Below are 70,114 nucleotides of genomic sequence, written 5' to 3' on the forward strand. Positions count from 1 at the left end.
ACGCGTCTGTTTGTGTTTCTTATGTGTTTAAGTCTTAGCATCACCAATCCTCTGCGGGTAATGACCCCTATTTGCCGTTTACTACATTGATATAATTGATTCGATAATAGGGTATCTTTGTAGGTGCTTTTGCGCCTATCAGTTGATTCCGCTACAAGAACTCCAGCTTGACCTATTTTCTTAGCAGCAGCCAAAATAGGATTACCATCAACATTTCTAATGCAAATACCAATTGAGCCATCAAAGTTCAGCTTAACTTTCTCAAAGTCTGGAGGCTTCCATTTAATATGCAAAGATTTAGAAACTCCCATTACCAAACAGAAAAAGGCTAAACTAGGTCGTAGCAGTAGGGGAATATGCCGAAGTATTAAGTTTCTTCTTTTTGAATCAATGGTAGAAATTTCATTAGGGAGGAACCTCAACTGAAGTGTGTGAGAGGGTTTTGTTTGTAGTCAAGTGCTTCTTCTGTATTCGAAAAAAAAAAAAAAAACTAGAAGTGTGTTCACTGATAAATTAGCACACCAGAAATCAAAACATACTGTTTGATCTATAGCCAGATGGTGCTAGTGTTTACTTCAAAACATATACAGCACAACCTTATTAAGGTATTTTTTTTTTTTTGGGAGAAATAAACCTTATTAAGTTACTGAAGTCAGTACATACAATTCGTAACAGTACAACTGCAATAAAAAAAAAAAATTACAGGCCAACGAGGCCATCCATATGTTCAACTAGGTTCAAAATGGCCACTTAATGGATCAACTTAGTTGCAGAAACTTGGCTGAATATCATTTTCCGAAGTAATGAACTGCTTCAGGGAGAATAAGGGCAGGAAAATACCAATACTGTGATCTTGGTGGCTCTAATAAATTACCTTTTCAAACTCCATACAGGTGCAATGACAATGAAAGTAGATGAAAAGTAAATTGCGAAGTGCTGTAAAATTACATGAGATAGCAAGAGTCTAGTCACAACTTCAATGCAGCCATATTTCATCAACATGAGATACTTTGAATTAAGTAAGCAACAATTTTTTCACATACGAATTTGAATACCCAGAACACAAACCATACAGAGATCTTGAAGTGATAGTATCTCATATGCTGATTTTGATACTAAAGTAAAATCCCAACAGCACAGTAATCAAATGGTCTAATCATGATCAGGGAACAGTAATCATGGTCCTAGAGGTTTTAAGTTGTGATTTCCTTTTGCTATATATTGCTCTTTTGTTTGCTTATGAACAAAAAAAATAAAAAGAATGGTTTAATGCTTGCCAACTTTAGCTGTTCTTTACACTTGACTAGTTGGTACTTCAGCTGCCACTTTAGACATGATCATTCCCGGCCGCTATACACCCGTTTCCTTCTTTAACTGAAAAGAGGTAAAAACAGTCATTTAAAAAAGGTAGAAGCATAGTAATTAGCTATATCTATGAAATTCTTGTACACCACCAAAATTTATTTTGCAGTTTCAATGTAGTTAACTCTAGGTTATGAGAAAACAAAAAACAAAAACAAAATTTTTTTAGCTCCCTTGTAATATATGCTAGGAGGCCTATCATGAAAGTATGATGACAGAGCTTCCTTATTTCCATAAATAGAAATCTGTTTGCAGGGGTTGTGTCATCTTGGTAGCTGCCACTAACACAACATCAACAGCTGAAAGAGCAGGTCAGAAATGAACAAGAAATCTGATAAAATGGTGCGGGAGTTGCGTTGTCAGCTGTGGTTTGACAGGTGTTTCTAGTTGTGCGATGCATATCCAGAATGGATTTTCTTTTAGTGTCACCATAAACTTTCCTCTCAGTATTTTTTCTCAGATAGTTCTGTCTAGCTATAGGATACCCTATGGATTTCTACATTGAGCTACCGACTTTGTTTACACATCTAGGACTCAGAAAGGACTAATACATCCTCCAATTTGTTGCTTCTCCAACTATGGCGTGAACGACGAGTGACATTCTCATCAAGGGATGCTGCATTTCTTCCCTAACTCGCCGCCAGTCCCTGCTCAAGCAAGCCTCTCATCTCGCTCTCGAGGATATCAAGAACAAGGTGATTGATTCCTCCTCAAAATTCAAGTCACTTCCAGACTAGTATAGACAAACTCAATGCATAAGAGGGTGGACAAAAGTTCTTAGCTACATGCAGCTTGACATTATTAACAGCGAAACATTGTAAATCTATGATGTACATAACTTCTTGGAGCAAATCTTGGTTTCAATTCCGTTTCGATTGTAATTAACAGTGTAATATTTACATGATCTAATTACATCATTGGCCAAATATCCATGTAATTATTGATCTTAAATCAAAGATTGAGAAAGAATAGTACCCTTGAGAGTTGAGACACCCGCTAGACTCGGCCGCCGAAAAGGTTACGGTGAAGGCTCAAGCCAAACTGAACTTGACCCAAACCGAGATGAAAATGAACCAATCCGAGTTGAAGTTGGGCCTGGGCTCCACCATGAAGTTGGGCCTTGACAAGAACCAGCACGAAGTTGTGAAGGGCCACAGCAGTGGCATTGATCAAGTCATGTGCTTCGGCGATTCTCAAGATCGGCAACCGAAGTCGCTGATCCAACGGTTGCGGCTGCGGCTGCGGCTGCTGCATCGTCCCCGCTATCTCCGCATTTGCGTTTTGGAGATCCCCCAGCGACGCTTGGATCGTAGCCTGACATTGCCGAATCGCATTCACCACGCGCGTGATCTCCACCGCCACAGCCGGTACAGTTCCGATCTGCCCCACGCCGTCGGTAGTGAGCGCCATCGCCTCCTCTACTTCTACGGCCGCTTCCTGTAGAATTCCGAGGATTCGAGTTACCACTTCCACCGTTTTAACGTCAACTTCTCCCTGAGCGACGCCGACATTTTCTTCCTCAATTTCTCCGGCATCCTCAGCCTGAGCGCCGCCGTCAATGTCCATTTGTGCAGCTTTTGGATTTTGTTTTCTTTCTTTTCTTTATTTAGCAACTGTTTGCTCTTTGGAAACACTAGGTCATAAATGCCTTTATAGTAACCCGGAGGGGTTTAGGGTTTTGGACCCGGATGGGTTGCTCTCTCTTTGGACCGCGTCACCAGGCCCAACAATTAAAGAAGGGTAGTTATTTTTTTTTTTTAGAAGAAGAGTCCAGAAACTTGTTAAACTAGCTTTTGGTTACCATTTCAGAAAAGATATTTATAACAAATGGTCACTGATTTTTAACTCATTAATCACTTTACTCACTCATATTTTAAAAATATCACTTAACTCACTCACTTTTGACTTTATCTCTCTAACTTAACTTACTGTCGTTAACTCGACCGTTAAGAGCCGTTAACATCGAGGGTATATATGTCTAAACACCAAATAAAAAATCCAATTAATTTATTTTTTTAAGGAAAGAATAAAAAATGTTGTTTCTTCATCAGATTTTAATTCTAAGACATTTGTTTTGTATTAGAAATTGCTAATTTTTTTTAAAAAAGTTGAAAATAATTTAATAACTTTTAAATAAGAGAAATAAGCATTTTAGTTTTTTTTTTTACTTACGAAGAAAATAACTACAAATAATATATATTTTTTTTCAAAATAATTTCAGATGTATTTAAGTTACTCTTTTTCATAGAAATTTCAAGAAAAAATAATTGGAAAATAATCTAATAACTTTAGAAATAATAAAAAAAAGTTAGAAATGCATATTTTAATTGATTAGACAATTATATCCTCAATTTTAATGGTTCTCAACGGTAGGTTTAATGACAGTAAGTTAAGTGAGAAACGGGATCAAAAGTGAGTGAGATAAGTGATATTTTTGAAATGTAAGTGAGTAAAGTGATTAATGGGTCAAAAGTCAGTGACTATTTGTGATTTTTTTACCTTTCATAAAACCTATAAAAAAAAAAAGCACCTATCAGAATTCTGGATGGATTAGAATCAGATCACGAACAACTCAAGGATTAAGATCCTAATTAACCGCTTCAACTGGAATATAATGGAGGAATCATGACCTAAGGTTAGAGTTGCGTGCTACTTGGAATAAGAAAAGAATGAACAATGATGGTGGCCAAGGGGCGGATCCAGCCCAGGCAAGCCTTGGGCTGGAGCCTAGGTTAGTTTCTAAAGCCCAAAAATCTACCATACCACATATAAAATAATAACAATAATAAGCCATAGACGACGTCGATCTCCTCAGTTCCTCTCTAGTCTGAAACACTCAAACCCAATCCCTAATTGTCGTCTGCTTGTCATTCGCCCATCGTCGTGGCCCATCACTGTCGCCTGCTTTGTCACGGCTGCCCGGTCATCGTCTCTCCGTTCACTTCCCTATACTAAGTCTGTATTCTTACCCAATTAACTTTGTGTAATTGTGTTCTGGGTAGTGGGTTATATCATATATGCACTAATATACAACTACATAAATCTGAAGGGGTCGTGCTCATTTGGTCCATATCAACTCCATCACTTTCTGTTTATGCTATGTTAGTATAGAATTTGAAGTATGAAATCGAAAAAAAATAGAATTTGAAGTCATCAAGTAAGAAAGAGCTATCAAACATAACTTGCTAGTATGCTACTAAAGTAACTAAACCATTGTATACTATTTGAATTGAATGTATTGAATCAATGATATGCATTGAATATTTCAATGCTTTGTAGCCTTTGTGTCATGGGTTATATGCATTATTCAATTGAATTGTTGTCTTATTAAGTAATGAATTACTAAATTGCTAAAGTAATAATTGAAATTACAGAATGTCAGATAAACAAATTAATCTTGTCAAAAGACCTAGATCAAAATATATCAGTACATTAGTAAAGTTCAATCATCATCATTGAAAAAGGAATTTGCTGAAGCGGTTGACAATAAGATGGTGATTAAAGATTTTGAAGCTTTGGGGCCTCGTAGATTATAGTTTAGTTAGTTTTTAATTGTGTTTCTTGTATTGTATTGTGTCTAATTTCTGTTCATGCAAATGCGTTTAAGGATAAGGTTTGCTACGTCCCCCTTATATATGTGTGTTCGTTTTTAATGACCTAAAATTTCTCGCACCATCAAGCAAAATTTTGTGTGTGTTGCATTTAGTCCAAGTGACATTTTCATCCTGAATCCGCCACTGATGGTGGCACAGTGGAAGAGAGTCTTGTTGGATTCACTTACGGCTTCCATCTCTTAAATCAGAGGTTGGACAAATTTGAGACGGCGTTGTGTGCACGATATAGATCATGAGAATTCAGGGTGGACATCAGAGAAGCCGTCTCGGCAATGCGGAGCCGTCTGGCTTGGATTTGGGATGAGTCGTTGGCCAAGATGGGAGCATCAGTGATGCAAATTAATGAAATCTTTGGGAAGGCGCCACAACAAATCACTAAAGAAGAAGGTGTTGAGCTTCAGATGTGAGCTATTATAGTCGCATCTAAGGCCATTCGAGATCTGCGACGCGGGCTCCAACGTAGTTATCATGTTACATATATGGGGCCACTCGATCAAGGACTAGCACCCATGGTTGTGCGCCACATTGCCGCCGTATCGCCTGATTTGAGCTTTGCATTGCATAGGTTACGATCCGCGAGGGCTAAACTTTGGGTTTCTTTCCGGCCAGCAATAGGATTGAGGTTGCGAGCACTTGATGATGACATGAATCATTAGGGTGTTATTCTTAGGTTAAATTTACCTTGTAGTTCAATTAACAACTTCCTAGGTTAAGATCAATTTGCTGTAAATGCTCAAGATGTCCCTATCTAAACAAATTGCATGTAATCATTTCTATGATTCAAATTGTAAGTTGTTTCTTTACTAAAAAAAAAGTCTAATTAATCAGAATAATTAACAATAACATTATGTCAAATACAAAAATCAGGAACACTCTTCCCACTTGTAAGTTGGTCCTCCATCACAAAAGGGAATATATCAAAGTTGGTCTAATAATTTAAAAGTTGTTCAAGATCGAAGATTCTTAGAGGATTTTAACCCTTTAATTAACCATCATGCAGAAGATGTAATCACCACTAGTGAGGAAGGACAAAGATTAAGAAGCGTTAATCCACTTGGTTAGTGGCAAACCCAATTCGTCCACCCTATATTACTTTTCAGAAATTGGTATTTAGCTAAAAAGTGAGAAAAAAGCAAGCATTTCTTTTGTCTACAGCTTCTTTACTTCGATCCTTTTGGCGGCTTGGCCCTAGTAACCGGAAACTGTTCTAAACCAGTGAAGTAAAGCTTTACATACCAAAACCTAAAAATTTTACTTTCATTCGATCTCATGAGTCACATTGCTACCTCTTCAGACTCATGTTTAGCTAGCTCCAAAATTAATCATGTAGCTATGAAGCTAGGGTTTTTATTTTATTTTTGTGGTGTGAATTTGTATGAAGGTGTTTCATAGGATTTAAAATTATCCACCACAGAGAGCTAGTGATTGAGGAGCACGAATCACGCTTCCATTATAATGGGATGATTAATCTCCCTCTTAATCAAGCCCTAGCCACCTCCTCTTCTCATATTATTGAAGATTAAAAGTTGTTATTAGGGCTTTGGATATTATATATATAAAGATGAATAAGTTTTACGTGTCCACTTGAGCCCACTGTGGAGAGCAAATGCAGTCTTTTGTAGAAAAAAGAAGAAGAAAAGCTAGCTCTCTGAAACGCAGGGCAATTCTTGCTTGCTAGGGTTTAAAAGAAAAGCTCAGAATGGGAAAAGCTTTGGCTTTCTGATGAAGTGGATTGCAAAATCTAACATGCACAAACACATAAAAGGAAAAAAAATCTCAGTCCACCTTTTGGATTCATGATTTCCACTTGGATGGTTGTGGGTGCGCCAGCAGGCACCATTCTGGTGATACATAATGGACACCACGCTGGGCACGTCACAACCCATAAACCCTAATGCATGAGGAGTCTGGTGGAGAGCTTTCCCGATTCAACATGAACAAGATTATTGTACTGTGAGAGCAAAGTGAGAACGTACTTAAAAGCTATTTTGTTCATCACTGAGCTATTATATGTAAGTGTTTCCAGCGACTACCTTTGTCGGGTCATTTGGCTTTTGCCTAAAGAGGTAGTGGTCCGCTATGTATATGCACGCTCTATGTTCAAACACCTTTAAGTGTGTTAAGCTATTACACTCGGCTAAGACTGAGAGTTCGTCTTGAATATATAATTGAGGAGAGAAGAGACTACGTACGATCATCTGAATTGTATAGCTACTTGGAGAAAGACTTACTATCGAAGCGACAATAATATTGTACTCCATACTTTGTATAAATGAATTCTAGATGAATAATATATGAATCTACGCATGCAGCTTTGAGTTAAAGCACAACGTTAATTAGCATCGATCAAAAGCCTCAGTAGCATGTTCGGACTTGATTCCGTTTTCTGTCAACTAAGAAAAGGTAGAAGCTCCATGCTTCCTTCAGCTATAGCTATTTAAGTAATGGAATAAGTTAATCAGGAACCCTGTGACTTGATCGGGATCGCCAACCGGACGTGCAATATCTACCTTAGCTGCCAATATTTAAGTAGATGTGCAGCCATAATGCCAAGGTAGTTGTTGCAATATCTACCTTAGCTAGCAACAATGATTGATAATCAAAGATTATACAGTTTCTATCCAGAACAAATCTCAAGTTTCTAATACAATTTGTCCTTATATATCACTGATATTAATATGATAAACTGAAATAACTATTTATTTATGGAGATTCTGTTATTTAGAGGGTACCCAATCAGCCCTGTCTCTTATACATGTTCATATCTCTTATCCAAAGACACAAACTAATTAAGTAGAGTAATTAACTGAAAACATAGTACGTACGTAGCTTACGAGCTTAACTAAACTGAACTCGATTGAACTAGGTAGTTATAGTGTCAATTGAGAAATACTATACAGACGGATCGATATTATTATTGGAGACCTTAAAAGCTTGAATTGATTGGTCTAATTTCTTATCTCCCTGTCTTACCAACCAGAGCATCTCAATTCCCAGCAAGACTTTGAAGCGCGCTGTTGCTCACTCATTGTCACCGTTGAACTCAAGTAGGGTGTCTTCCGGAACCAAACAAACAAAACCTTGGTGTCGAAGGCACGAAGCTTCTCGGGATTCCAGGTAGGGTTGCTGTGGCCAAAAGCAATGAGACAATGGACTTTGTCTCATCTTTCAAATCATGGGTTCAATCCAAACCATCACCTACCCGGCCACATGGTCCAAAGTTATAAAGTAAAGCAAAAGAACAAGCAAAGATGTGGATGAACTCAGGCAGGAGGAGTCAGAACATCCATAGCCAGGAGATGAAGACATGTAGAATTGAATCCCCTTCCCTACCTGCAGGAACGAATGGTGTCTATCTCTCGACTTGGGAAGGGTTTCTATTTTCTAATCATCTACTACAATAAAAAGAAAAAATGTCGGTAAGAGAAGGAATGCATAATCGACTGAAAAGTGCTCGAACTATTGCTCGTTCTAAACTTTTATATATATATCTCATTTATGAAAACTAACACATTGTACCACAGTTATTTATTGACGTCGACCCAATTTTCGTACACACCAAAACCGTTCATAACGATATGTTAAGTGACAAAACACATGCCATATTTCGATGGGTGGTTCCGTTATTTCCTACAAATCCCTTATTTATACAACTCTATTCCAATCTCGTCTTTACTCTCTCTACTGCTGTTTTTCCCTATTGGTGGCCAGCTCTATCTCATGGTAAAATATGAGAGAATCTCAATAAAAAGATAGACATGTAATGAGTCTGTATAAGCATTTTGTTGTAACAGTATGTTTGTTGGTCGTATTAAAAAAACAGTACTCTTGTTGGTTCTTGGACATTTACATTATGAAATATAGGTTTACTTTGTAAGATCTCCAAGTTGTTTTTATTTATTTATTTTTATTTTTTATAGTTGTGGTAACTTTTAGCAGTTTATAGTTTGTGTTTTTGCTATGGAATGAGTTGTGTTGTGGTACCTAAGTTTTCATATTTTTGGGTATGAAATGAGACAATGAGTTGTGGTAATTTAGCATGTTTTGAGAAAATTCTTATTTTGTATTAGATCAATTTTGCAGGTTTATGAATGAATTCTCTATGTTGTTTTGGCATGAAACGACTCACCAAACAATTTTAAATTTACATCGATGGTAAATAAAAAGGGATATGTGCATGTAATTTTCTATGGTACATACATGTTTGTGATACCTGCATTTACCGATATGACCACAAATTTGTTGTCGTTTTGATAAAAATAGTCATTACTTGGGTGATTTTTGTTTTATTAGAGGTAATTACTCAACTTAAGACAATTTACAAGTTTTTGAACAACTTGTTGTTATTATAGTAATTTGGTTCAACTATATATAAATGTGTAAAACAAATGTAGTAATTTTGTTGTCATTATTGTAAATTTTACTCATTTTACTTATCATTTTTGTTCAATTAATGATACAATGAGTATATGGTATACATCACAGTACCGTAGACAACTCCATATATACAAGTCACTTAACACCATTATAGACGCCAAAAAATTGGGATGGGGTCGCAACTTGGGGTACTAGTGTGTTACCAAATCTATAGAGGACTGCTACTGGAAGAGCCGTATATATACTTTTACATAAATTACATCCTATTCAATTTGCGGGTTTAAGATCACATTACTATATATGCATCTAATATATGCATCTCATAACTAAACAAGAATTTGAGTAGCAGTCTTTACTAATATACATATATACAAGAAAAAACAAATACGTAGCATGATATCATTGATATTCCTTGTACATTTGTGTCAATGTTCACAAGAACATTTCAAAAGCTACCAAGACAAGGACTACGTACGTGAAGATGATATCTTAGCAAAAACAGTATGTAATTGTAGACACAAATAATACAACATTTAGCCCTACCAACAATTTTTGGTCCTTTCTCTTGTTATTTTGAACTTCATTAATCATTTCGACCTTTTATTGCTTTGATTAGTAGAGTAAAAGGAGAGGTTCTAGGATCATCAATGTCATATATATGTAAGCGAGATCGATCAAGATACATCAACCTAACTGAAAGTTAGGGTTGGGCGACAAGCCTTAACATAATGCTAGGGTTAGTCACTTAGTCATCTGCATGCGTCCGTATGACTAAAAAAAGTGAGATTCAAATACATCCAGAGCTAAGAAAACCACTGGGCGCGCAGCTCCTAGTTGATCACCTAAACTTGTGTTGGCCGGAAATAGCTATAGCTGGCCAAGATTAAAGTACACAAGCTGGTCATTTTAGCTCACAAGCTGGTCAAATGAAGCAAACACATTTTCAATGGCCGGGTGAGAAGATCGATCATGTACCATTGTCTCTATATATATTGCGAAGTCCCTATCCACTTTATTCCAAACTCTTCTGGGACATGGCCGGCTTCCTATTGTTGCTCTATCTGACTCGAGGTTTGGAGGCATACATAATCCCCAAAAACTACTCAATGTTGTTAACTTCTGTAATTCATATGCTTGCCCGTTTGAAGGGAGCAAAGGGATTCTCTTCTGTCTAGTCAACCATCCCTTGTAAATTACTTCATTTGTATGTTTCCAAACCCCGATTTAGGGCTCAATGCAATAGAAAGAATCTCTCACTTGCATTTCCTACTAAACTAGCTAGCATTTTGAAGCAGTAGTTCTTTGTTTTTGTTTTGCTTTTGTAAGAAATTAAATTAGACTTTTAGCCAACCTATCATGCATATGTTCAAGACGTTAGAAATAAGCATGTGATCATCACTTCAAAATCCTTTGCGTAGCCTTTCTCGATATTCATTAAGCTACTAGAGCAACTTTAGCATACTCTCTATTTTAGTTTTTAGCTATTTTAGAGAGCGTGTTTTAGTTTTTTTTTTTTTTTTAATTATTTTCAGAGCTCCAACAGACTAATCAAATTTTAGCTATTATGACTTTTAGCTATCTCGCTATAATTTAATACATTCATTGTAAAATATAGAAAACGAGATGACTCAGATGAGACTAGCTATAATTTAATACATTCATTGTAAGATATTTTACGTGATATATAAATATATTTAAACTATTTAATTTGAAGAATAATGTTGATGTAATGCTAGCTAAAATAGAGAGCATTGATACAACCGCATTTCTAAAATGGCTAGCCAAAATGACATTAGCTAATTTGACTAAAATTTAACTAAAAAATGGTTAGAATTGCTAAAGATGCTATTACATAAATAAAATGTTAATAATGATATTACACTGTGCAAGAATTAGTTGAGATCTTAAACAAAAAAAATGAAGAAGATATAATTGAGAATATGATTTGGCACCCCCAAGAAAATCAAGGCTACAAAGTTCGAATTGTTCATGTAATCCCTCATCTAATATTGGACATTAAAAATATTCTTTTTGAAAGGACCAAAAAATAACAAAAACGATGATAGAAATTTTGAAGCACTTGACTAATTAAGCTTCAGCCTATAGCAATGTCTTATTACCGGAAGCAAATCTGCTGTGCCTAAAAACCCAATGCCAAATTTGTGCCACAAATCAAAATTTGACACATCATCACTCTTCCAACTCCCCTCTAACTCTGTCAATTCTGGCAAAAAAAAGGTAATAAAATTTAAGAAAAAAAAATTTCTTCTTGCTTCTCTTTGCAAAGTTTTAAACCCAGATTTGACAACAAACAGGGTTGTTTCTTCATCAATTCATCCACCTCAACCGCCGCCGTTTGATCTCTAGGCCCAATCCCACAGCCCTATCTCCTCCACCGGCCTCTTCTCCTACCCTCTCCGACCAACACCTTCGCGGCCACGATCAAAATCTCTTCTATCCCTTGTCTAAGATGGTTAATTACTAAGTCTAGGAGCAACAATCGCAGATTTCTGACGAATTAAAAAAGAAGCTGGGTTGGGTTTCTTCTTGTTTCTCTCTCAAAGGAACAAAGAGATCTGGGTTGGGGTTGTTGCAAAAGTGTAGAGAAAGATGGAGAGAAGAAGAATCGACAAAGGAAGAGGAAAGAGTTGGAGTGATATGCTTTATCTTTATCTTTTTTTTAATTAAAAAAAAGCTGAAAATAATTAAGTTAACAGTGTTAATCTCTATCAAGTTGGTGGACAGATGTGACGATATGAGGGGTAGGCACAAGTTTGACACATGATTTTTGGGCATAGGTGATTTACTTCCCTTATTACCTGCTTCTTGCTGCATGAGTTAAGGTCAAGATACAAATTTAAGACAAAACTAATAAGTAAAATCAACTGAAAGTTTGAAAAATAGAAGTTAACTTGTAAATAGAGTTAGATAGGGTTAATTAAGTACATATATAGGATGTACAAACGTTGTTTATGACAGTGACACTCACGACTAGCTTCTATCAACTGTGTCTTACTGTCAGTCCTATACAAATAGAAATGGACGGGTAATTACTAATTCCACTTACATTTCTCAATTAGGAAATTTTACCAATGATACCCCATATAACATCCATTCATCATTATGACATATGACATTTCAAAATTATAATATTGGTACCCTAACATGTAAAGCTGACATAAATTTGATACCTTCCATCTCCAACATGTCAAGTCAACTGCTACAAAAGTTGTTTTATGGACAATCATGTATTTTTATTTTTCTTGACATTTTCCCACTCTCCCTCTCCTTTCGCCGCACATAGCCAGCACATGTTCTCATCTACAAATCTCTTTAATCAGACACAAAATTGCTGCAAACTGAACCTTCCTCTTCTTGTTTTTCACTGTTTTCTTCTTTTATTTGCATCAGTTCTCCAATAATTAAAACTCCCCCAAAATTCAGAATCCAAATTCCAACTAACCACAAAACTTTGTTGTTTCTCTAGTAAACAATTCCCAATTTTTCGATCTCCATTCCAAGTTTCCAACCCAACCTGATGGAGAATTCGACCCAAGAATCCCCTATGCTATAACTCATTGGCTCTGTCAGAGATTGTTGTTTAGGTTGGTAATTAAGAAAAGTAGTTGCAGAAGAAGCACAAGTAGTAAAATCTGTGAATCCAAATATTGAAATAAGTTCATGCCACCCATTTTAATGGGGCATGGGGTTCACTAGGATACAAAAGAAAGGCATACTCTAAGTCTCTGATTGTCGAATCTCGTCAGACTGCCTCAAGATCTAGTACTCTTAGAAGAGAGTGGCAGTAAAACGGCCTCTGTTGTCAAAGAAAATTGTATCAACTAAGGAGACTTTATATCCCTTTAAAAGTATAGAGTTAACGCCGTCATTAACAGCAAATACTAAAAGTGATTTTTATTCCATTGTTTGAGTACCAATATAATAGTTTTTAAATATGGTGTATGGAACTGATGAATAACCTTTATTTGAGGTATGGTTTGTAAAATTTCCTCTTTCTCAATTGCATAATCTTTTTTTTCTTTTCAATGCAATATTATAGTCATATTTTTGGATACATATCCATTTAGCGGTTAGATATGCATCATTCATTTACGCATTATTTATTTTGTGTAATCTAATTATCAATCAAATTGAATAAATCTAATTATCTAAAACTATCAGACAACTTTATACGGTAATAATGTAATCCAGAGGTTCATTATAATGAAAATCATAAAAGAAGTGAACTGCCCCGGTCCCTATCATTAGAAGATATACGGAAATGAAAATGACATATACTGATATACACACAGTCACTATTTTTTATAGAAAGGTTACCAAGTCATGCTTATGGAGGAGAAAATTATCAAAAGGAAAAGGTTGATATAAAATGAAAGCAACAAAATAAAACTTATAAAGAATCTATCATCATTCATCCCAATCCATCCCTCACTAGCTTGATGGCCATGCCAAAACCTAGAAAAGTAAAATCAGTGAGTTAGCAAAATCTTAGGGACAAAAACCAGCCCTAAAGTCCTAGGGACATGTTTATATCTTAGTTTATCTCCAATCTCTATCTTGAACTTAGGTTACTTATGTGTAAAGCACTTGTTAATAACTATAAATAAACATCAACTGGTGAACAGTTTCACCACTTTCCCCTTATAGATGGCTCACATTAAACAAAAAAGAAAACAAAAGACTAATTTATTTTTTAAATATAAAAAGAAAAAAAAAAAACAATGTAGGTGAATTGGGGTACTGTTTACACCATCACAGCCCTTGTTGTCTTTCTGGGGTCATTAGCCAGTGTTGTTTTATGGCCACTACCCTCTCACTCACCAATACATCTCAGCACATCACCCTTGGTTTTGAAGTTGGCAACTATTAAGAAAACAATAGCCCCAGGCATATTTTAATTGCAAGTATAAATTGTATAATATTTAGAAAATATATATATATGAGAGAGAGAGAGGGAGAGAGAGGGTTTGTGTGTGGGAGTGTAAAGTTTGTATAGTATAAGTGGTAGTATTGGCACAATGGCACATAATACAAAAGGAGAGGGTTCTTCCATGAAAGCCAAAGCTCATTGGACACTGGCGTGTAGTTCCATTACACCTGTGCTGTGCGCATATATCATCGCTCTATGCCGGCTTTCTCTTTCTCTCTCTCTCTCTCCACTCCTTTTGCTCGTAATTGTACCGACATGGCTCCGAGCAAATGGGATTTCTCTGTTTCTGCTTAGAACTCACTAATTAAGCTCTGCTTCCACTTCTTCCACAAGTTACTGCTGTTGGATTCTTCTTCATCAAACTCTTTGTTGAAGGGTCAGTTCAGAATCTTTAGCTCATTGACTTGGAGTCATGCTTTCTTATTTTCGTTCTGTGGCTCTGATTTCTTCTTCTCTGTTGCAAGTTTCTGGGTTGCTGGTATCTCTTGCAATTCTCTTTGTTTTGTTGTATTCTGGTGCTTTTGAGCTCTGCTTGATGATTTTCCTGTTGTTGACAAATTACCAGCTTGGTCTTTTTTTCCCTTTTCATTTTACTCAGTTTTACTCCTTTTCTTTTCCACCTCAAATTCCTGTTGCTTTGAGCTTATGCTCCGTTCATATATATGGATAGTTGGACACTCCTTTCAAATGATGATCTTCATCTTCTTATAGACTTTCTGATTGCAAATTAATCTTAAGAGTTAATTTTTTCATTACCAATTAAGTCACTCTTCACTGATGCACTGTAAATTGACTAGAAGCTACATGAATTACATTTATATGAACCAAAGTTCTGATATGTTCTCTCCAAAACAAACACCATCTTCGGTGTGATGCCAACCGATTGATACGTACATTTCATTCTCTTTTACTACAGAGTAAAGATAGCTCAGTGCTGTAGTTGGTGTTCTAAAATATACCTATTGCTTTTGCAGGCATTGGATGAAATATACGAATTCGAACTAAGTAAGTGAAAGTACTTGTTTCTGATCCAGATCATTCTAATTAGAGGAAGAAAATGGCTATGCAAACTGTTCATTACAAAGAACATGAAGGACTTGGGCAGCTGTCATCAGTGTTACCTTGGTGGGGTACCGCCTTTGGATCTCAACAAGCTTATGGTGAATCCTGTGGCCACTCTAAACCTTTCACCATGGAGCTTCCAAATAGTGGAAACAAACTCACTGCCACTAAGCAACCAGGGCGGGGCACTGAGCAAGGACTGGATAAAGAGATCACAAATCAGTTTACCATGTTCCCTGGTAATCTCCTCCCTTTGGCTTTTAATTTAGCTATTTTTTCGAAAAGAAAAGGAAATACTTTCCTGGCTTCTTTATCATAGCTTCACTTTATATCTCTGGATACAAGGTTTGCATGCAGCACCATAATTTTCCTTTTTTCACAGTAGTGATTGAATCTTGGCTGCAATGTGGGGTTAGGAACTTGGGATAAGTTCTTTTTACCAAAGATAGCGCATTTTCCCAATAATTGAAGAAACTTAGCTATCAGTAGTTCAGTACCAAAATCACATGTGCTAAGTAAAGGTATAGTCATGTACGGTGACGAGAGTGATAACTACTAGATGGTTTTCGCTGCTATAAGAAACTTTCTATGCCTTCATCATGGTAAACTTTGCTTAATGTAAGCGCTAGTCAAGAAGTATGCTGAAACACCTTATTTTATAAGAGTGTTCATCAATATATAAAACTGAACAACTGAGAAACAAGTTCAAGTAGAGCTAGTTTTAAGACTTGCGGAAGATAACAACAGGGATAGTGGGAAAAATAACCTTATGATTCAATCAACTATGACATTTTATGTTCAAATGAACTCGTTTTGGGATCGTATTGAATTATATTCCTTCTGGGATGGCACTTCATCAGTAACTATGCTTTGATGATATGTGTATTAGCACCGAGGTGTTGTGCTTCCGGTGGAAACTGATTTTCTAATAGACTCTTTCTTTTCTAATTTTTTGTACTGAGATAAGGAAGAATCCTTATGAATCTTTATGTCGTTTAATAATATACAATTAACATGTCTCTTTTATTAAGTAGTGGACCTTGAGGTAGAAATAGGTCATCTTCAACTAAAAATACTGCCCTACATGCATAATTTCTTATGAGGTGCAGAACTCCCAGCATTACTTGGGATCAGTTAGTATATAGATTCTGGAAATCATTTCAATATTGTTGGCTTAATTTAGAATTTTTTTTTTGTAGAAGTGTCCAAACCAATCTGAATTACTGTTAGGAAGATATGCACAAGCTCTTAAAGATTTACATGATAAATAGTCATGTCAATATGTATAGACTCTGCAACAAAGAAACATAATTTTCCTTCACAACCAATTGGAATAAACCAGAATAAATGAAACTGGTTTTTCTTTCTAAGGTCATCAGGAAGTACCAGAGTTGAGCTAGTACATCAGTGATACTTTGAGCAATAGGTTTCATACTCAACAATGAATGTGGACATTAATTAGGTATACACTTGGTTTCTGATCTTCTGTGGCATTTTAAATGTAAAGGACTGGGTTGCCTTAACGGTAGGCAGGATAAAGATTACCAGAACTTCTGCCCCTACGAGCCCTTGTCGAGTAGATTATCATCTACCTCACATATCCTTATTTCCAAAATTTTACAAACTCACTTCCTTCTTTGATGGCACCCTCCTTTTTAAAAAATGAATTCTCAATTGCCAACATCATTTGATTATGGTATTGAGAAACCTGATTATGAACGTGCATATATGGTATTGAGAAACCAGATTATGAACGTGCATATAGAGAAGGCTTTAATTTATATCCCACTCATTATAACCTGGTGACTCTGTTTGATTATAGTTAACCAGACAAGTAGTTTCTCATTTAGGTGATTGTTAATTTGCAGGGGACGGGAAAAAATCTCAGCCAGATATCTCTCTGCAATCATCCCCACCAAAATATCGTGGTCATTTTGAGCTGGGGTTCAACCAGCCTGTGGTAAGCCATTGTTTCTAAGTTCTAACTATCTCAATTTTGTTTTTCAAATAACATTTTTAAAATAATATGGTACTTCTGTCTACTGCTTATATATTGTCCTTTGTTTCTGGACTTGAACTGTAGATTTGTGCAAAATATCCGTACATGGATCAATGTTATGGACTGTTCTCAACATATGGATCTCAAGTTTCGGTGAGTTTTCCTATCATACCTGGAACTACAATTGAACTTCTGTTTATCCTGCAAACCAACTTTCTTTTACCTTCTTACTTCATGCATGTTAGTGTGAGAACTTGTTTTAAGTGAACGTGTTATCCCATGAAGTTTTTGCTGATCTCTATTTTCTCACAAAACTTAAAAAAGTCTGGGACATGACATTGTTTAGAACTGAAAATGAAACTCCACCTAATGACTTCTATTTTATATTCTTGATTATGTTTTACTCTTAAGCATGTTACTTGGCTGTTACTCCAGTAAGTGCATGATATGCTCTCAACTCAAAAGCATAGCCAACTGAACTGATGCACATACTTGTCCAATTGCAATGAATCAGGGACGCGTGATGCTGCCGCTGAATTTGACTACAGATGAAGGACCAATCTATGTCAATGCTAAGCAATACCGCGGAATCATCCGGCGCAGACAATCCCGTGCAAAGGCAGTCATGGAAAACAGAGCAGCTAGACTCCGTAAGGTATGATATCAGAAACTTCATTATTGTACCAGTCAAAGAACTAAGAATTATTTCAAAAATTTATTTATTGATATGTTCTGGATGGAAAAGCTGAATTTTACATGAAATCTTGAGTTGTGTGACAATTATAGATGCCTATATATAATTCTTGACTTCTCAATAGGCGTTTAACACTATATATCAGCCAGTTGAGTGACCATTTAATTGGTTTCTTTGATTAAGGATTTCTTTGGCTTTCAAGCATGCATGTAAATTTGCCCGCTTCATTTCTTTTCCTGACAGAAACCTCACTTGAGTTTTTGATGTGATAGCTTTTAGTATATATATATACTATATAGTGAGATTTTGACCAATTTTCAGTACCATATATGATTTAAAACCAAAATGCACATGTGATGAACATATACTTCTGTTGTATGGAAGACATAGTTAATATGACCTATGATCTTTCTTGTTTATACAGCCATACATGCATGAATCACGCCATCTTCATGCCATGCGCCGACCAAGGGGGTGTGGTGGTCGTTTTCTGAACAGCAAGACTTCGAACAACGGGAAAGGTGGAAATGGAACTAAGCAAGTTGGCGATGTGCAGCTGTTCAGGCACTCCGGTTCTCAGAGCTCTGAAGTCCTGCACTCTGAAACTGGAACTTTGAACTCATCAAAGACAAATAGCAGCAGTTCCAACATATCAGGCTCAGAGGTGACCAGTACGTACTCTAGGGGAGATCTTGATCATTTTTCAATGAATCATCATCTCGGACACTCTGTGCATTCTCTGTCAAACATGATGGATGGTACGCGTGGCATGGTTATGCCCACGAAATGGATTGCAGCAGTTGATAACTGCTGCAACCTCAATGTCTGATAGCAAGCGAAAGATGGGGTTGGTGCTAACTTGTTACATTAACCCCATCTTTTCTGCGACCAAATGGAGAAGCTTAGTTGCAGTTACCGTATGGTTATTGCAACAGGTTCGGGTTCTAAGGATCGTCCTGCCACCATTTGGTTGCTATCAGAAGGCAACTCATTCTTGGCTCGTGTGCATACGGGGTGTTTACTTCCATTCCAAGCATTTCTGCTGTTCGGTTGGCTAGTGAAAACCCCCAATGCATCACAAATTACTTAAGTAGACTTCATCTATAGGGCTCTCTTCCCTTATATCAGAATAAGAACCAGAGTGTCTGGGATTGGTATGTGATTGTGACCTAAACATATCATAGATTGTTGTGTATTGCTAGGGTGTAATACTAGAGTATCTGGATTTTTGACCTCGTCAAGTGGTGTAATGTACTAATATATAACTGAATGTTTGTGTTGTCTTGTGAGAAAGTTTGGAAGAATAATGTAAGATAACTTGAGACTTATGGATGCTCTATTTAAATTTTATCAGCCATATCAGGAACACTGCTTTCAAAGGTGAAAATATGTACATTTTTCATAGATGACTGTGAAGTACCCTTACAAGGGCGAAGTCCAACTAAAAGAACTATCACAACTCAAGGTTTACTTTCAATACAACAAACAAAACATGAAAGCATAGATGAAACATCCTACGCTTCCTATCTGAGATGATATCTTATAATGATTTTATTTTATCCTTCAGAGTTTGACTCAAAATGTTGTATGCACCACAGCACCAGAGTTTTCTGATGACCATCTCCAGTTGCCTGTGCTGACGTTTCAAACACAGCTTTGCTCACCAGCACTGTTCTTAGCCTTGATCAACAACCTCTTCTCTACAATCCAGTTCTTGCAATCGTGCAAATAAATGTTGAAGACGACCCACTTAAGCACATTTCCAAAGCACAATAAGCTAATTTCTGCAACATAAATTGGATTCCATCTTTCTTTGCAGCCAAAATAGAGACATGGCAACCTTAAACTAACTTCCGAAGCAAAGAAAATCAGCATCAAAAGAAACCCTGCCCACTCGTTGCCAAAGCTTACATAAATCGCTAGACCAAACGCCTTGGTTCCATGTAACCCCTCCAATATCGAAATCAAAATAATCATATTCCATATAGCATTCCATGCCAAATATATTGTTAGGAGTGCTAGACATGCTACCAAACACCATAAAGATAAGAGTACATCATGCAGTAAGTACCTGAATACAAAATAGTAGCTTGCAGCTGACCATATGAATCCAAGTATAACACTACAGGTCGACAAGACGAGAACATAGACAGATGTGATGAGAGAAGCTATCAGTCTGTTTTTGTCGAAAGGTTGATTATGTACCATCTCCTTCAGAGTCATTTGCCTGTCTTCATTATACATCTTTGATGCCAAACTAGCAATTGCAAGAGCGGTGGTGAACTCTAGGAAATGGAGAGGTACCAGATAGAGAAGAGCTAGTTGAATCAACTCACCTGGAAATCCTTTGTTCCATCGTGGGGTTATGACAATGGGAAAAGGTAATGTCCATTCGAAGATAAAGTCGTCAAAGTAAGATACAGCGGCCGGTTCTTTAAGGATCACTGAGATTTCAAGCTGGAATTCTTGTTGAAAAGGTTAATAGTAAATTAAGAAACAGAAGAGAGGAAGGGAGGCGAGGGTAGTGAAAAGAAAGAAGTTAATGTCTGCAGAAACAGCAAGAGCTTTTCTGAGAATATCAAAGGCATCCAGCTTCTGATTCTTCAAAATTACGTTGCTCTCCATCTCCATGCTAATGCTATCACTTCCAACTAAGCTCAAAACCTCCATCTACATGAACTTCTCCAAAGTCTTCCTTGAAAGGGTGGACTTAAAATATAGGTATATCTGACCCACTGTAATTTTCCTAGAAAATATCAAGAAGGAGAACTTGACTTCTGTTAGTTGGCCTCCAACTCTCCAAGTCCCACATGACCCATCATGTAAGCTGTCTTTTTTTTATTGTCAGTTTAAAACTTAAAATATTTCACATTCTTCGCTTTCAAGGTGTGAAAATAATCATACATTATTTCATAAGTGAAGAAGTATAAAATGTAAAGACAAAGAGATAACAAGAGAATCATCATCTTATTTATTGATATGTGCCCTTTATATAGGGAATTACACAATACCAATATGGTAAGGATATGAATACATAGATCTAGTCTAACTACATATCCTATTGGCATAAGACCAAGGCACACATAAAGAATATATAGAAAGATATAGAATATCCTAGAACACTCCCCCTTGTGCCGCGCGCTGATATGCCGATGGTGCTGATCTGTTGCCTCGTCAAAAACCTCGTCAAGTCACAAAAACCCTGTGGGAGAAAAATTGAACCTTGATCGTAGGAGAAAAAGAGTACAACGCACCCTTCACATTTGATAGCGACATGTATGTATGTGCTAGACTCCCCCTGAAGTTCGCACCTCCCCCTGATCTTTTCATCAATCATAGGACTCTTCCTGATTTTTACTAATCACGGAAATTTCAACAACTTAGCATGTCAATACTCTTTAACATATCTTCAAATATGGCATTAGGTAATGATTAACTAAATCATGCCGTATTGTCCTCAAATGATCTTTTACACTTAGATCTTGAGGAGAAGACCGCTTGTGAACTCAAAACATAAGTTCGTGCAGGAAATTAGATTTCTGCGTAGCATGACCTTCAGTTACTAGAATAGCTGTAACTTCCTCAAGGAAATACATATGAACGAACCGTAAACGTTTTTGGAAACTAGACTCATATAGCTTTCCAGCCGTATATTACACACGTTCTGGTTCGTCAGGAGCTATTCACAAAGTCCGGTCGAAGTTAACTGTTTTGCCAAAATCAGATTCTCGGACAGATTCGTCCTACTTTATGAAAATGGCTATAACTCACTCAATATGATAGGTATGATCAAATGGTTAGTGTCCCTGGAAAGTAGACACATAGAACTTTCCAATGGTACCAATTTCACCATTTTCTAATGAGTGAGATTTCCTGTAGGTCCCGTGGAAGTTAACCTACACAACTTGGCAGATTCTGATTTCGCTTTTGATGTGTCTTTCTTATGTAGGGATAGAATAAGCCTCAACCTTTCATACCATTAAGTATTGAAAAAAGAGTTACTGCCATTACATTGGCATTGCGTAGGCGCATAGCTACACTTAGCTTTACAACTTTTCATAGCGAATGAGATGTCAAGTCTTTCGTATTGTGTTGAGTACATTGATGCGTCTTATTGTACTTAGATGGGAACTCCATCTCTTAACACATATTTGTCATCTTGCTTTAGACAAAACAATGGATCTCTCTTTAGAGCAAAGACCTTGACTAATCATAGGAGTATATGTAGGCCTCACTAGTTATAGAGCGCCTAAGCCGATTGATGGAAAATCATCATCAATACAGTCATCGAGTGCCTTATCGAGACCGTGTCTTTCCAAGATCTTTTTCTTCAGATGTTGATACATATTGGCATCTCTTGATCCATCAAGAATCCATGTAAATCCAGAATGAACACGCAAAGACATAATTCACCATATCCCTTCCAAATCAAGTAGAGTCCATGTGCGTTTCAATATATTTAGCAAACGCATGCTCCTGTGGTTTGGAGCCACTTGATTCGGATGAATGAAGTTTGTTTAAGAGCTTCATCTATATCTCTGATCCCATAGAGATGTTATTATGACCACATTCATAAGTTGCATGTTCAGTTATTCTGAAACTACCAAACTGACAAAGTAGTGGAGTTCAATGACATCCATTACGAGAGCATCTCATCGTAGTCGATCTCAGTGCGTGTTCGTGAGAGACCCGCGCCATAAGGTGAGTCGGAGCTCTTGTCTCACTACGCTATCTAACAAAGGTATAGTTAATAGGGTTTAGCTTGCGGTGTCGGCATCACCTGCCCAAGGACCTATCTCTTTGTTAATCCTAGATCGCATCTTTCCGTTAGGCCAATCAACTAAGTTGATATCCATCAACTAAAGGTGGTTCGATAGTAGACTCATTATCCCACGTCCTCATGTACACTAGTGTAATACTTGTAGAGATCTCTATATGGATTGGATTTGACATTGAGGCGTCCCCCAACGATAATCACAATTCAGACTTCATGAGACGGATTTGAGTATCACTGATCAATGGATCAGGTTGTGCCAAGCTCGCTTTCTTCCTAGTGCGAGAAAGTATCGAACCTAAGGGCCTCCCTCCTTTTAGGAAGCCACACGGCCTTGTGACACCAATTTTGCCACTATATGGCGTCACTATATCACCATCCATGGTGATGGCGTCAAGACCAACACCTTTTGGTCGCGCCATATCCTCTTGATGGGACATCAATCCTTGCAGACATATTTGCAGCATGTGATCTCGTCACTTTAACACTTTAAGCATTTGGGATCAAGATGAGACTTAGTGGGGACAAACCACGATGATTCACGTTGTTCCACTTATCTCCCCCTAACGGCGGGAATATTGTCTCATCAAAGTGACAATCCGCAATATAGCAGTGAAAGAGATCGCCTGACAAGGTTTCTACATATGCGGATTATAGGTGGAGGTTAACATCCAACCTAAATACTTATTCATCTCAAATGCCATCATTGTGCGCAGTGGCAGTGCGATTTGGCACCTAGAATAAACATCTAGCTGAGCTCAAAGATTGGAGATCCGTTTCAATCTTGTTTGAACTCAAGGATTGCAATCCTGGTACACAGTCATGAGCTGTAGTACAAAAATATTCAATGATGGTGGGTCGTAGATGAATAGTAAAGCTGCATGCAAATATTCCATAGCCTCAAGACGCAATAGAAAGATTGGTGCGCATTAATAATGTTCGAGTGACAAGCTAAAGTTGCTTGATCGTAGCCTCGGTGAGATCGTATTGCGTGTGAACATGGGGTACAGGACACTTCAACTTACATCCCGATAAACTTCTTTAAAGAATGAGTAGTGAGCCCGTAGAAGCATAAGCAGCATAAGCAGTAGATAATAGTGTAACACGTGACCAGTGTGTTAACACTTCAACCAACACCATAAAACATAAAAAGGTGTCCGCAAGTTGGTTGTATCTATCTACATAGTTTGATGTAAGAATGGAATGTTCACTTTTGTGTCATTTAGCGTAGGAGGGTCTCACTTCTAATAATTTAGCTAAAGAATAGGCTTTCAAAACGAGCAATGAGCATTGCAGGGGGTCAATGCGACATCGAGGGTCAATGCGACATCGAGGGGAGCAATGTCGCATTGCAGGGGGCCAATGCGACATCAAGGGTCAATGCGACATCGAGGGGAGCAATGTCGCATTGCAGGGGGCCAATGCGACATCAAGGGAAGGCCGGTGCACCTCAATTGCTTGAGGAATTGCCCGGACGACCTCCAGGTAGTTGGAGTCATGTTCGGGTGACGTCAATGTTCCCCGGGTCACCACCATGCTTCATGGTGATGCTAGATCTCGAATGTCTTCGTTTTGAGCAGAAGAATGGATGTCCATGAGAATTTCTCAAAATTTGGACCATTATATCTCTTCCAGGTTGACCAATTTGGTCAAACCAAAGCCTATATGAGTTGGTGTCCCAAATATCATGTTTGGCGACAACATGGGATTCGATATTCGAATCGTAGTGACATACAGTCCACTAGATTGACTCATAAATTTCTCCAAGATGCGCTTCAATCCGCATTCATGAGAAGGTATACACAAAAGAATTCTGATTCATTCTCACAATGTGTTTTCAAATGAAAACTATTAGCATGAATGTCTTTAAAGCTCAACATGGTTCGATTGCCTCTCAATGTATAGAGAGCATCTGTGACGTTTATCATGGTGCCATGAGACATCAAGATTCAAGCTAAACCGCATCCCTGAATGACTGGTATGATTCAATCATTGTAGTCACAGAAGATTTACAAATGCACAAAATCCAAAGATAGTTGCCGGTTCCTTAGAATGTTGTGGATAGTTCCACTATATGCGAAGCATTCAATGTCTTGATGAGACATATCTACAAGGAGTAGATAGGCGAGTTAATAGTTCCACTTGAACCATTTAGAAGGACTGAAAGAAGCTATGAAAAGCTGCAATGCCGATAATGCATAAAAATTTCCGCGCAGAATGACCTTTGTGCACTAAAACAGCTATAACTTCTTCGTTAAAATAGATATAGATGAACCACGAAAGGTTCTGAAAACTAGACTCGTAGAGCTTTCCAATGATATAAAGCTCACTGTCTGGTTCGTCCGGAGCTGTTCACAAAGATCAAACAAAGTTGACTGTTTAGAAGGGACAGATTGCTGTTTTTCACAGAATTGGCATGTGCAAAGCTGTGAAGCTTGCAGGTGACGTGTAGGCCTTTGCCTTAGCCAAAAGTGATGTGCGTATGATCAAAATGAAGTCCTTTAAGTCGTTCCAAGGTCGTAAACTCCATGACTAGTTAGCAAAAGCTCCTTGACATGGACATAAACTAACTCAGAGGACCTAGAGGATTCGATCATGATGATAATTTTCCGGTTTTGATAAGTCTTCAACGTCTTTTGCAAGACGGCAATTGGTTTAATAGCGTAGGGGGATCCAAAATCAAAAGCTTTCGGTAACTCCAAGTCAGCATGACCAGGCATGTCCGTGGAGGGTCGATAGTGCGAGGCACAATTGAAACCACTATCTCCTTAATTTCGGACAATTCTAAGATATCACATTGAGCTTGGATGAGCCTAGTTGAACAATTAATGATGGAAAATCCGCTAAAGGGTAGAAGACTTAACCGGAAACACGTTAGAGATCCTTCTTGAGGATGCAAGGCCGTGCATCATCTTCACTTGGAAGAGACCAAAACGGCACAATCTAACCATGTGGATTGTAAATATGCCATGCTTCTAAGGACGATGTAAAAATATACATCTTGTTTGTAAATCAATACGAACCATAAGAGGAGAATAGTTTCATAACTTCGAAAAAATTCTCAAGGCATTCATTATTGCTAATGTGAGTACATCGAGGTTTCAAATAGACGAAGGACGTCGATACAACGCCTTAGTACATATAGCTTGGAACGAAAATCAATGTCTAGTCGATGACGTCAAAGTCATGGGTAGCTAGAGCAGGATCCGAATCTTTGAAATTCGCGATCATGAGGATGACGTTCTTGTCCTCATATTTATTTTCTATACCTTTTTGTATGCATTCACAATTTGAAGGAGCTTGACAATCTTGAACCAGTGATTCGAAGATCCACAACGGTTGCATTGTCATAAGTTGACGTGGGTAGTTTTGACAAAATGGTGTCTAGACTGGGAGTGTCGCTATTAGAGCCGGCGACACCTCCCCCTCTTTTCTAGACATCGGCACGACATTTTCTGCCGTTGCCATGACCCATATTGTTGTCCCCACATTAGGGGATGATCCTAAATAAATTTATCACATTAGCGTATATATACAATTCCCGTTTGTATGATCAAAATCAAGTCTCGTTGGTAATTCCAAACCAACTTGGAGGACCTAGAGAACTTGATGATGATCGAATCCGCTAAAAGTTATGGATCATGATGCCACAAAAGATCATCGACAATATGTAGTCAATTAAAGTGGTAACTCAACAAGTAGAGTTATATGGACGTTTCAAGAAACGCTTCATGAGTGCATTCCACAGTACTTTGTGATCATTAATTTTTGCACAGATTGCCATTGAAGGTTTGTCGATGTGGCGCGTCAAAGACTTTGAGCGCAAGAGATGTGAAATCTCGGCATCTAGGCTTGTTAGCCTGGGGGTCAAAATATGTGGTTTAATCATTTCCAGTGAAAGGTTCCACAGATACCAAGCGAAGATTCGCCTTAGGTATCGAGTACGTCAAAACTCAATGAGCAAAATGTTACGTTGCTCTTGCATACAAAACCAAGCTGTTATGAGACTCGATAGAGGTCACAAACAATGCTTTTAATGGTTTGTCCTTCGGATTGATCATACACAATCCGGAAAAAGCCGCGAATTGATCAAACACAATTCGGAAAAGGCCTCGGATTGATCAAACACAATCCGGAGAAAGGTCGGGGTTGATCATACACAACCCGGACAAGGAAGCAAGAGTGATCAAACACACTCTTGACCCGCGAATAAAATTCCGGGATTTTTGGTACCTTTCTGGTTTCCTTGGAAGACGAGCAATCTTGAAATCTTTGGTTTCTAGAGGCTGCCGAGAGGAGAAACAACGTTTCGCCTACTTATACTTCGAATTTGGGGCTGAAAATTTTATAAGAGGAGCAGCTCTGGATGGGGAAGCTGTTGTCAAAATTTCAGGTTGATCGGAGCAAGGGAAGGTGGTGAACCGGTGGTCGGTAGCGGCGGCGGCGGTCTGGAATATTCCGGCGGCCGGTTCGGAAACTTTCCGGCCGGTTCTCAGGGTGAGGCCGGCGGCGTTGGATCCGGGACGGAGAGAGCTTTCTGGATATAAAATTCCGGCGGAGGGCAGTCGAAATTTTGGTCGGAAATCGGGAAAAACAAGGCTGCCTGATTTTAGGGTCTGGAAAAAAAAATGGTGGGTTATTGGCTCTAGGGTTAGCACAAAGTGCATGATAACGTGATGAAGTATAAAGTGTAGAGACAAAGAGATAGCAAGAGAATCATCATCTTATTCATTGATAGGTGGCCTTTATATAGGGAATTACACAATACCAATATGGTAAGGATATGAATACATAGATCTAGTCTAACTACATATCCTATTGGCATAAGGCCAAGGCACACATAAAGAATATATAGAAAGATACAGAATATCCTAGAACAATAAGTACTCTTATAAGGACTAGTCAATTCAAGGTTTTTTTTTTTTTTTGGGTAATAACTAATAAGTTCAAGGTTTATATCCCTTTCAATACAACAAACGAAACATGAACGCATAGATGAAACACATTGAAATTGTACATATGTAATGATAATCATTTATTGAAGAAGACCTTAAAATGTTGTGTGCCTGATGATGATCAAATCAGTGTACTTGCTTGTGGTTCCGATTCATACACAGCTCTGATCACCGGCTCTGTTAGCCTTGATCATCAACCTCTTCTCTATAACCCGGTTCTTGCAATCATGGAAATATATCACGAAGACAACTAACTTGAATGCATTCCCCAAGCACAACAAGCTACTCTGCGCAACGAGAATTCCACTCCCCCTTTCTTTGCAGCCGAAATAGAGACATGGCAGCCTGAATGTTACTTCCCCAGCAACGAAAATCAGCATCAAAAGAAAGCCTCGACACTCGTTGCCAGTGCTTAGATACGTTACTATACCGAATGCCTTGGTTCCATATATCCCCTCCAATATCGAGATCACAATACTCATATTCCATATCACATTCCATGCCAAATACATTGTTAGCAGTGCTGCACTTGCTATACAACACCATAAAGCTAAGAGTTTATCATGGTTAATGTACCTGAAAACAAAAGAGTAGCTTGTAGCTGACCATACAAATCCGAGTAGATCACTACAGGTCGACAAGATGAGAACATAGACAGATGTGATAAGAAAAGCTTTCAGTCTGGCTTTGTCGAAAGGTTGATTACATACCATTTCCTTCAGAGTCATTGGCGTCTCTTCTTTGTATATCTTCGAGGTCAAATTAGCAATTGCAAGCATGGTGATGAGCTCTAGGAGATGGAGAGACACCAGATAGAGAAGAGATTGTTGAATCAACTCACAAGGAAACTCTGTGTTCCATTCCCGGGTTACATCAAATGGTAATGACCAAGTAAAATTGGACCAATCAAACATGTAGTCCTCAAAATAATAAACAAAGGCCGGATGCTTTAGAATTTGTGATACTTGATCCTGGATTTTTTGCAGGAAAGGTTGATAGTAAACCAAGAAACAGAAGAGAGGAAGTGAAGCAAAGATAGTGAAGACAAAGAAGTTGATGTTTCTGGCAGAGATACCAAAAGCTTTTCTAAGAATATCAAAGCCACCCAGCTTCTGGTTCGTCAACATCAGGCTGCTCTTCATCTCCATTCTAGCTTACTCTCAATTCAGCTCAAGTCGAATACACATCTTAAGGAACTTCAAGTCTTCCTTGATGGGGTGGACTTGAGATAAGAAAAATCAACTTTAAGGTCTAGTGCCCCAAGAAAGTGTGGTCACAGAAGCATCCAAAACATGCGTTGATCTTGACTTGCTATATTTCAAGAAATAAGTTAACAAATTTTTTTAGGGGAATTTTGACAGGATCTCTATGGAATGAGTGACATAAGAACAAGAAATTAACAAGCAGACGTTAGATTAGGAATGACAGAATACAAACAATCAGTCTTTACAAAACTTGCAAAAATGAGATTGAGGAGAAACATATTTTCTAAGGAAATTGAAATTTGCACTCTGGTTTTACAATTCACACTCTTTTTATCTTTCAATAAGTTGTGTTTTGTCTTTAGTATTATGTGTTATATCTTTTTATAAAAATTTAACTAATCAATCCCTCTGAAATATCACTTAAATATAAGATATAAATAAGATATGAACATTTTATTGTGAACCATATGTTCAGTTAGAATATACTAAGCAGAAGGAGACCTTGACTTTGACTTTTGTTTCTTAGCTCCCAAGTCCCAACCAAACACACATATATAAGGTAAGTCTTAATATCCATTATTCTCCTCAGAAAAACATTGGATAAAAATTATTATAAGAAAATCCAAAAAGCAAACATTATCCATGGCCATGAGAGCCACCTCTTAATGTCGACCTTCTCCCTCAAAACATTTCTTACCAATTCTTCCATGGCTTCCACCAGTGCTACTTGCTCTTCTTCACTTTGCAACAAAATCTCCAACTTCTCAGTCGTTCGCTCACTCACCCATATTCCAGCTCACTTACAACCTCAGTTCAAACCCCCTAAACCCCTTAAACCCCTGAGGCTCAAAGCCCATTGCTCTCTCTTCTCTCGCCTCTCTTCTCTCCACCATTTCCGCCGCCCCTGTTCCGCCTTAGACGGCCTCGAAGTCGAAGAAGGCAATGAAAGCTCGGAGGAAGAAAAGGACCCACAAGCAGAATTGCTTGAAGAAGAAGAAGGAGGAGAGGAAGAGCCAAAGGGGGAAGCAGGGTCTGACGGAAGTGACGCTGGGAGGCTCTACGTGGGGAACTTGCCTTATTCTATGACTTCTACCCAGTTGTCTGAGATTTTCGGCGAGGCGGGTACTGTGACTTATTCTGAGGTTTGAGCTTTTCCTCTCTGGTGTTTCCATCGTTTTCCTTGATGTGGTTGTGGAATTGTTGGTGATTATTTTGTTCTTGGTTGAATTTTGGTGTAGATTATTTATGATAGAGTTACTGATAGGAGCAGGGGTTTTGGGTTTGTTACAATGGCGAATGTTGAGGAAGCTCAAGAGGCCATTCGGATGTTCGACGGCTCTGTAAGTGCTGCCATTGATGTGATTATTGTGGCTGCAGAAAACAAAGAATCTCGGGGCTGTTTGACAGTCGAGTCAATGATGGAAGCTTAAGAAGCAAGAAATCAATACCTGATTATCAACATTCTTGCTTCCTGAAGCATTGCTCCCTAATTGACTTGATCGTCAAATAGTTCCCTGGAAGGCACATCACTTCGGTTTTCCTATTCACTTCGAATGAGGGGCAATCCGAGGTTCTATGCTTGAGGGGTTTTCTGCTACCACTCAGGTGTTATTTGATTTTTGAATGCAGTGGTTAATTTTTCGTTTGGTGATGGTGGCAATGGTTGACAGCAAGTAGGCGGACGAACTGTGAGGGTAAACTTCCCGGAAGTGCCAAGAGGAGGTGAAAGGGAAATTTTGGGACCTAAGATGAGGAATACCGGCTACAAGGTGTACATAGATAGTCCTAATAAGATCTATGCAGGGAACCTTGGTTGGGGCCTGACATCCCAGGGTCTTAAGGATGCCTTTGAAGGACAGCCAGGATTATTGGGTGCCAAGGTCATTTATGAGAGGGGCTCTGGAAGATCCCGAGGTTTTGGATTCGTCACTTTTGACACTGCTGCCAATGCAGAAGCTGCTGTGACTGCTATGAACGGAGTGGTAAGTAGAGTCATGTTCCTTGTAGAGTGAATTATGCCAACTGATCACTGGTTCTAAAATAATCTGTGTGGTTGTCTGTGAAATTGCATTACAGGAGGTTGATGGGCGGGAATTGCGACTAAACATGGCTTCAGAAAGAGCTAGGACTGTAACTGTTACTCCACCTCCAGCAGCAGAAACTAGTACAGAAAACACAGAGGCCAGTGAACTGGTTTCTCCCTCAGCATCTGAAACTACTGCAGAAGACACTACAGACAGCGGTGAAGTGGTTTCTTCCCCAGGATCAGAATCAACTGCAGAAGATGCAGACAGCAGTGAATTGGTTTCCAGTGTTAGCATCTGAATGCGAGTATGAGGAGTGAGGAGTGGCTGCTTGAATGTGCTATTTGATGGAACCCCTATAGAGTTCTGAAAGTAAATAGCAAATTCTATGCTACCAGACTAGTGTATTCTTACTCCTACACCTTTAGTCTTTTCCATACAATGTTAGTCCGTTTTGAACGATGTATACGAATTGCCGAATTGGTATCGATCATAGCAAATGGTCATGATTGTAGGTTTGTAGCCATCAATGGTTCAATGCAATGAACTTGAGCATCAGCAAGGGAATGCTAATTGCTTCTTCCTCTTTTTTGGTCAGACTGCGAATGCTATTCGACCTATACAGGATGTCAAAAGGAGGTCTGGACCAGGCCTATCTTAATCAAGCTCGTTATTGTTTAATGATATCAACCCCTACTTGAAATCGACACTCTCCAAGAGCTAGGTCTCCTACCCTTCATTTATCCAAACCATAATGAGGAATTGATCATACATGCAGTTAATAATATTCGATTCCATCCCCATGGCCATGCCAGAAAACAAAAATGTATAAGAAAGAGATGATGAATAGTGAATAGCTACAACAACAACAACAAAGAACTAGAAGAAGAAATTAATTGGCAACTTACAGTAGCCAAGTACCATTTGTGTGGTAGCTAGTCTCCCCATTTAGTGAAAGTTGTGAGTTCAGCTCCCGAAACATTAGTTACTATAAAACTTTGTCTAAATAAGCAACTATGTTATCTTCTCATATCGAAATAGTCCGTAAAGTTTCAATCTTTTTCCGTTGAACATTGGACATGCATGCGCACTCATCCTATATTCCTAAATTTCTAGCGCCGGCGCCGGCCACGTTCAAAGCGTAGAGCTTATGATGTTGGATAAGAGTCATAAACAATGCCGTTTTTGGTAGTACCGTAGTAAAGACAAAGTATGGCTAGCTAGCTTCGTTTCCGGGTAAGGTTCATCAATATTTATGCTTTGGTAATTTCAGAGGAGGCCATTGCACGAACCTACCATCAAGACGGTGGAGCTAGGGTTTGCAAGCAAAAAGGCCTCGGTGCCTAGGTTGATCACCACCGATATTGTCCTCACCGTGGCACTTGATTGTTAATGAACACTCTTTGGGGTTTTGAAGTGTGAGGTTTTCTTTTTAGGCCTCAGCAAATATTACTGAGGATTTGTTACTTATAAACTGCATATTTCTCCACTCCTTCTCGATATGGGATTAGTTTCCACTACATATTTTCCCACATATTGTTATCCTAGAAATACTGGGATATGGAGCGTATGGATTACCTTTGTTGAGTGTACTAGTTCATAGAGAATGCAACAAGTTCTCACGTATGAACCTAAGGCCTGGCAATGGCTTCTGGCATGACATACCCCTACCATGACTTCAACATGGCAGGACTGTTATTTTGTCAGCATGCAACTATATGAAGTTTTCGATGAAGTATTGAAAATGGTTTAATGTGCATTAGACCTTGATGCAGCTTGAGATTAAAAAAAAAAAAAAATCTGAACTGTTAAACAAGATATTCCCTCAACTCAAGAACAAAATGAATTACAATTTTCAGCCAGGCAAGTAAAATACAAAATTTAATGCAACTTTTGTGGTTACTATCCACCACCTATTTTTAGAAGAAAGATCACACATGAATATTACGACTGCAAAAAAGGAACTGAATGACCTTTGGGCTTCGGCAAGAAGGAACCTTAGTTGCATCACTGAGGGTCGTGCCCAGCAAGTAAAGAATCTGCTGCAGAATCTAAGTCTTGAGGAAAGAAAACCCTGCACAACCGTAGATTGTTATCAAGTCAAATAATGTAATATCTGGCCTGATCATGCTCAGGTAGCACCGGCAGACCTCTTCAAGGCCATGGTATATATGAATTGAAATTTCATCAGAGAGCTATATCGATCTAAATCAGACCAGCAAAGCTACCTGCAAGTGTTCTGGTATAATGTCCTGCTCAGCTGACTTACATCACTGATTCCTTTACAACCAGCTATCACCTCAAGAACTTGCCTGAAAATAGAAGTCATGTTGAATGAAGAAGCAGATACATAATTATGAGGTTAAACAGAAACGTCAGAGGACAAATGGCACTTCTCGAAGAAGAATCAACAAATTCCATGTACTTATGTAAGGATTTATGAAAAGTGAAAGAAGTTCACAAGTGTCTTCACATCAAGTTTAGGCCAAACAATATTAAAAGTGTTACGCTTCGTAACAGAAAGGTGGTTGTCTCAACAACCATTATTGCATATCTGGAACAAATGTTTAAGTCCATGGGTTATCTTCTCTCAGTAAAAAGTTTAACATGCACAACGTTCCAGATATAATTTAGTAAGAGCAGGCCAACCATCACAAATCATTAATTCTGACAAATATAATTCCCAAATTAGACGCACGCGCCCAGCCTACATATTATCTTGTGAGATATGATGATTAGATATCTTACTATAAAACTTATGAGTGATGTGACTTCTTGCCAGAGTACTATATTACTTCAAAATGGGTGGAATTACAATTCAGGGGAAGTTTCACAGTTCAATGTCAAACTACAAGACTTCACTTCATACAGCTTTGGTATTCATTTATATTATTTCCACAAGAAAAAAAAAAGTACATGATATGGTGGTAGAAACAATTACAACTTACCGCACCAAGCAAGGTTCATTGCGATCTTTAACAATGCACTCTTGATCATACTTCTCTTTCTTCTTAGAAGGCCATGTGGACTTCACAAACTTAATCCCAGCATGACTGTTCTTGATTCCACAATATGGAGAATCTGTTTCAATCATCATTCTCTCAATAGGAATGCCTCTTACAACATCAAGATTCTCGGTTGTCTTCAAAGAACAACCATTCACACCTGTTAGTAACAAAAAGCTTATATTCATGAGCTTGACTTGAAAGTTACAACCAAGATGAAAAGTTTAAACATGTAACTAGAGCTATTCGTAAACTAGGGGAAGACAATTGGCACAACAGAACACCAAGACAGGTCAGACAAACGATGCCCCTTTCCTATCCCAGAAAAAGTAAATGGCCAAATAAAATCACCCCCATCAAACCTAACTTTTTTTCACAATCAATCTCTAAAAACATTATGTCATCTTTATCAATGGCAAAGTTACCTAAACATGCATTCGGGTCATCTTATTATGGACTTGTTAAGGTCCAGACCGTTTTTCTCAACATGTAAATAAAAATTCCAGTCTAGGCACTACAAGGACCTTATTCATCCCACCACACCCCCCCCCCCCACCCCCACCACACACACACACACACACACAGGGGGATGATACGATGGAGTGGATTTGATAATTTGATAAAACTAAATCATTCTGGTTCCACATTTGATAATTTGATAAAACTGTATCAGTCTAGTCATATTAGATCATTCTGGTTCCACATTTGACATCCACTTCATAATTTGGTAAAACTATATCTAAAAAATTTCTAAGAACATTTATAAAACATACGAACCAGAAACTCGTCTGAGAGACAGATTATAACTCTATCTAGAAAATTCACCTATATACATGTTGTTGATGGAAAGAAGTTTATCACAATCATCTGCACTACCAGTAAATGAATGGGCCACCCCAGCAGTGAATCTGTGATATAGAAGAGAAGGTAAAAGGTTTATGCCCAAAAGCATTGCAGAATGCCATCATATATAAGTGAAAGATAGTTATGGGATGTCTTTTGATGCCCATTCTAAAATGGGAAACGATAACACAAAACAAGAGAAAAAGTTCTATCTTTCTCTTTACCAAATTCAAATATTCAACCGAAAACTTAATCTGGAGCTACAATTCCTCTAATCTAAGATGCAACTGGAATGTCACTTCTCTATTTTTCTTGGCAGCAAATTTTGATAGTGGAACTATGGTGACAGAAATCTCACCTGCCCCTGTTTCTTTCTACAATTTCACAGAAATCTTGAGCAGCTGCACGCATATGCAGAAACATGGGCAGCTTAGTGGCATGTGCCAATTCAAACTGCTTCTCAAAATACCTAAGTTTACAATACAAACATATTATGAAAACTACATAATGCATCATTTGATGGAAAGAAGATAAGAAACGTGCAAGCAATAGAAAATAAAAAGGCAAAAAAAAACATTTTGTCTCTGAGAAACAATTCATACTTCTTTTGAATCTCCGGAGGGCAAAACTGAACCCTGTCATAGTCCAGTCCACACTCACCAATTGCAACCACCTTCAAAACAAAAGAGGAGAACATAAGCAGCACATAATCAGTTGCATTACATTGAATATCAGTTACACCACTGTTCGTAACAGGTTGTAAATTACATCACAAGCAATGATAAAGCAATATCCTAAATATATGAGCACACCTTCCCTTTCTGTATTCCCTCTTTGGCCAACGAAAAAAGCGCCTGGAAATGCTTCTCTGGATCCCCGCTCTCATCAAATTCCTGAACCAAAAACACAATAAACCACATTCACTTCCAAACACCACCATCAAACATACATTTTGCCCCCAACAAAACAATGAGGAAAAAAAAAACAAAAAAAAAAACCTTGCATCTAGTTGGGTGCACACCCACAGTACAAAAAAGCCTTGCTGTAAAAAAAAAAATCCCAAATTCGTTAAAATTATTATTTTACACACAGCATATAGTGATAGCAAACAAAACAAAGAAAGTGAGGATAAACCATCAGTTTGAGCAATTGTGAGAGCTTCCTTTGATTCCTCAAGTGATCCACCAGTCACCTATACAATTCACAAAAACGTAATTCCAACTTCAGAGCCGCACTAAACCAAATTAACTAGAGCATCACAAAGAAAGAAAGAGAAGGAGAAATTACGATGATGCGGTCGACGCCGGCGGCCCAAGCGCGGCTGAGAACGGTTGCGATATCGGAGACGTGGCACTGCTTCCCATTGTAGAGGCCTTTGAACATTCCATCTGGTAATTTTTGTGTTCGTTAGATTTTGAGGAAGGAGATTGAATTGGAATATGGAAACAAAGTGTTTGATGAAATGCGTGACTGACTGACTGACCTGTGAAGTTAACGGCTATATCTGTAAATGGGGAAGAGAATGGGAGATTGAGTTAGTTGGAGAGAGAATGGAGGAAAATAGAGGAGAGAAGAGTGGACTTGCCTATCATGCGGATTGTCGCCATACCGAGAGAGAGAGAAAGAGAGCGAGAGAGAGAGAGCTGCTTGTATAAAAAGTAAAAAAAATAAATAAATAAACAAAATAAAAACTAAAACAATTAGTCAATTATGAATAAAGCCGGAGAGTTTGTGAAATTACCGAGTCTTAGAACCGGAGACTTGTAACCGCATTAAAGTGATTTAAGGGTGAGTGAATCTTTGCTTTGCTCGATAAGAGATATGTGGTTATTTTAGTTTGTTTATTTTGATGAAGTCACACTAAACACCTTTAAACTTTCGGGTTAGAACAATCCCGTTCAACAAAGGTGCGTAAGAAACGACAACATGATTGTGAGTTATCTCACAAACTAAGAAGATAATCCCTTTCGCATGTTGAACTGCATATATACTGGTAGCTTTATTTTCAGTCGTATTTTCTTCAACTACAACATCCGTTTTATTGAGTTATGTAGCTTTATAGTTAGATAATTAGGAATTTGCTCGATAAATAAGTTCATAAGGCTGTCAAGCAATCTGTTATTAAAACAATAGAACATGTCGATTTGTTTATAACATGACAGAGAATATGTGCACAATACTGCAAATTGATGTACTCGATCAACGGCCAAAAGTTATGAAATATTATCTTGAAAAATTAGTCATAGGAAGACCAAATTTGAGAAATAAATCTACGCTAAAAAGGAACCAGAACATGTCATTTTTGATATATGAGTTGAATAGGAGTCTTAAAATGACCCTTGTGAACAATTTGTTTTGTCCCAGATTACTAAACCATGTAAAACAGCTTCTTTGAAACGAAGTGTTCTAACACGAGATCTCATCAAGAGAAAAACAAAAGTGTACAACAAAACACAACCAATTTAACCAATATAATCATGTACTTAATTACAAGGCCACCATATATGAAGGAAAATAAGATCGATCAAAACTTTACAACAGTTTATATGCAGTGACAATGTTGAGCTATCTATTAGTCCATGAATTAGGTATTTGACTCCTTGGTTAAGTCAATGTGGAGGCTAATATGATACCGATGATGATGAGCAAGATGAGGATACCATAACAGGTCCATTTGCGTGTGTTTTTCTGCAAGAATCTGGCCTTCTGCAACTGCTGGTTGCCGTGTTGCACGAACGAACTAGCTCGATCTACGTGACTCTCGATGTTGTCGATCTGCTCACCCTGAGCTTGAACCAGGACTGCCATGTCCAGAAACACCTGGTGCAACTCGTTCAGATTCCTCTCCATGGCTTTCACACCATTGTGCCTCTCCTGGATCTCGTATATAGTGTCTAGGACTTGGCCTCTTCCTTGCTGTTGGATTGCCTTCTGCAAAAATGTCTCACTTTCGCCTGCATATGTCTATAGAATTTAGCTAGGTAATTTACTCGCATTTTTGTATTTCTGCACTGTTTTTGTGAATTCTTCATTCATCATTAAGTAACACCGCATGCATCTCCTTTATATGCATGTTTTTCCCAAGTTTTTTTCGTAAATAGTAGAACAATATACAACTAAAAATTTACTTCAGCTTGGGGGTTGAAAATTAACAACAATTGTTATCTCAATCCTAATTAATTATTTCGCGAATCATACGCGAATGCGTATTACACCCGAATTATACATCTGTATCTCGAATTGTTTTAAAAGATACAGAAAAATTCACGTTTTTTTTTTAATTAGTCGAATTATTCGCGTATACGTATTTGTCTAATATTGAGATGGATCACTACTGTTCACCAATATATTTGACCACGATTAAACAGTTCAATTTTTTTGGTGACTAATACATTGTGAAGATGAAGCTAATAAAAAACTTTGTCAACCTAAAAGTATAAATCGGAAAAGAAATCTTACCGGTAGATATGAGAAGGTCTATGGTTTTGTCGTCCGGATTCTCTCCGGTCACAGTAAAGTACCTTCTCTGAATGGTCTCCTTGTACTCGGAGGAAATCTTCTGCCTCAAGTCATTAAAGCTCTCCATAGAATCCTTAAGCTTCTTCCTCAACCCACTCACCACAGACGTCCTTGTCCGGTCCGAGGACGACCCCGGACCGCAGCCAGGCAAGCTCCTGGCGGAGGTGTTGGACCGGTCCAGCGTTTCCAACCGAACCTTAAGGAGCTTGACCGCCTTAAGGGCAAGGTTGACGTCAGCGTCCATCCGGGTCCGGAGGTCCTTGACCTCCTTGGCCTTGTGGAGGCTCTTGCTCTGCTCGTGCGCGCTCTTGAGGCTGGTGTTGAGCTTCTGCAAGTCATTGAGCTCGGTCTGGATCAAGTCGACGTCCTCAAAGAACTTCTTGAGGTCGCTGGAGGCATCGAAGGAGGTCATCTCGATGACATGGTGGTCCGGCGAGGCCTGGGAGAAGGAGTTGGACAACAAGTCGTTCATGATTATTCAACTGTATGATAAAGATGCCCAGAGATTGAAGGTATAAGTTTGGGGGTTAATTGGAGAAGTTATACAGAGAAAATGGAGTTGAGGCAGTCAGTCTTGACTTGGGGGTCAAGTCTCGCACGCGCCTTTCAACTTCAAGTTTGAAGAGTCCCCCCTTTTACCAAGTAGATACTGCATTAGTTTAGCAGCCTTCACAACATGTTTTTCCAACCGGAACCTATTTGGATTTGGATATGTTCTTCTAGAAACTGTTAGTACGTACGTAACTGATTATGTTTCTATGTGAAGCAAATGTCTTGGGGAAACTTATTTCAAAGTTTATGTAAATAGTAAAAATATGCTAGAATATGTTAAATCAAAGAAGATGCATGCGAGGCGAAGTCCTAAACCTTGGAGTTCGATCTCCTCGCTCCAGTAGGTTGGTTAAAAGTAAGCCAACTTGGATGGTGCCTATATATGGCTGGTATTGGTGTTATAGTTCGTGATTCATCTACCACGTAGTATTATCCGATGGAGAATATTGCTTCACCGGTCTTTGTAGTAGCTGCAGGCCTGCAGCAGGCTAGGGTGAGCACAGGCAGTTGAGTTTCAACTGTCACCAATTATCATATGGAATTGGACTGTTTGAAACATGTCCGGGCCTTAAAGGATATTGACACAGATGATTCGGACTTTGGAGAGGTTGTGGATAGAGAATGTTAAACTATCTTAGCAGGAGCTTTGCCCCTGTTCTTCATACATATGTGCATGGCTCGCTATGTTGCACACTTGCACAACTAGCTTTTAGGCCTCGTTTGATTCGCGTATTAGAAAGGTTAGGAAGGGAAAATTGTTCATTTTTTTTGTTTGGCACACTCAAGGAAAGGAAAATTTTACTGTAATAAGAAAATGAAAACTTTACTGTAATAAGGAAAGGAAAAATAGTCTAAACAGTGTCTCATCTTTTAGAGAAGTTAACTTTTGGTATCCCACATTTGAAAAACTTCAAAACCGTATCTCATGTTCTTACCTCAACCAAATATTGATATCTGGAACTGTTAGGGCGCGCTGTTAAAAAAACTGATGACTGGAGGTTATTTTCATCATTTTAATTATTAAAATAAAAAATATTTATTTCTTGATTATAAAAACTCAAACATTATTTTCTATTTTTCATTTTTCATTTAACAAAATAAAAAATAAAACATATTGTTGACAAACTCCGCTTCAAGTGCTTATCGACGGCCACCATCTCGCCTGATTTTTGGATTGCAAATGAAAATTGCCATGGCGTATTAAACACTTGTGCCCAGATTAAACACTTCGATGTGAACAACATACTGGTTCAATTCCACGGCTTCAAACTCAAAATGATGATCAAAGCAATCACCAACAACAGTATGATTAAATAGCAAGTCCACTTGCGGGTGTTCCTCTGGTACACCTTGGCCTTGCCCAGCTCCTGCGTCCCTCCCCTGACGAACGAGCTGGCTCTCTGCACATGGCTCTCTATGTCGTCCAGCTGCTCCCCTTGAGCTTGGACCAACACCGCCATGTCGAGGAACACCTGGTGCAGCTCGTGCAGATTCTTCTCCATGTCTTTCACAGCGTCGTGCCGCTCCTGGATCTCGTTGATCGTGTCCAGCACCTGTCCCCGGCCTTGCTCCTGGATCGCCTTCTGCAGAAACGTTTCACTCTGGCCTGTAAAAGGCGTCACCAATCAGTAAATCAAGAATGCAGAATTTGGATGTGTAATTTGCAATTACTTGAATTCAGTCTTACCGGTGGAAATTAACAGGTCGAGAGTTTTCTCGTCGGGATTCTCGCCGGAGACCGTGTAGTATCTCCTCTGCACGGTCTCTCTGTACTCTAGAGAGATCTTCTGGCGGAGCGAGTTGAAGCTCTCCATGGAGTCTTTCAGCTTCTTCCGGAGGCCGTTGACGACGGAGATCCTGGTCCGGTCAGACGACGACCCCGGCCCGCAGCCCGGCTGGCTCCTATTGGCGGCGTTGGACCGATCCAAGGCCTCGAGGCGGACCTTGATCACTTTGGCCTTCTTGAGAGCGAGAGTGACGTCACCGTCCATCCGAGATCGGAGGTCCTTGACGGTGTTGGCGTTGTGGAGCGTCTTGCTCTGCTCGTGAGCCGCCTGGAGGTTCTGGTGGATGCGCTCCAGCTCCTTCAGCTCGTCCTTGACGGACTCCACGTCGCCGAAGAACTTATCCAAATTGACTCCGGTGCCGGTGCCGGTCGCCGATGACATCTCGATAACGTGCTCGTCGTTGTTGTCCGGTTCGCTACGGAACCGCGAGAACGACCCCGAGAACAGATCATTCATCTTTAACTACTCGCCGGAATTCCGATCGAATCGATGATAAGAAAAAGAGAGAGAGTAAATGCGAGAATGAAGATTTGGTTAATGGTGATGAGATGAAGAAGAATAAGTAGAGAGTTGGTGGTGGTTGCCTTCTTCTTGTTCTCCTGAAGAGGGAGATTAGTCAACGACGTGGTTGATGATGGACAAGGTCCCTCTTTGTAATGAGAAAGAAAGAAGAAGCAGGAAGGAAGTGACTGGGCCGTACCACTTGGGCTTCCGTAAACGCGTGACGGCAGAGAAAATTTTGGCTTCTGATTTTTACACTTTCGGAAGAGTTGCGATTTCTGCGACTTTATATATATTGTCCGGAAACGTGTGCTTTTAGAGAACTCTGATATTGTCTGACTGGGTCGCTTCTTATTCGGATATTGTCTGCTTCTCAGCACTTTCGCGATTGGTTTCAACTCTGGGTTTTAGGGTGCCATATGGAAGGTAATTATCGAAAATATCTATAAGCAACTATGGTCTTAATCAGTGGGAGATTTTTGTTTTTTACTTGTTTGTCTCGGTGATTTATTACCGGCTGTAAAATGTGAATACCATGAGCTGTCTACATTCTGAAGCTTATTCTACGGCAAGGTTTGATCCCATGTTTGGTGCTGGCAGTAGTGTGTGACTAAAGAGCATCCCAGAACTCATTTCAAAAGAATTACCAGCACCAAACTGAAATTGTATAAATCTCCTCCCATATGGCATCTGCTCCCAAAGATGTTAACAACAAAATCCCTAGAGACTCATATGCATCTACTCAATCGAATCAATCGGAAACCAGAAAAGCGGAAACATTTTTAGAATTGAAAAAAGAGTCATGAAATTGATCAAAGATTCGATGACAGAATCAAGCGAGGGAGAAGTCAAACATCCCCTAAAGGACAATAAGGTCCGGAAGAATAAGATAATTGACGGTAACAAAAGCGAGATGGCACAAAAGTATGTATTTCTATTCAAAATGCAACATTCGTGTACATCAGAACGGCGAGCAATTATCATTCATTCCTATTATTATTAATCCTTTTAACGAAAAATGATTTTCGTATTCTAAAAGCTACACTAACTACTCTATGCCCTACATTGAAAATATAATAATTTACAGGCCAAAGATACAAAACATGGTACATTGATGGTACCTATAATTTTGGGAGGATGCAAAAATGGAAAGAAAACTTTAGGCAGACTGGAGCACGGTAAGATAATAGGGATACCCCTGGCATGCCCCAGAAGATTGCAGACTATCACCATTAGAAACTAAAAGGTTCCAATGCAAAACGTAACTCGACAAATCAAATGTCCCCGGAGAGAATACACAAACTTGAAGGGGAATCTCAGTTCTTGATTTAGGCTCCAGTTCAACTTTAGTAGAGCTTGACCCGGACCAAATAAATGGGGAAACACTTTCCACTGATGATGACTTCCTGGTCCGAGCTCCAAGGACATCAGAAGTCACTTTGATTTCATTAACTAAGGAGAGATCATGCCATCCATCTTGGTTGCTAGAAGACGTGGCAGGTTGAACTGAAGCTGAATCACTCAAATAATCACTATTGTCCGAGTCATAGGTCTTTATGCATACAGATGCAATGACATCTGATGAGTTGTATATAGTCATGTGAAAGTTTATTTCACAAAAAGAAGAAGCTGCGAAGTTATGATTTAAGGTTCGAGGTCCATCCACTAGCCATGATATGGGACTTGTGCTCTCGGTACTGTAAATTTAAACACCATACAAATGTTAGGGTAAACCAAACACATTCAAAGCAAAATCAGAAGGTTGAGAAATAAAAACAGGAATAAAAAAAAACACAAATAAATGAGATTCTTAATCAAACTGTTGCTACTGAAACGAGACTTGCCTGCAGTAACATGCATGATGAGAAAAAATATGTGGTGGATCAGAAACCACAGGGTATGTATCATTCTTCAGCGGTCGAGATATCAATATGAAGTCAACAGTATTCACGTCTCCCTGACAAAGAGAAGGCACCATATGATTAAAGTGCTAAGAAGCTACAACAACAGGCAAAGCATAGGCTGATTCATCAAAGATCTTCTTTATCAATAATTGACAATACCATATATTACCCACCACCTGCTCCCTTTTTTACAATTATCTAACAATAACAAAATAATTCGCATAGAATATTGGGTCCATATATTGATATTACTCCATCTATAGATAATCAAACCCAACTATCATTCAAGACATGGAGATTCAGAAGTCAACCAAATACAACGAGGAATAACGAAAATAAATAAATAACAGAAACAATATAGCAAAAGAACCAACCTTATGTGAAATTTCCTGCTGCAGTCTTTCATAACAGTGGAAATCCGCCAGTGGCAAGCTAGCTATATCGATAAGTGGTCCAGAGCTGCTATCAGTACCCAATCTCACATCACTTCCCAGAAGTGGGGAAGGAGAGGATGTCTCATCTTCAGAATTTGATGGCTTGCTACAATTCTGAATACAAAAAACAAAGACAAACCAAGTCAAACAAGATCACAAGAACAGTGACGCATATACCAGCAATCCTTTTACACTGGTGGACAGTGATGCATAATGTCAAGCAATCAAAGAGATTCGTAGGTACAAACACTTGTATAATTGTAAGTTTAAATCCCTAATCTTAGATAATTGTACAGCCACATCCACAAAATAATACATGAAGAATATCAGAAAATGACCATGAGACCTTAGCCAAAATTGCAAGTTACGTAAAACCTTAAAATAACAAATGAAGGTTATACAGAAAGAATTTATATACAAACAGGGAGTGTCAGTGCTGCTGTACCAACCTTAAGCATGAAGAAGCATGACAATGCTTGATGAGCCATTAAAGATTGTGAAGGAAAGATGGGATCGACAGGTTGAAGTAATGAGACCTCCCATTTCTGACCAACAGATGATAACTGATGAACTTGGAAACTCTCTGAGCTGGTCTTGTTTACAACATCCATGCGCACAAGGAACTCGCGCAGTCTTGATGGACAAGGGCTGATTTGGAATGACACATCCAATGATGGCCATACCTATGTTATTGAATATTAGTAGTGCTCACTGATCAGGTTCTAATTATATGCATAGTTGAAGATTGGCAATCATTTGAAAAGATGACACAAGTATCACCATACAAACTCAGACATCAACTCTCATAACAAATAAAATAAAAACACTACCAAATGTTTCTTTAAACGTCAATCAGATAATGAAATTTTCACAGGTATCATATGCACACCTGGAAATTGTAATGCATGCGTAAAGTGCGATATTTAATGCTACTCGACATATCTTCCATCTCATAATATATAGATATGTTCAAGGAGATGTCCCCAGGTACAGCTGCCCGAAACCAAAGAGGCCACAGCAATGGTTTTTCCCCTTGAATTATGGTGTCCTGAAGAAAAGAGACAGATAACATTAAACATCAGAAAAACAGCAGTTAAAATTTTGAAGATAATACCTCAAAGGCTCAAACACCTGGGGAGAAATTGGATACTGACCTCTGGAAATAGAAACACAGAATGAGACACGTGAGGGTCATAATGTATATCAGAATGCTGAGATGATTTCTTTTCCAAGCAAGCAGGAAATTCTGTGTTCAAACTTTCCTGTTTCCCAACATTTAGGAATCTGGGATGACTGATCTTCATTTTTAAATTCTGTATAAGATAATCTGCATCAGTTCATAAGTTTACATAATCACACTAAAACACAGAGATGCATCCAGACACAAAGCTAGCCCCTGACATGACATGTAACTGAGCTTGGCTATAAACTGCATCAGTTCAGATAATCATACTAATAGTCTAATACACAGATGCATCCATACCCATCCCCTGAGATGACATATAGGCAAACTTGGGCACTTGGCTATCTCTGATGCCCAAGAGCATCGACAGAATAGTGTTTGCATCAATAGCTCATGCAATGACATCACCACACCAATAAAAGCATTGAGAATCGCAGGTCACAAAGTTCAAGCCGACTCAACCTCCAAAAATTAAGAGGGAATCATATCCATAAAAGTCCCCACAATGGCAACAAACTCTTAATTGACAGAACTACCCTAAGATGATGGACTGCAAAAGCTCATACCTTGACAGAAAACTCAGATTGGTTCTTCAACTCTAACACAAAGTGCCGTATATCCCCTGCATAAGCTCTTTTAGGTAGTGAATGAATGACACCTTCAAGCTTGGGTAAACTCTGACATAGGAAAACACACAATTAAAAGAACAGAAAAAATTATATATATTCTCCCCAACATGGTCTATGTGGCAAAATCAGAAGGTGGAAGAAGAGAGTGAAGGCAGTTCACCTTAACCACTGCAAACTTTAAATTAATTCTTTCAGGACGCCTGGCCTTCTGTCTACGCTTCCCGCTTATCTTCACGGGACTAGTGTCAAACTTATGGAAACCAACAACAAAACCTGATAATTTCCACTTTACACCAATAATTTGTAAAACGCCCTCTACTCTGGGAGTAACCGTTAGTTGCACCTGGAAGTACCAAAATTGACAATGAGAAATCCAGAAGCTATAATGATGTGTGAGCATTATGCATTAAAAGATTATGATAACACGAAAACTTACTGTTAGGGTATAGACATAAAAAGTGCAACTCATAAGAGAAGGTAGTTCTTTTTATATGTAAACAGAGTGGAAACTCATGCACACATGAAATATAAATACAAAGAATTAGCACTGTAAATTATTTTAATAATACCATTTCATGAGTCATGCATAAGATCATTTAATTATACTCTAACCTCCGTTCTCTATCTGATTAAAAGATATACATGGTGAAACATAATATTAAATTCCAATACAGATCTAACATTCTAACCAATGATTGCCATACGTTTACACAAGCCACTATTCTGAATCACTGCCTTAATGAAGTGAGATATAAGAACAGCTTATTTTAAATTTGGCAACATATTCCTTTATATTATTCAATATTTACCCCCACAGGAAATTTCTAATTAACACCTCTATTTAATTAAGTCATGATAATCTCTTCTGGACCTCTGAAGTGTTATCATAATTTGTTCTTTAAGTTTCATGTCATTTAGTGTTTCCAGGTTAGAATTATTGTGTAAAGCCCAGATATGAAGTCTGGCAATTGTGTAAACTGGATATATTAGGGTATCTTTGTGTGTATCCCAATTGCAGTTACCATCGGCAGTAGTTAGGTAGTTAGGGTTTAGGGTTTAGGAGAAAGATATCTATTTTGAAATATTTAGATGGCAAGGACGGAGTTAGGTTATTATCAGCAGAGAAAACATCCTAGCAGAAGGAAAAGGCATGTCAATCCTGTGTTCTATATATTTTAGAATTGACAATAGACTTGATAAGGAAAATACATACATATTATAGACTAGAAGCCTATTTTTCTTATAATTAGGGAAACGAAGTAGATCAGTATCAATACTTCATTTTGCATTTACTTCCATCAATCAAACAAAATACTCACCAGAGTCGTTTCACCTCCTCCCAATGAAACATCAACGTCAGACAAAGAAAACAGGGTCTCAGAGTCCACATCGCTGCAAAACTCAAAGTACAGTCTCACTTTAGCTGACCCCATGTTTTATCCTATGAAAAAGAAACTGAATTTACTGCAATAATGTTGTCAGATTTTACAGCAACCATGACGACAGTCATGATCATTGTTTCCAACTACAAATGCGTGATATGAGAAGTTTCCTCACCCACAAGGCAAAGCATAACCATCAATAGAAAATAAAATTTGTAAGGAAGCAAAATTCAAGGCATAACGCCATATATGTATAATCTATAACCCTTTTTTTTTTAATAATATTCTATAAGCCTTTGACACTCAAAATTTTTACAATAAAATCATATGTAATTGTCTATGGCAAAATAAAAAATGCACTAACTTAACTTCATGCCACAACTTTAGCTGTCCATGGTGCAGGCCAAAAATGAACAAAATTATACTTCAGAAGAGATTATCATGACTTAGTAAGTGGAGGTAGTCCGTTCACTTTTATTATTTTTGTCCTTTAAAATAAACAAAAATATCAAATATATCATTTGGGATATGCCCTAACAGAAAGAATATAGAATGCATATGGGTTGACGGATACCTCAGTAATGCCTGAAATCAATTATTCAAAATAATGTACACACCTGTGGTTTAATTTGGTGGGCTCATCATTAATTTGAGTCCCCACCAATGAACTATTTGTATCTGCATCATCACAGAATGGTTAGCCATATTGTAAGTGTAATATTTGTGTTACTACAGACAATTACTTTGAAAAGAGAAGCAAGGTGAGTAATTACCGGATTTCATTTCATCAGAGTTGGCAGAAAGCTCACATATTAGGGAAACATTGGACAGGAGGAGAGGAATTTGCAAAGGGTTCTTAAACTCGATATCAATCTTGACTGGTTCTGCAAATGGGTGATGAACAAGATATTCAGCCAACTAAATCTTCACTCTTTTTTTTTTGTTCGAAATAAAGCCTAACTATGTCATGTTCCATACTAGTCAAGCATATGGCCATATAACAAGTACAGGTTGCACTATCTGTAACCGCCCTACTTCTGATTTGAGGTTTAGGACTAGCAAAAGAAATACTGAAAAAATTTCATGATCTTTTGATAATCAATCGTAGAAGGTTTATCATGGTATATGTTGACCATGCAACTACATGTAATACTCATTCATCTCCATACCTCCTGCAACACAAACATTTGATTCTTTGTGCTTCGGGATAAGCTTTGATTGTAACTCCAGCCAATTAGTTCTGCCAGTTGACGTAGACGGAACCATTTCCTCCTCTAAAGAAAGCCATGATCTTTCTTTAACAGAAGCCTGGAATGTTTTAAATACAAAATAACATCAACTACAAGCAAACAACCTTAAAGTGGCATATAAGGACTCCATGAGAAGTATCAACTAGGCAGGACCATCAACTAAGAGTAGTAAAACTGACAAGAAAGAAACAAAAGACATACAGAGAGAGAGAGAGAGAGAGAGAGAGAGAGAGAGACTTAAATAAAATATTTCTAGAAAAAAAAAAATACAACTTACAGCTGCAGATGATGCATAGGTACGATGATCTTCAAAAAAGACCCTTAAAGATGGAATATTGATCTCAGGCAACTGAAGCTTTGAAACCTCAAATGTTTTCCCTGTTTTCTGTAGGATAAATAGAAAGTGACAACCTATAAGAGTTTTGACAACATTCAGTAGTAGTCAAAGAAATTTTTCCACCAGTATGTCTAACCCAAGAGTTTTCCTGCTTCTGGCAGGATTATATCATACTTTTCAGACTCTAGGGTTGTTTTGAGCCTTCTATAAGGACACAGCGTTGGAATAACAAAGGATGCCATGTATATGTATTAACACAAAAACATACAGGACATCAAACTCATTATGAGTGCGTCCTGCCAAACCAGACAAATTCTGGAGAGGTAGAAATTACAAGCCCAAGTTTTATATAAAAATAATAATAAATGAATAATAACAAACACATGCATTTTGCCCTCCACTATCTAACCTGAACAACTTCAAGGAAGTCCCTCAGGAATAACTCCTGCATTGTCTTGGACTGATGCCTACAGGCTAAAACCTCCAACATATGTGATACAGCCAAATCATATAACCCCAGAAGAGCATACCACCTGAATCACAGAAATTGTATCAGGAAACTCTGTACATTTTATCTAACATGGCATATAAGCTAGACGTAAGTCGAGTTAACTTACTGTCCGAGATGGAAATGGATATGGTCTTTGATATGGCTCCATGTAGTTCCTTTATAAACAGACATGGCACTTCTATACGTGCGAATTGCATGTTTGATCTGGAGAGTATAGGGCAGTACAGGACAAAAAATCAGAAGATGCAGCAATTAACAAGCTAACCTTTTAATTACTCGAGATATAGCTACCTGATCACATTTCTTGTAACGATCACCAGAAAGAACAAGATGAAACCCATATTTGTGTAACATAGGTGGTTTGGACAATAAGTAGCAATAGGCTGCTTGCTCAAGCATTACAGCAGAATGTAGAGGCTCCTGAGAAAGAATTCGTCAGAAGCAATAAAGAAAATTTTCATTATGTATGATACTGAAATAATGGCCATTACCTCAGCACCAACACGAAAGTAAACAGTAGCAGCCTCTCTGTACTGATTTCTTGCCTTCAACATCTCTACCCACCAAAGACCACATCGTGTTGCATTCTGCTGACTAGATAATGCATATTTCTGCAAGAATACAATTAAACATGTTTGAAAAATATTTATTAAGCAACAAAGAGATGGGAGAAGAAGCTGCAAGTATGACATTACTTTAAAATTAAATTGTGCTTAGAAACTTGCCGCTAAATTCTGAACAAAAAGAAAATATCGCAACTAGGAAACTTGTGGACAGCAAAGATGGAATTGATAACAAGCTATGCAGCTGTTTTAGGTAGGTTATATACTACAAATTAGATTGATGAACTTTAGGCATATGGATTTGATCGGTATCCAAAATGAAGGCTCTGTTATGGACGGACAAGTTCTTTCAGTTGGTTGTTATCAACAGTTTCCTAAGGTTGTTTGGTTGTTACTGGTAGGATGATGTGGTTTTAGGACTTTGCTTGTCAATATGTGCACAAATGCCACTACATATGTTTGCTTCTCAATACAATATATTTATTAGATATTTGGATGACATGTGATTGTGCAGATTGTTATAGTTTCTAGAGTAGTTTCTAGATCTTCTTTTTTTCTACTGGCACTAGCAAGGTGTTAAAAGACAAGAGTATTGTGTAAATCAAGAGTAGACCCAATTCACATGTGCGGTAGATGTTTTCTTCGCAAAATTACTAGTTCCTTAAATAAAACACAGACAAAACAAACAAACAAACATGGAAAATGAAAATATACGTACTAAATAGTAAGTAAATGCAGCATCCATGCAACTCTCTGCCTCCTTTCTTGACTGGTCCAACATGAAATATGCAAGCCCCATCATTTCCTGCAAGAGAAAATAAACAAGTTAGCTCTGTTATAGCGATCAAATTAGGAATTAAAAGTAGATCTATGAAAACAAAATTAAAAAGACGACATAAAATTTGGCCAGAAATCAAAAGCGGCCACATGAGTCTTCTACATTATTGAAACCATGTGATGTCCAGTTGATGTGACATTTAAACACTAGAGACCAAACAAAAACTTAATATGGATAAGCAAATAATCCCGCAGGATATTAGACAAAGTTTGAACGCCGCACGAATGTGCCCCATCATGTTGTTTAAATACGGCACATGTTATCTATTGGAAAACAACCCGGAAGACATTAAATCCCCACCTGTGCGCCAGCATAGCGTTTCCAGGCTTTATCAAGCTTGTAATCTGTCGATATTAGGCGATAGTTCGACAATGCAAGTTCATAATCTCGTAGCATGAAGGCGTAATCACCCAAAACTCTAATCTGAGATTCAATGGAGCTAAAGGTATACCTAGAATAGGAAATAAGAAAGCCCTATTAGATGAACAGAGACAAACACAGTAACAATGAAATAAAATCTTTTGAATAGCATACGTCAGGCCACTGGGTGAATCCACCACGTCTTCTTTCCCTTTTCTCCACCATAAGTTTTTTATTTGATTCCGGAAACCCTTTCTAGTAGCAGACACCTGGAGAACGAAAGAACTAGAATCAAATATCTCTGTAGAAGAGAGGTTGAAACCAATTGCATACTGAAATGTAAAAAGGTTCCCTAACTATAGAACATATCATTGAAATGAATACCTGCTGATTCAGCACACGTATTTTTTGCTCCATGTAAGGAATAATGTGCTTAGATGAAAAATCTTGCATGAGATCTTTTATCTGTTCCCAGTTTGTACAAATTGGAGATCATGGTCAAAATTCTGATGTAAGCAAAAAATTTGAATCATCAACCCTACATACGATTACAACAACATTAGCTAATGATTTGGAAAATCAGTTTACCTCAGTAAAATCATCAACGTTAAGGAAGCAACGAAGAGGTTGACTAGGTAAATCTTCAGAACTCTGTCATTTAAACACACAAGGAAACAACCTTAGGGCAACTTCATCTAATTAGTTCAGACAAATTGCTACCAAATGATATTGATCTGAAAATCAGTAAAACACAAGTCTTATACTTACATACAGCACCCAAGGATTATCTTGATGTTCAACTATACCATCTTGAGAAGAATTGATACATAGTAATTGACAATCAGAGCCAAAGGTACTCCTCATTTCAGTTAATAATTTAGTTGCCCTGCAGAAGTATACAAAGACAAAGCACACTCAATTTTCCATGGTCATCATGTTGGTCATGCTAGAACTCCTAATCCCCTTTGTGGTACATAGAAAAAAAAAATGTGTATCAAGATCACACAAAAAGGAAAAAAACAGAGTAAAAGATATAGACTCAACTCAAGACAGCATCATGCAAACCTACAGAGAAAAGCAACATAACTAGACCATGGCAGCATCGCATTTATGAAGAAGAGCATGGGACGAACTCTGTCTGAGTTGAGGAAACTGATGCCCGTACCTGCCCATAAGCAAAGCCTTTCCCACATAACCAGCTTCTCCCACTTCTAAATTCTCAAAAGTGCACTTTATTACTATGATACTATGATTACTATCTATCCAAATGACCCAAGATACAGCCATTACACCACATCAGATCAGCACCAATCCCGTTTTTTTCCTCCCATTATAGAACTTGTAATTTTCACTCAACAAAGCCACAGAATCTACCAATTATCAGCAAGATTGTCCCAACCCAAATTAGACTCCATAAAATACCCTTTTCTGTAGACTTAAATGTAACTGGACATTGTAAAATCTAACAGGTCACATATTCAGAACCAGCTTAACACATTTCAACCAATTAGGGGAAAAAGAAACACCATGTGTTCTACCCTGAACCATGAATATGAACCCTGGCAAATGCATTTTGCCTTCCCATGTGCAAGACTCCAAGCTAACACCCTTTCCGTGTTACAAAAGTACAAATGAATTCGAAAAAAGGGAGGATTGTCCATTAAATGCCATGAAAATTATTTACAAAGATTTCGCCTGATGACTCCAGCATCCACTTTCTTTTGTCTGGTCTAGATGAAACCAACACAGATAAGATATTAAGCTCCCAGTTGCCGACTCACTAAAGTTTCCACCAAATCTAGTATCCGAACTCTCATGAAGAATAGAGGAATTAGTACACATCCTAGCTATATGGAGAATGACAGTAATCTAACAATTAAATATTCCACATCCCATCTTTCTTCCCAAAATCTCACCCCTTCTCCATTGCCCACCATAAATTTGCATCAAGCAAAATTTAAGATGATGCATTGCCACTTAGATCTTTTGATTTTCATGGGATTCAACGCAAGCCTCAAATCATAATATTAGAATCCCAGCAATTTACTTGCAACCCCTGTTTGTATCTAATGACAACATATCATACAGAGCTTGTTTACAAACATCCCTTTCTGGACAACTCCACATCCCCTCCTCATGTAATGAGCACAGACTTCCTCTTTCTTATAGTTCCATTTCCCAGTTGAATAAGTGAACCTTCTTTCCTCATACCCCTTCACAAAGAAATTCTCTAATCAGCTTCTAACATATTGGCAAATTACTCTAACCAAAATAAGTACAGTTGATCTTCGTCCATGCTATAAGCAAGCTATGTTCCAACCTTCTAGTCCTCTTTCCACCTTCTCCACCACTGGATCCCAAAGATTTAACGGCCTTGGGCTGCCACTTGCCGTGGCAAACCTAAATATTAAAATGGTCACCTCCCCTCTCCATCCCAAAACAGGTGCCAACTCCTCCACACTTCTTTCTTGTCTACGAATTATCCAAAATCTGACCAGCCCTCAAAAGAAAACATTTATCACCCCAAAAATTGTAAATACAACATTTCTACTCCTCCCCTTCCTAATGCTTCAAGCAGCTTGCACCTTTTTTCCCTCCCCACCACCAATACATCAACAGTAATAGTGATTCCAAATGGCCACAAGTTCTCTTTCCACCACCCAATCAAATGATTGATGTCTTTTAACCCAGAGAATGCAGATTTCCTCTCAAAGAAATATAAGTCAGAGGCAACTCGTTGACTGTGGAACTAACCCCAAGACATGTTTGTTCTAAGAACTTCAACAACCCTATTGTTGTAACTAATTTTCCAAGTATTAAAAACGATAATCTAGATTATCAATTTTATCTCGTCTCAACAACTACCTCACTGATCCAAAAATACGCCTAGTTTCTTGCCTCCTCCATGTCTTGTTTGTTCTAAGAACTTCAACAACCCTATTGTTGTAACTAATTTTCCAAGTATTAAAAATGATGATCTAGATTATCAAGTTTATCTCATCTCAACAAGTACCTCACTGATCCAAAAATATGCCTAGTTTCTTGCCTCCTCCATGTTTTTACTAATTGTTTTTTAAAAAGTATGTAGACAACAATGAATGCATGCAAGGCTATGACCAGCAAACATAGAATTTTAAAAACACGCAGCTTGATTAGCAATTCTAACATTATTAAGAGAGAAAAAAATTATATACTTCTCTGAAGAGTCTTCTTGATTATCATGCACCAGTAAATAATGCTTCAAAATCTTTGGGTCCATTGCCCCATTGTTCAGCAGGGCCGGCAACTTGTTCGAGCTATAGAGGTCAATAAATCTGTTGATGGGCTGATCATCCTTTGAAGAAACCACAATAAGACCTAAAAGCAATAAAATAGCAACCTCACAACAGAATCCAATTTATAATTCAAATATAATTACTTTATGAACCATGACTGGCAGCATGGACCAGAGTTGATAAGCCTTGAGAGCATGTTGTAATTAATTGAAAAGGAATCGGTATTTCACAAGTTTCAACAACTTACATGCCACAGGATGATCAAAAGCTTCGTGGTCAGAAAAAGACACCGTATGTACAAGCTCTTTGTTGAAAAACTGAAACCATGATGGTAGAGCTTCAGATTCTGGTCCTGCAAAGAAACCATTATCACTCTCAAAACTGCCTATCTGACAAAATTCAAGAAATTAACGCAATTCCAAGTATACAATAAATTAAATATAGCATCAGGCAGTACATATCTAAAAACAAGACTAGGTACATTAATAAGTTAGGTACGATATGACTCCCTTGAGAGCAGAATGTGACTACTATCTCGACTGACATGGAGAATCTCAAAAGTCTACACCGCACAAAATTACAAGTCAGAAACTGTTTCCATGAATTAACGTGAGGAATGTACTTACTGGACAGTGCATTATTAATTTGAGGCAGTTCCGAGCACAACTCTGGAAGATCTTTCTCCCCGGCCTGGGTTATGACTTGCTTTATCCGTTCTTTTGCTACCTATTTTGAAGTTAAAACAATATATCTCATGCTCCAACGTATGCACCATGCAGACTAAATTAATCGGAACCATTAAACAACATATACACAAAGCAGCTTATATGCCAATACCGAAACCCTCTTAAACCTCAACATGATACTTCCTTCCCAATTTATTTCACAGCAACATGGTCCACTGATAGTTTGAAACAACCACCAAGGCACATTCAACATCTATCAAGTTGAATTTGTGACAGTTTCGAGGAGAGCTTAAATCTCTAACCACTCAAGCTATCTACACAAAGTATTTAACGACTCCGATCTTTTAAATTAAAATTGAACAAGAGCAACTGACAATCCTCTACTAAACTAACCCAAGTGAAGTTACTAGTATTTTGAAGCTACGGCAGATGCTCTACGATTCTTAACTAAGCAACACAGCCTAGTCCTGACTGAAGTGTGAGGTATTCATTGAAAATTCTAAACTCTGATTATCCAATTTCATTCACATCAAGCAAAAACCACAATCCAAATCTTACCTCCAAATTGGGTTGCCGGACATCAGAGTCATAAAACAAGCGCAATCTGAACTTCTGAAGCCGGTAAGGTTGATCACTCGCTGTCCGAACAGGAACTGCACCAAAACGACACACAAAGGACTCAAAACGCACTCTATTTTACCCTCAGAAACCCTAGCATATAATTCAATTGCATCCATCAGTGAAAGAGTGAATAAGAGGGTTTTGGCACTCACCGTCGAAGTTGTTGAAGACGCAGAAGGGCCTGAGCATTTGAACGAAGGAGAGGCCGTTCTTCTGGCACGCTTCTTCGACCAGAGGCGTCCGGAGCACCATCACCACCGGAGTGATCTCCTCCAATAGCATTTTGCCAAGTGGCGTATTCGCCGGATCCACCATGGTCGTCTTCCTCGTCTGAAAGAAACAATGCCCTGAGTGGTGACGGCGACGACGACGACGACGGAGCTCTCGAGGCTCTGGCTCAATGCGACTCAGTGACTCGGGGTTTGGGTCGCTCCAGATCCCAGGCGTCAATGGAAATGAGACTATTGAGAGCCAAAAAGAAGGATTATGAGAAAGAGGATACGACTTCGTTTTGTTGTATGGACTGATGTCAATGACCTGGCTATATATTTTGGGTCGGTGTTTTTTGGGCTTATTGGGTTTGTGTTTGTCGGTGTATAGTCCGTTTCTGTATTTTTGCCATGATAAATAGGGTTTGGAACTCCTCACCCGCGTCACCCGGGGGGCAATGACGACGATAATGTCAGAGTGTGGTACATTTGTTAGCAGGGTCATCGATCTATAGTTTAGTTTGCTGTTGGTTTTTTTTATTTTGTTTAGTTTGATCGAGTTTAAGTCTCATGCTCTTTATTTTTTGTAGTTTTTCAGCCTTTGCGTTTACATGATGTAATTTAGGTTTGTCCATTGATTAATGAATTAAACATTTTTCACCAACAAAAAGGGTTTGACACGCAACCTAATCGATCTGCGCCATTCAAACTAGACGGGTCATGTATGATATCAATTTTCTTTGCCCAAAATTGATTTGGCCCGTACCGATTTAATTAGGTTTTATATATTTTTTGAATACATTTATATCTCTATCATCATAACTGTCCATTTCTTATCTATACTTCTAATATGGATTCAAGCACACTAAATCCAAGCTTATAACCGTGCGTGCCTACCACTAAAAGTCTCTCGATGACATATTCACACTCTCTTGATCCGCAAGTCTAAAGTCGTGTGTGCTTTAACTATGTAGCATGAACACACCATTTTGGTGCAGTGTCCCGTGACGAACGCGGACACAGGCATGACACGCCTAAACACGGCAAAAAACGGTCGGACACAGGTGTCCGATTTGGACACGCGAGGGACACTCGTATCCAAGGTGGACACGTGCGTATCCGGATTAGACACGCAAATAAGCAGGACACATGGGGTAAAATTGATGTTTATAAAAAAAGAAAAAGAATTAAATTTAGTTTACCCCCTTGTGATTTAGAGGTGACTTCATGTTAGTCCCTACATTTTATTTTCATCAGTTTACCCCTTGAACTCTTCAATTTCTGTCTGCCGTTCCCAAATTCTCATATTCCGTTTGAATTGATCGTTAATTATCAGCAGTTAAGGTCTGATTTGGACAGATAAGGTCCGATTTGCCCAAATTCTAGATACGAGCCTCACAGTTAAGGTTAAAATCATCAGCAATTAACGTCCGATTTAGACAGAATATAGGACATTGGTCACGCCTGAGGAAAATTCAAAAGTTTAAGGGGTAAACTGATGAAATTGAAAATATAGAGATTAACACGGGGTAAACTGAATTTAATTCAAAAAAAAAAAATCAATTATGTCGACCTTTACTCTTAGCTGCATAGCATCTTCATTCCTTCTCTAGTTCTCTTTAGTACGACGCAGAGATACATAGCTAGGAATCTTCTTCGATTGATTGATCGGTGGCTTGGTGCTTCAGCTAGTGTACGGACACGTTCTCTACTTCTCTGATTTCTCCAAGTTATGTTTGCTTATGTATTAGCCTGTTTGCTATGTTTTTGATTTCTTTGATTTCGATCAACTCCTATTAGTAGATGAAATAGCTCCGCCATATTGACTAAGTTTTAATTTAAGAAACCATAATTTTATTATATATATTATATTAAAAATTTAATTTAATTAACGTGTCCATCACGTGTCTGCTCTAAAAAAAATAAAAAAATTGGCGTGTCCACATACCATACTATGTTGAAATCGGACACACGTACTCGTATCTGTGCTTCTTAGGTGCTTACCATTAAAAGTCTCTCGATGAGTAAAAAGGTTAATAAATCCATTTGGATATTACTTTTTGTTAGGAAGTTTTCTATGCTTTCAATTTTTCTAGCTTCGTAGTCTTGAAGTTATGAGCATGGTATCTCTATTAACTAAGCCAATTTGGCTTATGAAACTACTATTTGGTTAAATTTTTGTAATCCCATAAAATGCCCCTACATAAAAATCTCTTACACAATTTACATTTTAATGAATTGAGGGTAGAATGGAAAAACTACAAATAATAGATAAACCAAAAATGAAAAAACCTCCTACAGTTGGAAATAAACCCACGTTTTAAGGAGGAAAAAGGGGTTATACTCCCACCGTCCCCGAAAATCCATTGCTTTAATCCAAATCCAATAACACGTCTGCTTTGAAAAACGGCGTGGGAGTTTGAGATCACGATAGTGGTTTTACTAGCGACTATATATCCCTATCGATCATTTCATATGAGAGAAGAAACGCAATCCTGAAACAGTCACCAGAGGAAAATCAAGCTAATAGGATGATGATAGTTTTGCTCATTGGACGAAGATTACAAACTCTGAAAGACACATTCCAGGTATGCGGGTATGTTTTTGATTTTTTCTTCTATATTCAATTGATTTGAAGACTAACACTGTCTATATCTTTTTTTTAACGTGCACCTATCTGATCTATTCTTTCCTTTTGAGATTAATAGTACGTTTGTGTTTGTTTTTTATTTTCTTTTTTTTTTTTTGGACAGCAGCATATTGGCATAGAGAACTGGAAAAGAAGAACAACCTAATCTACTTGGTACTTTGTTTGTCTTTGTTCTTGAAAGAAAATGAAGCGACCAAAAACTCTGCGTTCGAATGTATTTGGTATATCTCCTTAAATTGGTCTTTCTCTTTCAATGTATGTATTATGTCTTTTCATATATTACTTGCTCGGAAATCATTGATGACCTATAATCACTGATATTACATTCATCATAAGTCAAGTATATGGCTCTAATATTCTTCTGAATTGCTTTACTTTTGTTGATGGTCTGTAGAATGATGGCTCACATTCCGATCCGCTAACCCAGGAGGATATTATCTATAGACTTATGTTTGGGAATGGTTATCATGGTTTTGCAGAGGGGGATCACCAAGCCTAAGAAGAATCTTTACGTGAGTGGAAGATGCTTAGTTCAACTTGATAAGAAGACTACATGATGATATACATGTATGATGTATCTTTTACTACATTGTTTGCATTTGTTACTTTAGACACTACATCTGTATATCTGTCTTGCTTCTTTTAATTTTCAATTGGTTCCGATTTTGATTTTGTTTTTCTCTTTGATTTTTGGATAATTTGGGTATTGACCTCGAACACCATGTATATTTATGTAAATTATATCTAGGTGTGAACGGAAGAGAGATACAAGGATTTAAGGTTTTAGAGATGCATAAAAAATTTGATATTGATTGAATGGAATGGTTATTCTGTATTCCTTGCTCATTTGTTTTCTTCTCCACAGGTAAATTCAATGGATTTTGGTAAATGCAGAAGTTGATTGTCCCACCACAGGTAATCTTTTTCGATGAAAATTGTGATTAGAGATTAATTACTTCTTTTATTTATTTAATGTTACCTTATTTGCTACCATGTAAATGAAAAAAAAAAAAAAAAAAAAAACTAAATGGTTAAGAAAACGAAGTCACATTTGTCAGTACAACCCATTCACACGCCTTTCGCGGAAAACTATCTAATGTTAAAGACGGAAAAAATTAAATACACGCGCGAGCATGATGCGCGTGTAGGAAGGCCGGAGTAATTTTTAAACTTCTCTAAACTTGACTTTGTATGATCGCATGATTAAAAGCAAACGGAGTAATTCCGATTCTAGCCCAAACCCTTTATTTTTTGATAAAAATGACATCAGTACTCGGACGCGTGCCATAACACTAACGAACCGTTACTCCCGCGAGCGCACACGCCAACCTTCCAGTTCAATACTAGTTGCGCTGTTGCGCACTTAGGCACAGCCCATGTGTTGTTTGCTCTTAACTCTGCGCACAACCACCGCCCGCTTACTACTTCCCACTCACTTCTTCGCCGCTCCACGACTCCTCACATCCCGCTCCGCCTTCTCAGCTCTCGCCATGTCCAACCGCCCCAACTTCCACGGCGGCCGCAGGGGTGGGGGCCCTAACTCCCGCGGCGGCGGCCGTCGTGGAGGAGGCGGTGGCGGTCGCGGAGGTGGTGAGCAGCGCTGGTGGGACCCGGTCTGGCGAGCTGAGCGACTGAGGCAACAAGCCGCAGAGGTAACTTTGATCGATAATAATACTATTCTCTTTGATTTGGTTAAAATAATTTGAGAGAATTGGAATATATGAATGTGATGACATGGAAGCAGATGGAAGTACTTGATTCGAGTGAGTATTGGGGGAAGATGGAGCAGTTTAAAAGCGGAGCGGAGCAGGAGATGATAATCAGGCGCAATTTTAGTCGGCATGATCAGCAAACGCTATATGATATGGCCTATGAGCTAGGGCTTCACTTGTAAGTTTTGTGTTTCGCAACGAACAAGTTCAAACAATGTGCATTTGTGGTTTGGCAGTTTTTCATGTTTTGTGTTTTATGTGTGCTTGTGCAAAGGAAGCCATGCGTATAATAAGGGGAAGGCTCTTGTGGTCAGTAAGGTTCCGTTGCCGGATTACCGGGCAGACCTTGATGATGTTCATGGTTCCACACAAAAAGAGGTATGATTTTTTTGTTTTTATGTTTTGTTTTAGCTCATAGTGTTAGTTCTTAGGTGTTGAAGATTTGAGGTTTTCGCAGATTCGGATGTCTACAGAGACTGCAGAGAGAGTTGGGAGTCTTTTGCAGAGCTCGCAGGGGCAGGGAAGCAAGCAAGCTTTTGGTAATGTGGCTTTAGTGGCGTCTGGGTCTGGCCAGGGAAACAAACAAACACTTGTTGTTGAAAATACAAACAAACCCAGCTCCAGGTTGGAGGCTGAGACTGTTAAGGAGAAAGAGAAACTTAGCCTTCAACTCAAAGAGTTGCAAGAAAAGATGAAGGTACATGTAATATATATGAAGTGAAGTTTGACACTATATGTTGCTGCTTTGGTCTGGCGAAATTGATTTCTTTTTGGTTATTTCTATGTAGGTGAGTAATAGTCTGAAAGCAATGCTGGCGTTCCGAGAAAAACTTCCTGCGTTCAATGTGAAGTCTGAGTTCCTGAGAGCTGTTTCTGAAAATCAGGTGTGTAAGTTTTTGTGCAAATGTAGTTTCTCTGTCTTTGATCAGGAACCCATGCAAAGTGAACTAGTTTAGGAATTGATAAATTTAGTTTTTTTATTTCAAAACAAGAAACTCTGTGCATTATCTGCATTCATAAACACAAAGGTGTTACATTCATAATGAAGTAATCTAATGTCACGTTTTGCGAGTTTCTGTAGATGTGATTAAATGATTGATCATTCACTATATTTCATGGTTCAACTTAGATATACATAATAATTGATGCAACTTTGAGATTGCATGGTAACAACAACTTAGATATACATAATGATTGACACAAATGTGAAATGAACCACCCATTGTATTTTCAGTTTTACAATGAATATAGTTTAACAGTTGAATTTCATGGTAGTGAAGAATATAACATCTAGTTATCTATGCATATGTATATGTATGCATATGCATGCATATATTTGTAAATTTAAACACATTTTGGGTAATTCCTTTTCTACCCCCAAATGCTTTGGAAGGTGGAATTGGAAGTGATGATAAATTGGTGATTGGAAAGTTTAACAACAATCTACATACAACTAGGGGTGCAGCAATTTGCTCTAGCCTCATGAGAGGCTTGTGATCCTTTTGCTATTTGAGTACTAGGCAACTAGATCTGTGATATCTCAAAATGAGGAGACCCTTAAATGCTTTAGTAAATCAGAGATTCTCCAAATTGCTGAACTAAATGATTTATCTTTATCTTGTATACGATAGGTGTTGGTAGTCTCGGGTGAGACAGGTTGTGGCAAAACAACACAACTTCCTCAGTTTATTCTAGAAGATGAGATTTCACGTCTGCATGGTGCTGACTGCAACATAATATGCACTCAACCTCGTCGTATATCTGCTGTGTCTGTTGCTGCTCGTATATCCTCTGAAAGGGGAGAGAATCTTGGTGAAACTGTTGGTTATCAGATTCGACTGGAATCAAAGCGCTCTGCTCAAACAAGATTGCTATTTTGCACCACTGGAGTATTGCTTCGTCAGTTGGTAATATTTTTGTATCCTAGTATATTTCCAGTACCTATTATCTTTATTTTCCACCCAGATGCCTGGCACACATATCAACATGTTGTTTTTGAATTACTGGATATGCGCATGATGTGTAGCTTGATTCAATCTTCGGGCTTTTTCTTGGTTCTGAATCTTTCAGATAATTGTTTGAATGTCCATTGATATAAACATAGGTGCTTACCGTACTTTAGGAGGTTTTAAGCTGTCTGTGCTACCCAAAACAAATGTTAGTTTGTGCTATTCTGGATATACATCTATTAGCGTTGTATTACATTAGTGAAATGACTCACAATGTTTTTGCATTGGAGAAATTAAGCTCTTTTTGCTCATGAAGCTTTTCCCTTTTTGCGAATATAATTTTTGAAGACGCAAACTAATTTCATTAGAAGAGAATACATAACCTATTCTTTATTCTTCTTTGTTTGTTTGCATCAGCTTGTTCTACGTCAGTAAATCAGTTTTGAAAAGTTTGATAGAATCTTTTCTTAATTTGAAAATCTCATATGTTCAAATATCTCAAATTAGTAGCAATTCCTATTTATTTGATGAGTTACTTGATAATTAAACCTTGATTGCTAAAATTGTCCGACTTCTTATACTCGAAAGGATCAGGGATTTTAGGCCAATTACTTTTGTGTACGAACCAAAGTCATTTCCATGGTTTGGACATTGTCCAAAGGTTGAGGGAGGTATTAGACTATTAGGAGACACTCTCTCAAGCTTGAGTGGCTTTTGTCAAAATTCAAAAAGAGGCAGATTTTCGATGCAGTTTAAATAGCAAAATAGGTGATGGACAACTAGAAGATGTAATAAATTGAGAAATCTAATGATCATGTTGATTGCGATTTATTGGACTTTATGGAGAAAAAATGTTTTGGGTCTGGTTTGAGGAAGTCAGGTAAAGGGTGTTTTAGAACGTCAACTTACTTATTTTTAATAATGGGAAGCCGAAGGGTAATTTAGAACTGAGAGAGGATTAAGGCAAAGAAATCCAACTGTTACTTTCAATTTACTTTTGCGGTGGATAGCTTGACTAATTTGGTGGAAAATGCAAGAGTACTTACAGTTTGAAGACGATATATATTTATCCTTTTTGGGGAGGTTCAAAACCTTAGAAGTTTTCTGATGCTTTCAAGTTGATAATTTTATTTTGAGGCTGAAGATATATAGAGGCAAATGTTACATTGTGAGGATAAATACTAGTGAAAAATGTTGATAAAGGAGGTTTATAGGTGTAAGGTGGGGAACTGCCCTTTGGGGTATCTAGGGTTTCCTCTTGTGAAAAATCCAGTGCTATAAGTTTTTGGGAGCCAGTGGTGGAAAGGGAGAAGTATAGACTGGAGCATATCTTTCTAGAGGAGAAGGCCAACAGTAATTTATCCAAGTTTACGTTGACATTACTAGTTGACAGGATTAAATAAATAATTGGACTTAAGGAGCTTGCCAGTCTCATTTATTGATTCCCATAATTTATCCGAGCTTTATTGCTAAAAGGAAAGAAGTCCAATGGGAAATTTTTGTGGGAAGGAGTGTTGGAGGGAAAAGGGATCATTTAGTATAGTGGTTTGGCAGCCAAGGAAAAATAGGAATAATATAAGAGGAAATAAGTTTTACTTGAAGTGGCTGTGGTGCTTCTAACAATAGAGACATTGCCAAGTGTGCTGTCATCAAAAGTTAGTGCAGCCTACATCTAAATACTTGGGATTCTAACATTGTGACTAGAGGTTCAAATTGATCAGACATTTCTCTAGGTTTTCAGTTTCTTTGGGTGGGAAACGAGGAAACTGGGAGGTATGGAAAAAGTATTCGGTGGGATGAACAACCTTTTGTAACCTTTTTCCTCGTTTACATATTTTCCTGGTTTGACAGTGGTTCCATTGTTAGATTGTGTGCAGATCCTTCCTATACTTTAGCTTGGAATTTGGCATTCCAGGAAAAGCTATGGTTGAGGAGGTAGATCACTGGTGGGGAAAAATGCTCGGCTTTGTTTGGGCATCAGTTTCTTAAGTGTTGAATATCTTGAAGGTCTTTTTTTTTAAGATAAAAATGTGGTTGTGGATAGTCTTTTCCAGAGTCAAATCTCTTACTATCATTTCTATTTCACTGTTTACTTCTATTTTCCTAATTGTTGAGAGGAACTGAAACAAGAAACAAAGCTCGTGGATAAGAAGTTCCACAGCAGCAAGAAACTAAACAAATCTAAGAACAGAGTTTGGTGTTTCACTGTTTCACTGCATCACAATGATGTTTGGTTTGCTAAAGATTTAAGTGGACGCCTTAACCCCATTTTCTTCAATGAAGTTTGTTTCTCGTCAAGATAATCAATAATAGAACAAAAAATGTATATATGGTATTTATAATTTCTTACAGTCTAACAAGTATCAATAATGTTGTACTCCAAGGCACCAAGTCTTTGGTACTGGTTTACCTAAAAACTTCATCATAGTAGTGATATATCAGGAATATTATTGATACCTGAACTTCACACGTTCCCTGACAATGTTTGTTTGATGTGCTTACACAGGTTCAAGACCCACAGTTAACTGGCGTGAGCCATTTGTTGGTTGATGAAATCCATGAAAGAGGCATGAATGAGGACTTTTTGTTAATAATTCTGCGTGACCTTCTTCCTCGACGTCCAGATCTGCGACTTATTCTAATGAGTGCTACCATTAATGCTGATTTGTTTTCCAAATACTTTGGAAATGCCCCAACAATACATATACCGGTATAATCTTGTTAGAAGACTTTAATCTTTGAGATTTTCACCACATGTTCTTTCTAACCTTATGCATTTCTTTTTATATGGCAGGGATTAACGTTCCCTGTGGCAGAGCTATTTCTAGAAGATGTTTTGGAGAAAACTCGATACACAATTAAGTCAGAGTCTGACAAGATGGAGAGGGGAAATTCCAGGAGAAAGAGACAGCAAAACTCCAAGAAGGATCCCTTAATGGAACTATTTGAGGCAATATCACTTTCTACTATTCTAATTTTCTTACCAAATCAATTCTAAAACTTCTTTACAAAATTCTAAATTGACAAATTGTGCCAATGTTCGTTCACAATATTTTTGATAACCTTGTTTAGATCCTATGGGTTTTCCTATTTATAACCTCAGCAGTTCCTACAATTTATCTTTATATACTTATGTGGTCTATCTGTGGGTTTTGCAGGGTGTTGATATTGATCTTCGTTACAAAAGTTACAGCACATCTACAAGAAAGTCTCTAGAAGCTTGGTCTGGTTCACAACTTGATTTGGGTCTGGTAAACCACTTGCTTTATTGCCATCCTGGTATTTCATTAACTGTTCAATATGCATGTCTTCCTTACAGAAGATTTTTTGTCTTGATAGTGAATTATAAACTATTTTTATGTTCAAGATGAATTTATGTCCTTTATTAATGCATTGTATATTCACCATATCATGTGTAGGTGGAGGCAACTGTGGAACATATATGTCGCTATGAGAGAGATGGAGCAGTTCTTGTGTTCCTTACGGGCTGGGATGATATATCAAAGTTACTTGACAAAATTAAGGGAAATAGATTCCTTGGAGATCCTGAGAAGTTCATGGTTCTTCCCCTGCATGGATCAATGCCTACTGTCAATCAACGAGAAATATTTGACCGTCCTCCCGCTAACAAAAGGCAAGCATATTCTGTTGAAAAATTTCATCTAATTTCATGCATTGAAGACCATCATTTGATCTTACCTTTTAATTTCTATAGATCAATTTCTTATGATTATCTCTTAGGCCATACGGTGTTTTGATTGGTTATTGTATAGTAGTAAATCATATGCGGAGAGTATGCTTCAATTCACTGGACTCACTAAAATAGATTTGTGGTTCAAATATATTTGTGTGTGCTAACATTGGTGGAATCACTATAATATCCTGCATGATCCATGGTTTAATAGTTCATTAGCAGCATCCCTACACCTACTCTGTTCAGCTGTCTTTTCAAAGTTTAAATTTGCTTTATCTTTTTTTTTGTAGAAAAATAGTGCTAGCAACCAACATTGCAGAGAGCAGTATTACCATAGATGATGTCGTGTATGTCATAGACTGTGGAAAGGCAAAGGAAACCAGTTACGATGCTTTAAACAAGTTGGCTTGTCTATTACCATCATGGATTTCAAAGGCTTCAGCACATCAGGTAAAATAGCAAGAGTAGCCCTCAAAAATCATTTGCTTTATTTGTATATTACTTCTTGAGACCCTGCCAAGCTGGATTATTTTCAAATGTGCTGGATCTTTTTTGCTAACTGAAATATTTTCCTGCTACTTTGGTGAGGTAATTTCAGAGACGAGGCCGTGCTGGTCGTGTCCAACCTGGAGTTTGTTACAGACTATATCCAAAAATGATTCATGATGCAATGCTTCAATATCAGTTACCTGAAATTCTCCGGACACCTTTGCAAGAGTTATGCCTCCACATAAAAAGTTTGCAGCTTGGAGCTGTTGGATCATTTTTGGCAAAGGCACTTCAACCACCAGATTCTCTTGCAGTGCAAAATGCCATTGAACTTCTCAAAACTATTGGAGCCTTAGATGATATGGAAGAGCTGACTCCACTTGGTATGTAGTATTTTATGCTATTGCCTACCTACTGAATATCATTGCCATAGTTGATTTAAAAATCTTCCCCATCAGGCCGCCATCTTTGCACTCTTCCATTGGATCCAAACATTGGAAAGATGCTTCTGATGGGTTCTGTCTTTCAGTGCCTCAATCCTGCCTTAACAATTGCTGCTGCCCTCGCTCATCGAGACCCATTTATCCTACCAATAGATAGGAAAGAGGAAGCTGATGCTGCAAAAAGATCCTTTGCTGGTGATTCTTTCAGGTAAGCTCATTTGCTGGACATCATTGCTGAACTTTAGAAGTTTGACCTTGGCCCTCGGCTAATCTTGAAATTTGTTGTTTATGCAGTGATCACATAGCAGTTGTTAAAGCTTTTGAAGGATGGAAAGATGCAAAACGTAATGGATCAGGAAAATCATTCTGTTGGGATAACTTTTTATCACCAGTAACCTTGCAGATGATGGAGGATATGAGGTTTCAGTTTGTAGATCTATTATCAAACATTGGCTTTGTCGACAAATCCAAGGGTGCTAGTGTAAGTTCCTAAACTTACATAGTTCATTTGGGATCCTTTTTGTGTGTTTGTGTATTGAGAGAGAGGGGGAGGGAGAGAAGATAAAATAAGACATGGTTTGAGAGAAGAGGAAAAAAAAAAAAAATCCTACTCTGGAGTTTAATTAAAAACTGAAAACAATTATAATATTTTTCGTTTTTGATTTATGTTACGAACTCAGTTTGCCTATTCTTCCCTTTATCACTATCTTTTTCTCCTCTAACTTGCAAGACAAGGAATGAAAGTTAGAATTGTTACCAACGGTACAACCAATTGTTTTATTGTTGAAGCAATAATGCTTTTAGTTTTTGTGGTTGACAATCGAGGAGGATCCCATTGCATGGTTTTGTTGATTCTACACTTATTTAGCTGTTGTTTTTTTTTTTCTTTTCCTTCCAAGTTATTTGGCCAAGTGGCCTATGTCTGTCTAAAAAGAGGAGGATTTTGCAAGATGACCATGGTATGTTTGTGCAGGCGTACAACCAATACAGCCATGACTTGGAGATGGTGTCTGCAATTCTTTGTGCTGGGCTTTACCCAAATGTTGTGCAGTGTAAAAGAAGAGGAAAGCGGACAGCATTCTACACCAAAGAAGTCGGTAAAGTTGATATTCATCCTGGATCAGTCAATGCTGGGGTTCATTTATTCCCTCTGCCTTACATGGTTTATAGTGAAAAAGTGAAGACAGCCAGCATTTACATCAGAGACTCTACAATTATATCAGATTATTCTTTGCTTTTATTTGGTGGTAATCTCATCCCAACCAAAACGGGAGAGGGCATTGAGATGCTTGGAGGTTACCTTCATTTCTCTGCATCAAAGAGTGTTTTGGAGTTGATACGGGTAACGGTTCTTGGGATCTCATGTTGAATTTATAACTTCTGACACCCTGCATATACACTACAATTTACATGGTCAAAATGGTGTCCTGAATAGTATTTATTTTGTTGATTGGTTCTCACAGAAATTACGCCGTGAACTTGACAAGCTGTTAAACAGGAAGATTGACAACCCAGCATTGGATGTCTCTATTGAGGGAAAGGGAGTGGTATCTGCAGTCGTTGAGCTATTGCATAGCCCAAATGTACACTAAATTCTTTGTTCCTTGTGTGCCGTGGCTGCTGTCAGCATGATTTTGTAATCCAACCATTTTGCTATAGGAAAGGAAATGTTTGGCAGTAGAATTTGGCTCTTATTACGTAATAACAGGTCAGGTTATTATGTATACCTACATGCCAACTTTTACCGGGCTACTTGAATGATTTTGAGTTAAAAGATATGTTTATGTGTTAGCCCTTTGGCTCGTATCATGCTTATTGCAGTAGTATCTGAACATTTTCTTATAAATATTTACCCCTTACATTTTCTGTTTTGCCACTTTTTCTCCGCTTTCCTGTTCTATCAAAACTCACAAGTTCCAAACTGCAATTCCTTTTGTTTATTCCCGATTTATATGTATACTAGACATTTCCTTATACATTATCTGGTCTTCCTCTTTATTTGTCTTTAGCCCTATTTGCAACTGATCAATAAGACATCTTCAAGTCTTCAACTATTCAAGTTAGATATCACTGCATAGAGGAAACAGTCCGAAACACTCAAACAAGCATAAACCATTTGAATATTAGTATGATGCTAATACGCACTTGATTTTTAAGTTCCCATAGTTCTTTGGTAAAGCTTGGCCTTTGAATTAGCAATGGACGTAGTGAGCAGAATCAACTACCTATGCAACATAAAATATTATACATTACGAGCCGATTACAAATCACAGTTGCTGCTCCTAGACTAACGTTTGAGAGATGCGCCTAATCCGCCTCCCTTCTCCATTTGTAGGGGTTTGGAAGCTTCTGATATGGGGATTTGGGGGGTTTGAAGAATGAGTTTGGGGATTTGATTTAGGTTGGAAGCTTCGGATGTTGGGAATTTTATTAAAGGGTTTACTGTTTCGAGTTATTGGGGTTTTGATTTTTAGGGGTTGATTTGAATATTTTGTTGAGACCATGTGCTTGTTGTCCGGCTGTGAACAAAGGAATTTAAGAAATGGTTAGTGTTCCTACACCAGAATTCATTGTTTTTGGTTTTGGTGGTTGTAGACTTGTAGCTGTGTTGATGGGTATTTAATTTGCATACACTAACAAATTTGTGTTGTTTAACTTGCAATGAGCCATGATTATTTTAACATCAAGGTTTTACCATGTTGTGGCTACAACAGTCACATAGAGGGAACATATGTAGGAGGAACTGTGAGTTACTATATATGACAACGTTGGCAAGGACCGTATGAGCTTGGTTGAAGTAGATGTCATGGTGAAGGGCATTAATCCCCATTACGTTAATGGAAGAGTATATTACTGGTATTCTTGTGACAGCGAGAACGATCCAAAGACGAAGCTTTGACAAAGATATATCCAAGATGGGCAAAATGGTGTCTACCTATAGGTTAATCATTCTCTGGCTTGACATGTTGGAGCTTGATCCGAATTATGTTGAAAATCTAGATGACTTGTTCATGTATGAAGATAAAATTCCTAGTTAGAATCAAGCTCCATCAAGCAATGTAGTAACAATAGAGCTTCCAAATTCTCCAAGAAGGCTTAGGACAAGAGTGAAGATTGAGTTTCTGCCGAATTCTCCTAAAAAGAAGCTTGAGGTTAACAATGCAGCAAAGGAAAGAGGGTACAAGGTTTGGTGTGAAGATTGTTGAGTCCCGAGATGAAGTGTCAACTGAAGCTAGCAGAGCACCTGTGGTGAAGGATAAGAGCAAGGGTAAGAGGAAAATGGAGATGGAAGAGAAAACTGGTGATAGTGACAGTGAGGATAAAGAGTTTAGAGGATTTGGTGGGAGAGGAAGTAATGACTTATAAATTGTGTATAGGACTGAGGACAGGAGTGAAGATTGAGTTTCTGCCGAATTCTCCTAAAAAGAAGCTTGAGGTTAGAATGCAGCAAAGGAAAGAGGGTACAAGGTTTGATGTGAAGATTGTTGAGCCCCGAGATGAAGTGTCAACTCAAGCTAGCAGAGCACCTGTGGTGATGGATAAGAGCAAGGTAAGAGGAAAATGGAGATGGAAGAGAAAACTGGTGATAGTGACAGTGAGGATAAAGAGTTTAGAGGATTTGGTGGGAGAGGAAGTAATGACTTATATGTTGTGTATAAGACTGAAGAATTTGAAGATGATTGAATATCAGAAGTTAGTGAAGATTATTCATATGAGAAAGGTAGTGATGAAGATTATGACCCAGTTAAGAATGATGATGATGTTGCAGAG

The 70,114-nt window shown here is 38.1% G+C and overlaps 8 protein-coding genes across 8 annotated transcripts; 3 read left to right on the forward strand and 5 right to left on the reverse strand.

Moving 5' to 3' along the window:
- The first annotated feature begins 14,516 nt into the window (after positions 1-14,516).
- LOC101306067 (nuclear transcription factor Y subunit A-2-like) lies at positions 14,517-19,331 on the forward strand. Its single transcript, XM_004303363.1, has 6 exons — positions 14,517-14,680; positions 15,279-15,605; positions 17,235-17,326; positions 17,450-17,518; positions 17,880-18,020; positions 18,484-19,331. Exons 2-6 carry the CDS (start codon positions 15,362-15,364, stop codon positions 18,886-18,888), a joined length of 951 nt encoding a protein of 316 aa, XP_004303411.1. The 5' UTR covers positions 14,517-14,680; positions 15,279-15,361; the 3' UTR covers positions 18,889-19,331.
- An 8,430-nt stretch (positions 19,332-27,761) lies between these two features.
- LOC101312170 lies at positions 27,762-28,950 on the reverse strand. Its single transcript, XM_004303384.1, has 2 exons — positions 28,499-28,950; positions 27,762-28,364 (listed from the first exon to the last, which is right to left on the reverse strand). Exons 1-2 carry the CDS (start codon positions 28,934-28,936, stop codon positions 28,356-28,358), a joined length of 447 nt encoding a protein of 148 aa, XP_004303432.1. The 5' UTR covers positions 28,937-28,950; the 3' UTR covers positions 27,762-28,355.
- Positions 28,951-29,694: 744 nt separating this feature from the next.
- On the forward strand, positions 29,695-31,604 carry LOC101305194 (33 kDa ribonucleoprotein, chloroplastic-like). The gene is made up of 4 exons (XM_004303360.1): positions 29,695-30,135; positions 30,232-30,333; positions 30,664-30,975; positions 31,070-31,604. Exons 1-4 carry the CDS (start codon positions 29,701-29,703, stop codon positions 31,316-31,318), a joined length of 1,098 nt encoding a protein of 365 aa, XP_004303408.1. The 5' UTR covers positions 29,695-29,700; the 3' UTR covers positions 31,319-31,604.
- Positions 31,605-32,942: 1,338 nt separating this feature from the next.
- LOC101302851 (putative deoxyribonuclease TATDN1-like) lies at positions 32,943-36,475 on the reverse strand. Its single transcript, XM_004303352.1, has 12 exons — positions 36,451-36,475; positions 36,349-36,369; positions 36,153-36,253; positions 36,000-36,057; positions 35,864-35,907; positions 35,678-35,758; positions 35,468-35,538; positions 35,224-35,334; positions 34,848-34,930; positions 33,966-34,182; positions 33,246-33,329; positions 32,943-33,091 (listed from the first exon to the last, which is right to left on the reverse strand). Exons 1-12 carry the CDS (start codon positions 36,470-36,472, stop codon positions 33,025-33,027), a joined length of 960 nt encoding a protein of 319 aa, XP_004303400.1. The 5' UTR covers positions 36,473-36,475; the 3' UTR covers positions 32,943-33,024.
- A 780-nt stretch (positions 36,476-37,255) lies between these two features.
- LOC101308300 (syntaxin-121-like) lies at positions 37,256-39,005 on the reverse strand. Its single transcript, XM_004303371.1, has 2 exons — positions 38,325-39,005; positions 37,256-37,819 (listed from the first exon to the last, which is right to left on the reverse strand). The coding sequence occupies exons 1-2, from the start codon at positions 38,854-38,856 to the stop codon at positions 37,470-37,472; spliced, it is 882 nt and encodes a 293-aa protein (XP_004303419.1). The 5' UTR covers positions 38,857-39,005; the 3' UTR covers positions 37,256-37,469.
- Positions 39,006-39,938: 933 nt separating this feature from the next.
- Positions 39,939-41,454, reverse strand: LOC101305777 (syntaxin-121-like). The gene is made up of 3 exons (XM_004303362.1): positions 41,308-41,454; positions 40,624-41,185; positions 39,939-40,542 (listed from the first exon to the last, which is right to left on the reverse strand). The coding sequence occupies exons 2-3, from the start codon at positions 41,177-41,179 to the stop codon at positions 40,187-40,189; spliced, it is 912 nt and encodes a 303-aa protein (XP_004303410.1). The 5' UTR covers positions 41,180-41,185; positions 41,308-41,454; the 3' UTR covers positions 39,939-40,186.
- Positions 41,455-42,139: 685 nt separating this feature from the next.
- Positions 42,140-55,618, reverse strand: LOC101295832 (trafficking protein particle complex subunit 8-like). The gene is made up of 27 exons (XM_004303327.1): positions 55,350-55,618; positions 55,135-55,229; positions 54,517-54,616; positions 54,138-54,242; positions 53,810-53,972; positions 51,384-51,501; positions 51,204-51,266; positions 51,000-51,080; positions 50,790-50,884; positions 50,556-50,706; positions 50,136-50,222; positions 49,346-49,465; positions 49,146-49,274; positions 48,961-49,058; positions 48,753-48,876; positions 48,284-48,391; positions 47,926-48,064; positions 47,490-47,640; positions 46,694-46,766; positions 45,535-45,717; positions 45,312-45,422; positions 44,717-44,875; positions 44,452-44,610; positions 44,012-44,245; positions 43,503-43,676; positions 43,069-43,181; positions 42,140-42,921 (listed from the first exon to the last, which is right to left on the reverse strand). Exons 1-27 carry the CDS (start codon positions 55,510-55,512, stop codon positions 42,384-42,386), a joined length of 3,834 nt encoding a protein of 1,277 aa, XP_004303375.1. The 5' UTR covers positions 55,513-55,618; the 3' UTR covers positions 42,140-42,383.
- A 3,928-nt stretch (positions 55,619-59,546) lies between these two features.
- On the forward strand, positions 59,547-68,218 carry LOC101296686 (probable ATP-dependent RNA helicase DHX36-like). The gene is made up of 16 exons (XM_004303330.1): positions 59,547-59,708; positions 59,801-59,946; positions 60,047-60,146; positions 60,226-60,465; positions 60,557-60,652; positions 61,400-61,675; positions 64,224-64,427; positions 64,512-64,667; positions 64,876-64,968; positions 65,137-65,351; positions 65,702-65,861; positions 66,010-66,283; positions 66,359-66,551; positions 66,638-66,824; positions 67,317-67,685; positions 67,807-68,218. Exons 1-16 carry the CDS (start codon positions 59,547-59,549, stop codon positions 67,933-67,935), a joined length of 3,000 nt encoding a protein of 999 aa, XP_004303378.1. The 3' UTR covers positions 67,936-68,218.
- Positions 68,219-70,114: the final 1,896 nt, after the last annotated feature.

The sequence above is a fragment of the Fragaria vesca genome, linkage group LG6, assembly GCF_000184155.1.
Source record: "Fragaria vesca subsp. vesca linkage group LG6, FraVesHawaii_1.0, whole genome shotgun sequence".
NCBI lineage: Eukaryota > Viridiplantae > Streptophyta > Magnoliopsida > Rosales > Rosaceae > Fragaria > Fragaria vesca.

Coding starts and splice junctions, on each gene's coding strand:
- LOC101312170 (XM_004303384.1), bottom strand. CDS start 28,936: ATGGAGATGAAGAGCAGCCTGATGTTGACGAACCAGAAGCTGGGTGGC.
- LOC101305777 (XM_004303362.1), bottom strand. CDS start 41,179: ATGAATGATCTGTTCTCGGGGTCGTTCTCGCGGTTCCGTAGCGAACCG. Junction 40,543..40,623: donor CGACCTGTTAATTTCCACCG/GTAAGACTGAAT, acceptor CGCCTTTTACAG/GCCAGAGTGAAACGTTTCTG.
- LOC101302851 (XM_004303352.1), bottom strand. CDS start 36,472: ATGGCGACAATCCGCATGATAG. Junction 35,908..35,999: donor CACAATTGCTCAAACTGATG/GTTTATCCTCAC, acceptor TTTTTTTTACAG/CAAGGCTTTTTTGTACTGTG. Junction 33,330..33,965: donor AATGAACCTTGCTTGGTGCG/GTAAGTTGTAAT, acceptor TTCTATTTTCAG/GCAAGTTCTTGAGGTGATAG.
- LOC101305194 (XM_004303360.1), top strand. CDS start 29,701: ATGGCTTCCACCAGTGCTACTTGCTCTTCTTCACTTTGCAACAAAATC. Junction 30,334..30,663: donor TTCGGATGTTCGACGGCTCT/GTAAGTGCTGCC, acceptor AATGGTTGACAG/CAAGTAGGCGGACGAACTGT. Junction 30,976..31,069: donor TGACTGCTATGAACGGAGTG/GTAAGTAGAGTC, acceptor ATTGCATTACAG/GAGGTTGATGGGCGGGAATT.
- LOC101295832 (XM_004303327.1), bottom strand. CDS start 55,512: ATGGTGGATCCGGCGAATACGCCACTTGGCAAAATGCTATTGGAGGAG. Junction 48,392..48,752: donor ACTTCCTTGAAGTTGTTCAG/GTTAGATAGTGG, acceptor TTTATCCTACAG/AAAACAGGGAAAACATTTGA. Junction 47,641..47,925: donor AAATGTTTGTGTTGCAGGAG/GTATGGAGATGA, acceptor ACCCATTTGCAG/AACCAGTCAAGATTGATATC.
- LOC101308300 (XM_004303371.1), bottom strand. CDS start 38,856: ATGAACGACTTGTTGTCCAACTCCTTCTCCCAGGCCTCGCCGGACCAC. Junction 37,820..38,324: donor AGACCTTCTCATATCTACCG/GTAAGATTTCTT, acceptor AGACATATGCAG/GCGAAAGTGAGACATTTTTG.
- LOC101306067 (XM_004303363.1), top strand. CDS start 15,362: ATGGCTATGCAAACTGTTCATTACAAAGAACATGAAGGACTTGGGCAG. Junction 17,327..17,449: donor TGGGGTTCAACCAGCCTGTG/GTAAGCCATTGT, acceptor CTTGAACTGTAG/ATTTGTGCAAAATATCCGTA. Junction 17,519..17,879: donor CATATGGATCTCAAGTTTCG/GTGAGTTTTCCT, acceptor GCAATGAATCAG/GGACGCGTGATGCTGCCGCT.
- LOC101296686 (XM_004303330.1), top strand. CDS start 59,547: ATGTCCAACCGCCCCAACTTCCACGGCGGCCGCAGGGGTGGGGGCCCT. Junction 59,947..60,046: donor TATGAGCTAGGGCTTCACTT/GTAAGTTTTGTG, acceptor GTGCAAAGGAAG/CCATGCGTATAATAAGGGGA. Junction 65,862..66,009: donor CAAAGGCTTCAGCACATCAG/GTAAAATAGCAA, acceptor AGGTAATTTCAG/AGACGAGGCCGTGCTGGTCG.